General features: G+C 41.7%; 6 protein-coding genes across 7 annotated transcripts; 2 read left to right on the forward strand and 4 right to left on the reverse strand.

Moving 5' to 3' along the window:
- Nucleotides 1-285: 285 nt before the first annotated feature.
- On the reverse strand, nt 286-7,363 carry rpn2 (ribophorin II). Of its 2 annotated transcripts, XR_013770991.1 has the most exons (17): nt 7,246-7,363; nt 7,051-7,146; nt 6,622-6,797; nt 6,445-6,520; nt 6,180-6,314; nt 5,915-6,091; nt 5,710-5,828; nt 5,291-5,396; nt 4,718-4,809; nt 4,512-4,626; nt 4,181-4,375; nt 3,988-4,074; nt 3,781-3,876; nt 2,942-3,017; nt 2,128-2,257; nt 1,393-1,503; nt 286-946 (listed from the first exon to the last, which is right to left on the reverse strand). XR_013770991.1 is itself a non-coding variant. In XM_079217985.1 (16 exons), the coding sequence occupies exons 2-16, from the start codon at nt 7,108-7,110 to the stop codon at nt 931-933; spliced, it is 1,656 nt and encodes a 551-aa protein (XP_079074111.1). In that variant the 5' UTR covers nt 7,111-7,146; nt 7,246-7,363; the 3' UTR covers nt 286-930. The 2 variants fall into 2 exon arrangements, 1 of the variants encoding a protein (XP_079074111.1); XM_079217985.1 differs by lacking the exon at nt 1,393-1,503.
- A 1,705-nt stretch (nt 7,364-9,068) lies between these two features.
- mybl2b (v-myb avian myeloblastosis viral oncogene homolog-like 2b) lies at nt 9,069-15,694 on the reverse strand (the record flags this gene model as incomplete). The annotated part of the gene is made up of 15 exons (XM_079218124.1): nt 9,069-9,197; nt 9,295-9,426; nt 9,515-9,628; nt 10,722-10,832; nt 10,937-11,036; nt 11,798-11,940; nt 12,030-12,302; nt 12,620-12,802; nt 13,447-13,506; nt 13,603-13,735; nt 13,822-14,042; nt 14,150-14,242; nt 14,884-14,955; nt 15,091-15,187; nt 15,675-15,694. 15 exons carry the CDS (start codon nt 15,692-15,694, stop codon nt 9,069-9,071), a joined length of 1,881 nt encoding a protein of 626 aa, XP_079074250.1.
- A 2,173-nt stretch (nt 15,695-17,867) lies between these two features.
- ift52 (intraflagellar transport 52 homolog (Chlamydomonas)) lies at nt 17,868-21,076 on the reverse strand (the record flags this gene model as incomplete). The annotated part of the gene is made up of 13 exons (XM_079217661.1): nt 17,868-17,968; nt 18,048-18,193; nt 18,465-18,573; nt 19,033-19,120; nt 19,224-19,378; nt 19,468-19,536; nt 19,651-19,734; nt 19,838-19,964; nt 20,069-20,140; nt 20,263-20,338; nt 20,458-20,587; nt 20,781-20,868; nt 20,958-21,076. The coding sequence occupies 13 exons, from the start codon at nt 21,074-21,076 to the stop codon at nt 17,933-17,935; spliced, it is 1,299 nt and encodes a 432-aa protein (XP_079073787.1). The 3' UTR covers nt 17,868-17,932.
- Nucleotides 21,077-22,943: 1,867 nt separating this feature from the next.
- Nucleotides 22,944-28,009, reverse strand: acot8 (acyl-CoA thioesterase 8; the record flags this gene model as incomplete). The annotated part of the gene is made up of 6 exons (XM_079218784.1): nt 22,944-23,242; nt 24,373-24,564; nt 25,266-25,423; nt 26,166-26,391; nt 26,569-26,705; nt 27,855-28,009. The coding sequence occupies 6 exons, from the start codon at nt 28,007-28,009 to the stop codon at nt 23,124-23,126; spliced, it is 987 nt and encodes a 328-aa protein (XP_079074910.1). The 3' UTR covers nt 22,944-23,123.
- Nucleotides 28,010-39,319: 11,310 nt separating this feature from the next.
- LOC306737082 (CD5 antigen-like) lies at nt 39,320-43,283 on the forward strand (the record flags this gene model as incomplete). Its single annotated transcript, XM_079218785.1, has 5 exons — nt 39,320-39,327; nt 40,320-40,438; nt 41,056-41,209; nt 43,038-43,149; nt 43,278-43,283. The coding sequence occupies 5 exons, from the start codon at nt 39,320-39,322 to the stop codon at nt 43,281-43,283; spliced, it is 399 nt and encodes a 132-aa protein (XP_079074911.1).
- A 2,264-nt stretch (nt 43,284-45,547) lies between these two features.
- Nucleotides 45,548-67,399, forward strand: LOC306737083 (scavenger receptor cysteine-rich domain-containing protein DMBT1-like; the record flags this gene model as incomplete). Its single annotated transcript, XM_079218786.1, has 19 exons — nt 45,548-45,860; nt 46,134-46,277; nt 48,596-48,778; nt 49,946-50,266; nt 51,329-51,535; nt 53,367-53,681; nt 54,757-54,900; nt 56,155-56,469; nt 57,661-57,804; nt 58,614-58,802; nt 60,199-60,393; nt 61,317-61,484; nt 63,141-63,461; nt 64,971-65,059; nt 66,334-66,482; nt 66,603-66,845; nt 66,942-67,101; nt 67,216-67,288; nt 67,389-67,399. 19 exons carry the CDS (start codon nt 45,548-45,550, stop codon nt 67,397-67,399), a joined length of 3,684 nt encoding a protein of 1,227 aa, XP_079074912.1.
- Nucleotides 67,400-72,089: the final 4,690 nt, after the last annotated feature.

Consider the following 72,089-nt stretch of genomic DNA (forward strand, 5'->3'; position numbering starts at 1 on the left):
TAAGGGACGAGGCCAACAGGGTTGAAGACTTGGTCGACTTCTTTGCTGAATTCGACAACTTTATGAGCCAATGCTGCTAGCTACACTCATTTGATTAAAATGATTTTTTTTTTTATTTATTTAAAGATCTAGCGCATCTTTGAGTGTTGAAATGACCGACCCCAGCTTTAAGTACATTACAAAACCTACAACCTTATTCATTATCAGAACAGGATGAGCTCCTTGTCGTCATCTAACTCTTGGACTGTGTTCCTCTACTAAAGAAACAAACTCAGAGTCACCTCCACTTCTTTATTCCCTCTTCTTCATTACAAAAACATCACATTGCCCACATTTCTTTATTAACATTTATTTCTCGGGGAAGCCTGTATCAAATAGGGGACTACCGCTCCTCCAACACATCTGATGCAACAAACAGGAAAACACACTGGCATAGATAGTAATGTTCAACAGATCAGTGCTAATGCCAATGTTTGTTTTTCAGCTCAAACAAGTTGTCTTTTGTTACGTGGTGAAATGGGCATAGAGCAAAAAAAAAAAAAAGAATTGAGGAGGAATGTACAAAAATAAAAAAAGGCCAAAGAAATCGTCAAATCAAACCCCAAAAAACACAAATAGATCTCCCAGGTCACTGCATGTTGGACAATAAGAACACAAATCTCACAGGAAGATGAAGTGCAATGATCAGTAGCTTTAAAGCCCTCGGTAGAAGAATCTGTCAGTGGGCAGTTTTTTTCCTCGGCGACGCTGCAATTTCTCGATTTCTTCCACTTTGGCAACGTGGACAAACTGCATGTTTAGACTGCCGATTGGATTCTTGAACTGCTGTTTAAAAGTCTGATTTGATGCATCGTCGAATGACTCCTCGGAAACCAAAATATAAAATAAAAAAGGAGCTTCGTCCGTCTTGTTTTTAAAATTGTCTTCCTCTTATTTTTTCTCAAGTCTGTGGAAGAAAAGAGAACAAAGCAAACAGTTATTACACACATTTAAGCCTCATTAAAAAAGATAAAAAACTATTTTTATCATGCATTTTAAATGCACAACAAACAATGTTATTTTGGGGCAAAAAAAAAACAAAACACAAGAGAAACTCTCATAACAAACGTCTTCAGGTTCTGGATGACGCACACTGTGGCTCATGAACACAAAACCAGCCACTCAAATGTAATGGCACAACCAGAACCATGGGTGTTAGGACCACAATGGGTGGGGAGGGAGGAGGGGGTCCACAGTGCTTGTATGGCTATGATGGGATGAGTGAGAGGCAAACCGGGAGGGAGGGGTGAACACTCGGGAGTTAGAATGATCGAGCACCACACAGCCATGCACGCACGCGGCCAGCCATTATGGGAAATGCACTGAGGATGCAGACTACGAGGATGCCCTTACTTCAGCCTGGGAGCCCGACCGACTCGTTTGTTACAAATGTGGGCGGGGGAGGGGGGGCTTTATCGCAGGCTCCTATACTTTGCCAACCTACAACTTTGCTCGGCGGCAATCCTGAAAAGAGTACAGAGACAGCGAAGTGTGGATGGAGGGGTTAAAAATTGTAAAAATAAAAAAGACACAGGCATCAGCTGCAAAAGGAGACAAGAGACTAGCAGGAAAGAGGGGAGGTGAAGAAGAAAAAAGTCCTCAATGGGAGAAAAAAAAAAAAGACATTTGAGAAATCAATAAGTGCAAGAATTCTACTTGCTCGAACGGGTTTAGCTGGGTGCGTCTTAAGAGCAAGAAGTAAAAGTGAACAATTAACGGGTGACGTTTGGAGTCAGAGACACGAGCCACAAATTGCTCACTCCGGCCCGTTGAGGGCTCTACATACTGATGGGGAGGAAATTGCCCACTTAGATCACCGCTCTTGCAGATCTTGCTGCCACGCTTCACTCCTGGCCCAAGTGGGCACGAGCTGTGCTTCGGGCATCTTTGGGGGCAACTGAGGAGCTGCGATACGAGTTAGACACTTTTCCTCGGGGGCTCGAGGCGAAGAACTACCGTGAGGCCTCAAAGCACCAGAGTCCTCGTCGTCTGGAAAGGGGCTACTAGGCTTTTCTCCCCCTCTCTCTCGGGGACTAAAAGGACACTCAAGGGGGACCATTTGATGCCAGGCGCCATCAGTAGACGTACCTCTTCACGGCTATCTGGGCCAGCATGCGGTTCCCGGCGAGGAAAGTCAGAGTGCCGATGATCGCCAGGTACTTCAGAGTCTGGAACATGTTCAGGTGAGTCCAGTAGACGTACATCAGGCCCAGCATGGCTGAAATGAAACAAGAGAGTGAGCTGGAGCGTCAGGGGTTCCCCACGCAGAAGGGTGCTTTATACAAATAAAACGTACGTATAGCTTGATATTAAAAAAAAAGAATCCCTCTCAATCTTATTACCGACGAGAAGTGTAAGGCAGTGTTTACGTTTTCTCTTTTCATAGTTTGTGGGCTTTCAGCAAAAGGTGCTTTGGACCCCCATGTGGGTGTGGAACCGCTAATAACAGCGTGGCTGTGCAGCCCGTCACAATTCTCAGGTCGCCACGTATCGTTCCTGCCTCGGCCGAGAAGTGGAGTCAAAGCCATGTGAATGTACTTGGGTACATTCAACTTGCATTCTCTCTACTGACCAGCAGGGGGCGAGTCTGATTGTCTATGAGAAAATGACTACTTCTCTCTTGATTATTTACCTCGGTAAACAATGTAAACACAAGTTTATGTTCTCAATCTCTAGTTTCAACTCTACTTCAATACAGCTTGATGTTCATTTGCTAAATTACGGTCAATTTAGAGTCAAATAGATGCTTTCACGAATGATGCCTCCGTGAAATTTATTACGATAATTGCATGACAGCCGCCGGCGTTTACTGCTATTCACTTATCGTCTTAAACAGCAGCAGATGAGGAGGCTACAAATCGTGTGAGTCATAAACATTTTCATTTCAGGGATGGGGACCAACCTGCGTGTCCCACGTGGAACAGAATGGTGCTGGGAGTGAAGCTGAAGTTGGAGATGTTGGCGCCGAGCTTAAGCCACTACAGACAAGAGGGGGAATAAAAGACAATGTGATTTTCAGCCCCTTCAAGAGCTGCAAACAAAGGGGCTGGAAAAAGTGTTTACCGCTGAACACACAATACGCTGATGCGTCGCAACAATAACTATTACTCAGCACTGCAAATGCCACGGATAAAAATACACCATCGCTATTGTGATTTCAAAATGAAAAAACAAGCATTATATATTTGCGCCGTGCTTTAGCCGCAGTCGGCGTTTATGAAAGCTTACTACTGAAGAGCTTTTTCCTGAGGAAAAAAACCCCCAACAAAAACAAACAAGACCTCTGTGCATACAACAATAATAACAAAGCTGAATACTCTATTAACTTAATAGGTTTTGATGAATAATGGAAGGCGGTCCATTTGTTGGCGGGCATTTAAAATGACAAAATGGTTTCTAATTTATTTCCGTAGCCAAGTTAATCTACAGTTAAAGAGAGAGTTTGGATGTTTTTGGAGGGGTTGTGCGAGGTACTTGACCGTAGTCGATGGTGGTTTGGAGAAACGTATAGGAATAAAGGCACGGGAGCAAAGCAACATACTGCGGTGGACGGGAACAGCAGTAAAACCTTTTTAAAAAAAAGACACCCATGTATCAGTTTAAGTGTACCCTACAATTTGGAATATTTTCAATGCATTACTTTGCCGTCAGACAGACCTTCAAAACCCCCATGTCTAAACATCCAAACTATACCTTTAAGCTGATGGCAAAAAACAACAACATTTTAGTTTGAAATATTACCAGGATGAGCAGAAGAAGTAAAGGAGACATGATGAGTGCAGTGAAGGCGTTGGAAACCATCGTGGGAGGCTTCTTTTCTGGTTCCCTGAATAGGTGCTGCAGAGACAGGAGGAGATTTTATACAGCTGGACTTGCTTGATTTTCCATCATCAGGCAGTGAAACAGATAACAATATGAATATATATAAAAATAGTATACAAGTATTACCTGAATCTCTGGTTTGGGCACATAAAGAGTCTTGGGCTGAATGGCCACTGGAGCCTCCTCATCCACGAACTTCAGAACAACGTCAGCCTTTCAAAAGATCACAACTCAGCGTTAAGAGCTCAATATCAACGTCTAACTTGTAACGCCAGCAAACGGCCCGAATTACGGCCAGCGAGTCTGAACAGACACTCACCACATTCCACAAGATGGGATTCTCCAAAGTAGCATCCCCAATGATGAGGTGGAGGGAGTAGGTGCCGGAAATGGAGTTGAACTCTGATTTGCGCTCGGCGGTGTCCAACTCAAACTTGTACATATTCTTGCTGTCGGGTTCGGCCACAAAGACGACCTCTTGGCCAGTTTTCTGGTTGTGCAGCTTGACAAAAGTCTGACAGGAACAACAAATAAATCTTAATCTTAAATGCTGAAAGCTACCTCCCCCCCCCCCAAACTGGTCACAGCTGTTTTCCTGATTGTTTTGGCCAACAATTTAATAAGTGTCACGTCCCACCCTGATGACATACCTGGTGAGGGGTCAGCTCCACTCCGGTGTTGACGTCGACCAGCTGGAAGGCCATGGCAAAGTTTTGGTGGCCGTCTGCTATGAAGGAGCTCTTGCCTTTGGAAGGATAGTCCACCCTGAGCCATTATGAAAAATTAAAAAAAAAAGCATTTAGGACTATCGTCATGCTCCGCAGGATCGGTGCACTTATCGAACTTGTCTCCCCACCTGGTGGTCTTTGTGCCGATGCTCTGGTCCTTGTCCACCACGGAGAGGTCCATGTTCGTGACGGACACCTCGGTGGAAACCTTTACTTTGAGCTACAGGAAGACGGCACACACAAAGTTACATCAGGAGAGCAGCATACTAATCATGAACTGGTTGCCATCAGTGGCAACTAAAAAAATATGCCAGAGAGCAACTATCTAGTTGCACTGTCTAAGCAGAATCGAGAGACATTGATGACAGACAAGCTGCAATTGACTTTTGTCCGGTTGCTGTAATGAAGCTTGCATTCTTTCATGTCGGATTTGCAGTTGTATTACTTCGTAGTATCTTGACCAAAGGGGACCAAAAATTGCAACGATATTTTCAGTTTTGGCAACCAAAAAGCTGTTGCCTGGTTTCCAGCCTGGCAACAACCCCTTTTAAAGAGTCTCTGACTCAACAGCAGCACTTTAGTCTGCATCTCATTTTCCAACAAGGCAATTAAAGCTAAAATAAAAAACATGTTTCACACTTAATTAAAATCGTTCCACAATTGTGAAACGACACGCCTCCGCTTCTGACCGCCACCCTTACCTCAACGTGATTGGCAACCAGCCGGGTATCCCCGGTCACTGCAACGGCAAACTGGTAATATCCGCTGGATGGCCGGCTGGACATGAAGTTCAGTTCAAAGACGCCACTGAAAGTTAGAGAAACTAAATAAAACACGGCATACATACACGACTAAAACCAGGCAGTGTTTAAATCTTGCAAAGAATCTGAATATGCTGAGCTGAACACATCAGTCAACAAAAAAACGTTAGAATTTACATTTGTATAATATTACTATTAAAACTGCAATGCTGTCAACACTGGGAATGTGTTGTGGGCAGAGCAGCGAAGCAATGAAAGGGTGCGTGTATATTTCTTCCCGTTTTTGGGACCCTCTTCAAGTAAATGGGAACCCGAGCAAATGTTACAAAGCTAACACTTATGCCTCTGATCATACATACTCATTAAGTGTGAATGAAGCGTGGCTGAGAATGGCGCTCTTGGAGGCCACGCTGTACGCAGATTCCACCAGCACGTTGGCCAGGGCCAGAGGTTGAGACATGACATCAGTGACAAGGAGCTGCAAATCACAGAGAAACAGCGTCACAGTGGGCCGATCAGAACCCTCAGAGGACTGTAGCCAGGTTGAGATCCCACGCTCAGTACCCGCAGTGTTGGCTGGCTGTGGGATACTGTGGCGGGGCCCTGAGCGCTGACGATGACCGGCACATGGAAGCGGTTGTTGGAGAGAGCGGCGGCGGCACTGGCGACACTGAAAGCCTCGGCCAGAGAGTCCCATGACTTCTTGCTGAAGATGGAGTTCACCAGCTGGATGACCTGGTCCTGTGGCAAAAAACAGCATCGTACCCATCAGTTTCAGAAAGGAAAACCCCTCATGGGGGAGACAAGCCTGACGAGACAGATATCGTACCTCCTTCAGAGGAGGCTCCATGTCCACGTGATCGGACAGGGAATAAGCAGCAGTCACAAACAAGGCAGTCGCCTCGAGTCCCTCCTCAAACTGGAGGTAGATGCCACCGAGATCATCCAAACGAGCAGTGAGATCCTGAGGAGGAGTAAAAAAAAGTGTGTTAAAACCTGAGAATTTAAAATGTCTGTGCATAATTAATAGTCCAGTGCAGTGTTGCACAGAGTCAAAAAACACAGCACCACCTGGTGGAAGTTTCAGGGCTCACCTCAATTTCCTCCAGTATCCCTCCCAGTTCCGTCTGCTGGGACAGGCGTGCTGCGGTCTGCAGAGCCGAAGTGATACTGTCCGGAGGAGAGAGGACATTTATTTTCGAGCACTGCGACGACGGCACAGAATAACGCTGTGCTCCCTGACACACACACAAAATGCACACAACACTTACGCCATGACATTGTCCTCCTTGTTGATGCGACCGGTCAAGGCCCGCACAACTTCCTGGGAGGCCAGGGGAAGCCCCAGAGAGCTGAGCGCGCTCACGGCCCTGTGAATCTGTGTCATGGTGGAATCCTCACTAACCGCCGCCAGGAGGATGTCACGCGTCTCATTGGACACGGGGATCTATGGAGGTTAAGATATATATATATATATATATATATTATATATTAGCATTGGTGTAAGGCAATCTCTGCTTTGCCATTTCGATGCTCAGGTCAATGTTATCTGACATTATTATTTTACATGAAAAGTTGGTTTTAACACCTTGACCATGAAGCAATGATGTGGATTTTGCAACTCCAGAAAATATTGTGATCTGCATCTACTCCAAAAACGCCTTTGCACACAGAAAGATAGATAAGAAAGCCGAGCATACCTCACATCCTGAAATGGCTTGACTGGTCTCAGCAGCGAAGAAAAGAGAGTCAACGCTCATAGGATCCAGCTGGGATTTGAGAAACTGGCATACTTCCTGCAAACACAAAGCCAATGAATATCGAGGATCAACATGCAGACAGATTTAATAATGACTAAATGTTTGAATCAGAATTGCTGGGTATTTTCGTCTTACCTCGTGATCGGGAACGATCGCCCCGAGCTTGGACAGACCAACGACGGAGTAGTACGCGGAGTCCAGGTCGGTGAATTGTTGGCTCAGGAGGTTCTGCAGGCGGGCCACGTCGGACAGGGAGAGGTAGTGCGCCGGAGTGAGCGCCTGAGCTCCAGCGAGAGCCAGACTGAGGACGACCAACCCAAACAACCCTGCGGACACAGAGCGGAAGAGACCGGTTAACCTTCCGGCTGGTATTTAAAAAATGTGCAGGTTATCGGCTACTGCCACCACGGAGAACAAACAATAAATTGATATAATGTCCTCTCTGGTGACGGATGTGTACTCATTCATTGAGACGACGCTCGCTCGCTCATTGCACGTCAAGCTACAAGGCGAGCTAACGCTAGCTAGCGTCAGGAGGAAGCCGTACACTTCGTGCACCCGCTGCCATTTCTAGACCGACTTAAAAAATGTCCGAGTCCATAACGTCACTTTAAACGACAATATCACGAAAAAGATACTTCTCGAACATTACACTCGGAAATGTACAGAGGAGATTTTCACTTACGAGATCGTTCCATGTCTTGCAGTCTTATGCAGCGTCACCAAAAGCAACGACTGCTTCCGGTATCTTAAGGGTGAGCTGTCACCAAAGGTATAATATCCGGCGGTATTTTGACGTTTCAAAATAAAAGCCAAGGTATGTACACGTCGGATAAACGAGGCCTATGTGCCACTTATGACTAATAATGATAGTTTAATTTGTACACTCCGAATATTAAAAGTTATGCGCCGTTTAATAAAACATATTGTATTACACTTGTATGAACATAATTCCATACTAAAATATGATTTAGCCCATAGCGTGTTTTATTTTATAAAATGGTATATTGTTAGATACACTGCTTTGTGGCAGCAGCATAAACAGGAGGAAAGTGTACATTGGACATATTGTGTTTTTATTAAATTTCTTAACAAAATGCTGTATGATACAACTCTAAATATTTACAAACAGTGCCAAATGACATAATATTCTGAACATTAGCGGCGGTACAGCATCCACGACCCCATTACATTGCAACCTCACAGATGCTGCAACAACTTTCCCCAAGTGTATTCATCACTCAGTTGGATCTCAATAAGTAGTAGGTCTCCTTGACGGATAGCAGATGTGTGCTGTGGTCACCTTCAAATTTCCAACAAACACACAATTTACCCCCCAAGGACCTCACTTATAATTTGCATATTGAGATGTAGATTATGAATCTGGACACATACTGAACAGACTTTTACAACAAGACAATGTTCACTTAACATTTTTAACATGAACCCAACCACCCCTCGTCTCTCAATGCATTAGTAATCAAGCTGTCTGAATTTACTCCATATTCAAGCTATACAACTGAACTTTCAATCTGGAGGTGCGACCTGAGTCTTTGTACTCTTCACAACTTTAAAAAACAGTTAAATTACAGACACATTATGCGATGTAAAACCATGTCTTTTCAGTGATAGATAAAGTGTATGGCCGTGATTAGTTTTTTTTCTATTCTACATTCATTGTTCTTTTTCGATTCTTTTTTTAAGTGACAGTACAATGAAATGCGATTTCAAGCCTTGCACAAGGCCATTGGAGTGAGACTGAATCTAAAATTGCCCCTAAATTATTCCTGGGGCTACATATTGTCAGTGTTGTGATTGCTAACAAGAACTGTACTAAAGCTACAAATGACACGCTGCTTTTCCTCCACCACGCGTTACAATAGCAAAACGGCACAGGGGACAAACGGCAACATTAGGTTCCGCACGTGTGACGTGTTGGTGGGAAGACGAGACACGACTCAGGACAGAATCAGCGCCCGGCTGGGGGCGCGGGATTTAAGCGAGCGAAGGTAGCGCCTCGCCTTCTCCGTCATTATGAGCTGGTCTTTAGTTTGTCCGCAAACAACCGTCTCCCATTCTTTCGACATCTGAAGGGAGAGAGAGAGAGAAAATTAAGTCACTCTACATTAAAATACTTTTTTTATTGAGGGCTTTTGTAAAATATAAAATAAAAGTGGGAGTTACCAGAACTGGGGGAACCGTGCTGGGAAAGATGGCACTGTCGCTGGGTCCCAAAAGGAAGCCCTGATCCAAAATATTGTCGTGTTGCTTACTGCAAAACGATGAGGAGTTGAGGGTCACTATCACCGGCTCTTCCTGTGGTCCGGAAAAAGGCGGACAAGACAGGTTAGGATGCGTCAAATCTACAGACTTGGCTTATAATACGTTGTGACTTCTTTTTAACCTTGATTGCGTTTTTGGCTTCAGTCTTGAGGGATTTGCGTTTGGATGTGGAAACATTGCAGTCCACGGCATCCAGGGCCAGGGACTTCCGCACTTTCTTCATAGGAGGCCGATGCTGGGAATAAAAATAAACAATCAAACGCTGAGTTCATAGCTTCAAGAACAATAAAGACAATGAGGAATGGTAAATAGACTCCTTGTATTTTTATAGTCGTCCGACCTCTCAAAGCACTTTAATAGTACTTGTCATCATTCACCCATTCATACACTGATGGGAGGGGCTACAATGCAAGGTGCCACCTGCTCATCAGGACTAGCTGTCATGTGGGGACAAATAGGGGTAAGTGTCTTGCCCATGGACACATCGACATGAACTAGGGAGCCGGGGATCGAACGGGGGATCCTTTGATTGAAGGACGGCCCTGCTCTAAAATAGAAAGGTCCAAAGACAACAATAGGTCCATGCATGAATGGAAGGAGGTCAGAATCGAAATGCTTCATGGTGACCGTTACAGCACGGAAGCTAAAACGTATTCATGTGACTAGTTCAAAGAATTCTTGATTCTTGGCAGTAAAAGCAGAGGAAATATCTGGTTGGGGGAAGTGAATGAACAAGGGGTTTTCACACTCCTTCGTTCCTTTGCAGCTGTCTGCGCAGCAACAGTGCACATTCTTGTAATGCACGGCGCCACGGTGTGAAAAGAAAGATTCCATCTTTAAAATATATAAGATAAGTTAGCATGAACGACAATACTTGCTATTGGTATTAAAATCCTTGTGGCAAATACTTTACAACGGTGACAGGGTGGATTGGAAGGCACATTATACACAGCATTAATGGTTTCTCCATTATTGATGATATCCATCCAAGTTCCATTTGAATGGCGCCTTGACAACTTTTTGAAGCTTAAGTCTGTTAAGTGGCGAACAGTTCTTATATTGAGGAAAATCCTTTAATAGCACTAAAAGGAAATCTAGACGGAATTCAGAACAAATCGATGATTGAAGGGGATTGCCTCCACATGGCTCTCAACATGAACATAAATAGTCAGTTGTTAGCTAGTAGCGTTCACTAGCAAATGTCACCGTTATTTTTGAATGAGGTTCTCTTATGTTCTTACATCATGCGAGCTCTCTCTAAGATCTAGCACCGATATGCATTAAAGGACTCAAACAGATCAGTCAGGTATTTAGGTTGACTCAGTTACCATTGTTTTGCGCCTTTGCTCAGGCGGAGTGGAGCGTGCGCCGACCAAGTCAATCCCAGAGTCTCTCATGATGACCTCGTTTATGTCGTCTTCGAGGTTCGGAGTCTGAGGCTAAGATAACACAGCAGAGCAGACCAAAATAAAGTGTTAATGCAGAGTCGATTAAACCATGAGGGTGAACCCATCTCTTTCCACTGACAGTCACAGATACTCACTAGAGGCTGCAGAGGCCCGTACTTCTCCATGGCGTTTTTGAACGGCGTTGGAGTTCGCGGGGTCGAACAGAGCTCGGACTTGTGGTTGGGTGTGACAAATCTACAAGAAGATGCACAAAAATGTGAACACCGAGACTCAAATTCATATCCAGCAGCCAAATTCATGTTCCCAAGCAGTAACCACAACCTCCTGAATGAGACAAGCGGCTCCATTTCCAAAATTGTCATCTCAAACGTATTTGACGCATTCATTGTGCGTCACGAACAACATACAGAGTGATGCGTTTTCTCGCTCACAAACTACGGCTACACCAGTCGGCTAAAAATAAGAATCCCGTAACCGGTATTTTGTTTTTAATTGCTCTTGAGCGAGAGTGAAGGAGAGACGGGAGGTTTGATCAGAGATTTGTCAGAATCAAAGCTTAAATCCAGTTTGAGGAACTTTCATCTTGTGTCTTTTATTGTGTGTTTTGGCGGCTCCTGTGGACAAAAGTGGCAGTGTTTCCGAGCACCAGAGTCCCTTCAGAAAACGCCCAATTTTACTGCAGCGGGGTCTGACTATCTGGTTCTGGTTTTCCTTCCCCTGTAGCAATATCCTTCCCAGCAATGCTGCCTGGGCCTCTGGCCCGGCGGCACCGATGACTCATTAAGAACGAGTATGTAAAAATAGCTAATCATCTCGCTGATGGTCTCGTTAAGCAGGTCAAACAGAATCATCAGTAATAAATTGAGACCATTTAATAACCAGTTAAAAATTCCCCACAGTAACTTTTATGAATCCAGTGAATTATGCCGACCCAAAACTGGATCTGAGATGCAACAAGCTATTGGAACCCATCACTGGTTAGAGAAACCACTCACGCTGAGTTTTCCTTCTGGGTGAGGGGGGTCTTATCTCGCTGTAGCGGTGTCGTAACAGTGGCTCTCTGGCTGCACACCGGCGTGGATGTGAGGGACGGGTTCTCCAGATCGTGAGTGTCCTGCTTGGTCCACATGTTGAGGAACTAGAAACAACACGAGGTAAATTAATGGGCCATCTCACGCGGAAATAATGAGCAGCGCCCAAAAAATAAATAAAGGGTTACTAACTTACCTGAGATGGAGAAAAGGGCAAGATTTTGACAGGAGTGCTCTTGGGAGTCATGGAGTTGTTGTCGTCGGGGGACAAGGCGATGCGTCTCCGGCTGCGACGGTTCAGTATGGAGGGCGGCGTGATCCCTCCGGGGGAGATGGGGATGAGTTCACCCTTGCTGCCTTTGCTCAGCTCCTGCAGGGCGCTGCCCTCCAGGCGAAACTGGTGGCGCTCCGGGCTCGGACTGTCCTCCGGCAAGTCAAAGGCCGCTAGGTTGCACCAGCCGTCCAGGTCCTGATAAGCGGTTAGAGACCATTTACTTGAGTTGGACATCAAGTCACTATAAATGATTCTATCAGCTATGCTTTTTAAGCTTTTTTTCCCCGCGCTTGGATAAATAGAGAGGCGTAAAAAGAAGCATATACATTCACTACAATAACAAACAACTATAACAATATACAATTTAAAACAGCATAACTGATCCTTTTCGTATCTGTATGTAAATTAACTTTGTATTCAAAAGCACTATTTGTCAATTCGTAGAAGATGGGAGTGTAATCTATCGGACGCATGTTTGATTTACAAATGTGTTTGTTTTTGGGGATCCTTACTCCGTCCACCATGTCCAGCACCTCCTTCAGTACCGGGCCAGTGGGGGAGAGAAAGCCAGAGCTGTCCACCACCCAGCTGGTAATGTTCATTTCTCCCGCTTCGGACTTGGGACTTGAGCCGTCCTTTGGCGAGGACGCGACCTCGACGGGCTCGGCTTTGACCGTGACGGAGACGGCCGTTTCCTGAAACCGGAGGTTGGGGAAACGATAAACATCAAAACACCCCGCAAAAAAACACGACAGCTTCTCGTGAAGCCGTGATTCATTCCAACCGCCGACGTAGATTAATGCTAGCAAATTTTTCGCGCGAGTAGATTACATACAAAGACGCGAATGAGCTCATATATTCTCACCGGGTGACGTGAATGACGCAGTGTCAGCATCAGCATTGAGATACTGGCACCGATCAGAGCCAACAGGTCATCAAACTGGCTACTGGTCAGCCTCAAGCAGCGCTGGAAGCCGACAGTCATCCAGATGCAGTTCCCGGAGAAGCCGGTGAAATTCATCGAAATGTGCGGCTACAGATAATAATACGAACCCAAACCCGAGGGCGTTTGTTTGATGTTCCGACGTTTGTGGAACTTCCACAACATGTACAAAGCAGAAATAGTGGTTATTTCTTCCATGGTGGAAATTATAATGTAATCCATGGAGATAAGCCACTCCTCCTCTCTGGCGCATCTAGCACGAATGACCACAAAGAGTCCGCCGAGTAAACTCACATGGCGCGAAAAATTTGCTTCACTTTTGGTAGCATCAGTCATTTAAAGCCACCCTGTGTTTGAATTGGGATATTTTACAAATTGGTGCGTCTGGTTGCTCACCGAAGAAGGCGTCGTCTGCTCTGGATCCCTTTCTGCACCATCTTGGGAGCAACTGGCCATCTGCAAAAAATATATATATATTTTCAAATTGCTACTACATCCATCGAAGAGGAGAACACCATGACCATGGGGGTGGGAGGGATATATATAGCCCACCTGCACATCTTTATTGACACGGTCCAACAGCTCTTCGAGTTCATTTGGACTGAAGACCTCCCCGGCAAAGAAGCCCATCTCTAATTTGCGTTTGATGGTGGAATTCCAGTGGTTCTTCACGGCATTATCGGTCCTGTGAACAAATATCACGACATGAAGGCCTACGTAGGGCGGGAGCGCTTGAATCAGAAACTCCTTCTCTACGCTGACGTAGCTCACCTTCCAGGAAGCAGCTTGGCCATCTCCGCCCAGCGGTTCCCCAGCAGACAGTGCGCCTTGAAGATGATGAGGTCCTCCTCCGCCGTCCACGAGGACTTCTTCACATTGGGGTTGAGGTGGTTGTGCCAGCGCTCCCGACACTGCTTCCCCAGTCTGCCCTTCAGGTGCTTGGCCACCATCGCCCACTGCTTGTTGCCGTAGAGATTGACAAGCTCAATCACCTGAGGGGAGGGGGGGGGGGATAAGGGTGTGCTAGAACTTATCGCACTGTTTTTTTTTTTTGGAAAGTCGTATTTTTAAAACCAGAGTGCACTATTGAGTCACTCACCTTCTCGTCCTCCTCTTTGGTCCACGGACCTTTGACCAATTCTGGATCCAAGACCTTAAACCAACGGTGCTGACACTGATGCTCAGAGTGACTCTGAGCATGACAAAACAAGCATGAATGAGAGAGTACACACACACACACATCCATCCATATATATATATGGTCACCCAGACAAATTTTCAGTTTCTTCGCAATTTCTCGCATGGAATAGTCTTTATTTCTAAGAACAAGAATAGACTGGCGAGTTTCACATGAAAGTTCTCTATTTCTGGCCATTTTGAGAGTATAATGGAACCCACACATGTGATGTTCCAGATACTCAACTAGCTCAAAAGGAAGGCCAGTTGTAAAGCTTCTCTCACCAGCATAACTGTTTTAAGCTGTGCTAATATAATTGCACAAGGGTTTCTAATCATCCATTAGTCTTCTATGCGATTAGCGAACACAATGTACCACTAGAACACTGGAGTGATAGTTGCTGGAAATGGGCCTCTATACACCTATGTAGATATTTCATTAAAAACCAGACGTTTCCACCTAGAATAGTCATTTACCACATTAACAATGTATAGTGTATTTCTGATTAATTTAACGTTATCTTCATTTTTTCTTTGAAAAATAAGGACATTTCTAAGTGACCCCAAGCTTTTTTTAATATATATATATATATATATTAAATAAATAGCCAAGGAAACCTCAAAGCAAAAAAAAATAAATAGGAGGATCAAACTCACTGGTATGTAGGTGGCGATATATTTCCAATCATTTGATCCCAGTTTGTGAACCAGCGCCTTGAGCTTGTCATCCTGTTGACAAACAAACAAAGCACGTTTGTGTTCCCCTGTCCTACAGGGCCTTTTATTTACATTGAGTGGTGGTGCTGGGGTCAGGGGTCATCGAGACAACATGCAAATTGATGGGGGACGCGTCGAGACACTCACCTCCTCTTGTGTCCATTTCACCTTCACTTTCCCACCGTCCCTCTGCTCTGCCACATCGGAATCGGTGTCGTGATGCATGGCCTCCTCTCCGTCCTCACTGTGGGAGGCAGAAAGAGGCTGTGATGTCTATAAGATAGACCCGGACCCGCACTTTTACGCGGTGTGTGTGTGTGTGTGTGTGTGTGTGTGTGTGTGTGTGTGTGTGTGTGTGTGTGTGTGTGTGTGTGTGTGTGTGTGTGTGTGCGTGCGCGCGGCGAGGGTGACCCTGATTGTCCGGTTTATTTAACGTTATATGGTTAACCGGGACTCGGCGGCGATCTGATCCGCGTAAAGTGCCGCCTAAACAAAACTAGATGGTCGGTACGGTATTGGACAGATGAACCGACTGCTGTGGTTTAATAGACATAGAGTGGTCGACGTTAAATTACATTTAAAATCGCGATTCTTTAGGGGGAAAAGGGCGGCACAGACAAGGGTCCGTAAAGTACTCACAAGTGGATACCAGGAACCTTTATTTATTTAACACCGTAAAGCTAAAAACGAGTACTGCAACCGCTACGGAAAAACAAAGATTAGCCGCTCACCCGCGCGGCCACCAGGACATTTCCCTCTGTTTCTGTTGTTTACGTTCAGGCGGCGGTTCGTCCTGCAGCCTTTGCACGTCATGTGCGTGTGTATTTGGGTATTGTGTCGATGTATTCCGCGTGCTTGTTGTCTTCGCGTTGGGCAACCAGCGGTGGAGGCTATGGAGGCCCGGCGCCGTTGTGTTGAACTATAAAGTTGCAGCTACTAGCCAGCTGGAGCGGGGCGCCCGGGTTGTCCGCGCTCCTGGATTTCTATCTCGCGCCCTTCTCCGCCGTACAAAACCGGATGGTGACGTAGCTGCGCGTCAGACGTGCGCGTGGCGTCGGGCGGCCAGCGAGAAGACTTCCACTGACAGCTTCAGAGAAAAAAGAAAAGAAAAAGTACACAAGCGAGTTTCGACTAATGAGAAGGGGTTGTGTTTTTATTTTACTTCCGCGTGTAGTGTTTACATCTCGTGACGAACCAAATGCTGTGCGTTGTCATGTATAAACCACGTTATAATTAGTTTGATCAAAATGTTGGTAAAGAATTTACAGCATCAAAAAAAGTACACAAATGTCAGTGTTCAATATTTCTATATATGGTTAAATAGAGCCCAGTACAGTTAGTAAATTAATCAAATGACTGAAAATGTTAAGTCAATTACTAATCAAAAACACTAAATATTCCATGTTGCTGCTTCTCTTTGTTGTTTCAAAGGTTCAGCACCTGACAGTTCAAAATAAGCAATTTTGAAAGTGTATCTCGGGCATTTCTTACTATTTTGGCCAAATTAAACAATAATCAATGCATTTATCATATATGTATATTATTCAGATCTGGAGCCCTGTTTCATTCATTTGTCCACAAGTGCTCAGGAAATTTACAAAAAGAAAGACACACTTTATAGAACATTTGTCTTCTTTTAAACAAAAAAATGTAAAACACAAATAGACATAATTCAAATAATATATTTATTTACATGTTTAATACATAAAAATAAAAAAACGGGCTGTATGCTACCCCACCTCCCTACGGACTGATGACCTGCCTTGCCACCAGCTGGGTCAATTAACAAGCAGCTTCAACAGGTTAAAACCAAGCTGCAGATCAATCATCAGTCGTCAGCCCAAGGAAACAATGGAGAAGGCTTTTGTCATTAACGGTAAGAAAACTACTATTTTTAATCTCAAGATGGATATATTCATTTGTGTCCGATGAGATTCTGAGTGGGATCTAACATTTCTCTTCCTAGATATGAAAAGCTTTGAGTGTTCGTCTCCGTCTGAGCTTGACAGGAAGTTTTTTGGGGAACAGAGTTTGCCGTCTGCTCTGTTGCTGCAGCAGCTGTCCACGTCACAAGGGTCCAACGACGTGGCTGACGGCTCCGACACCCGGCTGTCCCTCCTGGCTTCTCTCTGCCTGTCGTCGGACCCCATTTCCCCCTCTCTGGCGTTCTTTGTCCCCAACTTGAACACCCAGGAGGCTGACGCCTGTCACCTGGCCGTGCCTCTGCAAGGAAAGGAAGGAACGTCGTCCACCCCCCTGCTCCTGGGAAAGCAGATGAAATCTGCCGGTTTTGACCGATTGTACGGCGACCTCACCGCCTCTCAAATGTCTTGGGACATCTCTCTGATTAAATCTGAGAACAGTCCGAAACCTAGCCTGGAGTCCAGCGCTCTGGAGGCAACATGGAGTCCAAAACCCCAGTCCACACTACATTCACAAGCTGAAGTTTCTCCCTGACGTGGCCAAGACTGTCCTAAACACACACTTGGCCAGGGGGAGATTCAGAGCTTTGGCAGGAATGTCACGATTGTGTCTGCATCCACCAAGGATGAATCAAAGTGTTCTTTTGGTTTATCATTTTGTTGGTAAAATCATAAAGTCCATCTAGCAACAGATTTTTGTTTTACAGCATCATTGTGAGGATTCATGAAATGTGCTGTTTTTTTACATTTTTGAAAGATTTAAATAACTTTATTTGCATTGTACTTTTTTCATGTGAAATACAATAAAGGTGTGTAATATATACAACAGCAAATTGCGCCTTGATATACAGACATGAACCCATCGTGGCAAATGTACATGTCACTAGTGATTACAGCATCCACGTGGTACTGTTGGATTTTAGAAATTATATGATTTCTAAAAACCAACAGTACCACGTGGATGCTGTAATCTCGTACCTTCTCCTAGGAAACGAGTCACATCTGCTTGGTCATGTTACAGTGACTGCAGGAGAGATGAGAACCGTTAACAAGTTTCTTGACTCCAATCACAACGGCATGAATGGTGCCTCTGTGTCGGGCTCCTGCAGAGAGAGAGAGAGAGATATTTTTAGATCGGGCCATTGCTGCATACGGTCTTGTAAAGAGTCTTTAGGTTCTCACCTGATTGAGTTTCTTGAACTCTACAACCTGGAAGAAAATGTGTTCCAAGATGTGCTTGGCATCCCTCTGCTCTTTATCCAACTTCGGAGTCACCCCCAGGATCTCGCCACATTTCCGTACGTAGAATTCAAGATCATCGTCCGTACCTTTTTTTTGTTTCAACAATCAAGTGAAATTGAATAAGTGAAAAATGACGTGGTACCAAATGGCTTGTTACAATTTTTTTGGAAGTGGGGCTGTCTGAGGTACTTCTCCAGAGTATGTGTATTCTTGGATGTTTTCCCAACTGCCGTAGGTAGTACACTGACTGGATAAGTAGCCTACCTCACAACCCTATTTAAAAAAATCCAAGCAAGCCCTTTAACCGCCCTAAACCTAACCAGTGAATACTTTTGCTCAGTAAAGTACTGAACTTACATTTATTGGTGAGCTGTGCCAGACGCACTTTCTCCGAAGAGAACGCTTCGTCTAGGTCGAACAGGTCCAGCATAGGAGGAGGCAACTCGCTTAAGGCAGGTGGAAAGACCTAAAGGACAAGATGACACCATTATAACCAGCGGGCCTGAAGGCAAACAGTCTGGCCATGATGAAAAAAACGGGGTCTCCGACAAGTAGCTAGCTAGCTACTAATATGTACATACATTTGATCAGTCACTTTGTAAACTTGTGTGAATTTCAGTGTCAAAATTATGTTGCTTTGAAGTTTAGTTAAATCGGTGATATTAGCCGACTAGCAAGTGTACGCCAGATTTGAAAATGACCAGATAAGACAGGCCAATAAGAGTTACAAAATATACTATTTTCATAAGAAATAGGTGTTTTGTTTCAGGTTTTTTCCACGTTCACGATCAGTGCTATGAGTAGTTCTGAGCCACTTTCATTTTGTCAAATTAGCGCTTAGATGGGAAAAGAAAGAAAGTTGGAGACCCCTGCTATACAAATGGGAAAACACTGGCTGGGATGTGAATGCGGGACTGAAACTTACAGCGGGTTGGAGCTGAGGCAGCGGTGTCTCAAAATGTGGCGCTATCAGCTGAAGTGGTTCGTCTTTTACATTAAGCTGCTCGTAGGCACTGCAGGCAATATTTGTTTTAGTTTTATTGCCATGAAGAAAGAAAAAGAAAAAAAGCAGTGACACAAGCAGAGCCTTCTCGGTTGTTCATCTTGCGTTCTCACCTGATGACTTGGGGTAAGGCGTCGGTTGACAAATTGAACAAGGACATGTCAAAGAGCGAGGTGAAGTCCTTGGGGTTTTCGTCACCCACTTGTAAGCACACTCTGAGCTGTTCCGCCAAGCACCCAATGTCTGGCAGCATGGTGTAATCTGTGATCTAGGGGACACGCGCACAAGACGGGATTGTTTACAAATTAAAAAGACGACACGAGTGACGCCATTCTCCGGTCGAGTATCCCTCCTCACCTCTGGATCTTCTGCATCAATCTGATTCAGCTGAATATTATCAGCCATGAGCCACTGGAGCACAACATCCTGGAACCGAGAGAAAAAAAAGTATATACTGACAAATTCTGCAGGAGAGCCGAATAATCTTCTCTTCTTGAGAGTTAACCAAATAATACTTAAATAAATTCCAACCGGACTCACCAGGATTTTACTGTTCTCCTCTTTGTCTATGTATTGGTCACTGAACATGTGGCAGGAACCCAACACTACCAGTTTGCCACCCTCCTTCACAGGAAACAAGACATCTTTTAACATCATCTCACAAATGTGCGTGCGTGCATGTTACATTGTTAGGGAATAAGTATGAAAACTACAGTGTGCCTCTGACCTTTCCTTGGTGGAAGGCCAGGACTGGCCTGTTGAGGGGGAAGCAGACGGAGCCAGTTGAAAGAACGGCCACAGCTGGCTTCATCACGTTCAGTGTGGCGCCGTATGGGTACACAAACGTGAGAGCCCTACACAAATAAAAGACAGGAAAGCGTTTAAGTTCAAACACCCTCCAAGTCACTAAAGGCAGTGCCGAATGTAGAAAATCGAAATATGGAAGTAAATCATTTACTGTGCATTGTTTCCAACGTTTTCCTCTTCGATGATGCCTGTGACCACTTTGCCAGCAGCCCGACTAATCTCTCTAAACAAGGAAAAGGCACTACTGAATTATGATACAAGCAGGCTCCAAATAATCTTGGATTCATCGGAATATGGCGTATGAAATGGGTATTTGTGTGAGAAAAGCACATGCTGACAACGAACCTGTTCAACACACCGTTGGACACCAGCGCCTCCTTCGGATGGAAGTATTTGTAATACACATTCCTCACAACAGCATCTGCGGCAGTGAAAGGAAGCAAGACCCCGCAGAATTCAGTACAACTGTTAGAAAAGTAGACCACTGTCACCGCGCAGATGGCGCCCACTGTCATTTCAAAAACAAACTTAAACACGCACCATTGTTGACCATCACGCCAAACTCCTCCAGGAGAAAGTTGATGTTGGTGTTGTACTTCATTTCTCCCCCTTCACCGAGCATGACCAGGACATTTCCTCCCCCGTCCAGGTACAGCTTTAGCACCTCCAGCTGAAGTGAAAAGGGACAACAATACTGTGAAAAACCTGCTCGTCTGCGTGCATGTGCAGAACTTAGAAGTAGCACAGTGGAAGTTCATTTATATGCGTCTGATAAGCTTCCCATTTGTACCATCTCCCACGCCTAAGTGCTGTTGTGTGGAAATAAACAAAATGTTCTCTGGTTGAACTTCACAATACATCACCTCTGAAGCTGTGAACTTCTCCCTTGGTCCTGCAGTTATCCACAACTTGACGCCCTTCAGCTTCTCCAGAGACAGCTCTTCCTTCATACTATGGGATGGGGGGAGAGCATTTGTTTAGAAACTTGGCAAATTGTGACCCGCAACACCCTAGACTGCAGAGATAGTGTTCGTGTTTACCTTTGGATTTTCCATTGAGCTCTCAGTCTTTTCTGCAAGGATTTGTAGCCATTATTCGTTGTGAACAGCTCTCTCTTCGACACGTTGAAGACGACCGCATTGAGCGCTTCCTTCTCCATCCTTTACTGAATCCACTCACCGACACCCGGCTGTCAATTGCACCCGTGCGCCTGGTGTTGTGACGTCAAGTTAGATTCAATTTAATTAGCGTCATTGTTGTGTTATTGTAGTGTTATTGTTTTTCAGCTAGCCATGAATAGCGTTCGCGCGCTTATTCAACCGCTTTTAAGCGGCATTCGCGTCTGCACCTGGATATTATTAACGTACAGAAGTTGTTAACTGTAAGCGTCCTTTGAGCGTCATACTGTTGGCAGACGTTGTTAGCAACAGCTAATTTAGCCCGTACCGTGCTACGTTATGTTCAACATGTACATTAATGCCGGGCGGCCTTACCTTACGCTAGCGTTTGCTTTCAACGTGTGTCTTTGTTTTCTGTCCACTTGTTGTCCACCTCGGATATGTATTTCCGCCCGTGACGTGGCTATCTCGTATTAAAAGGTTGGCGTTGCCAAAGTTAGCTAGCTTAACTCACAAGCTCGGCTGGTAGTGATGCATGCCGGGAGGAAAGTGGTAACCAAGGGCGCTAACCGCATAACAACCAAGAAATAAGGGACGTAAGATGCGCCATTCTTGCGAATACGATTCGGAATCGATTCGTTTAAACGAAATGGGCGATTCCACCGTTTTTATTTAGGGATACATACTATTCTGACATACTTGTTAAACAGTTTTATAAATGTCCAGGGCATAATGGTCTCATTAAATAACACAAACCTTATTGTGGTAGATGTACCATAGTATCATGTGTTTTCCTTGATCAACATGAAAGTGGAGACACTTTCTCCTGGAGGGAGATAATGTGACAATATTTTTTTAATACTTTTGCAAATAGTGCTCATATTCATTGCTGCTGAACCGCAATGATGGAACACATGTTAGACTTTATTAAAACAAACAGATATACTGTGCAAAGAGTCAAAAAGCTCAAATGATCCTCTATAATAGTTTGGATGATAATCATTTGATGATAACAAATAATTAATAATAACTAAGTAAAAATAGATTGTGTCAAGCAGTTTGAAAGGGAGAAGAAAAACACTATTTTTTAATTTCTTAACATTTAAACTACATTGAAGCCAGACCTGGGACGTGTGCCATGATTATGACATTTCTAGCTTTGCTTAGTACATTGTGATAGAAATGGTCAATCTCTGGAGGTGGATCCGGATCGAGAGACCTGGAAGAGGAGACCAACGAGCCGAAGCCCCATCTTTACACGTGATATCTTCATTTCATCTGGAGCTGTGTGAGGTAAAACCTACAGGCACCTCACGAGCAAAATACTGTACAATTCAGTCCAAAAGTTCTTGGCTCACATTTTGTGCATTGTGCACTTCAAATCTGCCGCCTTGTACAACAACATGTATTCAGTGAACAGATTTCAAGGTATTATTGCAGATGGAACAATCTGTACAGTCTCGTTCTGTCCTGCTCCACAATCACTTCCCCCTTATGAGTCTCTTCTGGAGGACCAGGCTGTACATTTTCCTTTCTTGCTCTCCGATGATTGTACTTTTTTTCTTCTTCCCATTTTCCAGAGGTGGATCAGGTTGTACATTTCCTTGATTGTGATTCTCCACAATAATTTAGGTATTTTCTTCCACTCAATACTACTGGATCAGGCCGTTCCTTCCCTTCGCTGTCCTCCTACTTGCTTTATTCTTCTTAACAGGCAGATCTTTACATGCATTTTGTTTGTGGCATCCAAGTTTCTACTTGGTAAAACTTTCAGGTAATAAAAAACAAAAAAGTGGAACAGTCATAACTGCGGCACTTCAGCTACAGCTAAGTCGTTACAGTATAATTTGATCTTGAAGCTGTTTAATTTCACATACGAGCATGAATGACCGACGCAAAACTTGTAAACACGTCTCTATCTCTGTCTTTATTGGCAGTATAAACAATTACGTTAGATCATGTTCCTAATAAAATAAGCGTTTGTTAGAAATTAAACATTTGTTATAAATTAAACATTTTTAAACATTGGTTTATACAATATTTTTTATACGATTGGAATGACGAAAATAAAAGAAATCTCATGAAAGTTTAAAGTCTGCTGGACCCTGTGACTGGCTTCACTCTCAGAACCCCCTCCTGGGAACACGAGGCGGCCAGCACCCCATCTCTTCTCCACAGTCGGCCCTGAACCAGTCCTCTGCTGCCCCCTGGAGGACACAATACAGACCACATGCTGGACTTTAAGCACAATGCAGAAAAGTGTCACTGTAAAAATAGTCATTTAGACCAAACCATGTAATCCAATTTAAAAAAGGGGGGGAAACATTACTACAGTTGTATTGAATAGCTTGAAGCTTAATTCATAACATTGACATTCAAGTCAAGTTATTATTAATAACTTTAAGGAACTCTCTTCCCCTCTCAAACATGTACACGCGGCTCATCGTCTCCATCCTAAGCAAAAAATGAAAAAATTCATTGGAAAAAAAGAACGATGGAATGATTTCCAAAATTCCCAATGTTTTTTTTTTTTTTTAAATCTAACAAAATAGTCTGCTTCTAACCATATACAGTATATTGTTGTTCAGCCTTTCAAAAACAACATTTTCACTGCAGTCAAAAAGCTGCAAGGCACACACCTGAATTAACCGACCGGTTGAGCACCAATCTAACGGCCCCATTAATAACATTTGTATAACCACAATTCCACAAACATCAAATTTTTCCTTTATTGCACTTAAGAGACAGCAAACTGGTTTTCCATCAAGGATTCAAAGTCAACTCGTGCTGATAAACGGCTCTGCAGGCGGACACGCTGCTCCCCCAGAAACAGCAGATTCTAGAGATTATGTTCCAATCGGCACAAACCTCCATGTACGACAGACTACTGTGAAGCAATTGTCCGCAACCTGTGCCGTTGGCGGGGATGGCACTCGATTCAGCTCATGTTGCACTATGAGTGAACAATATGACAACTTAATTAACATATGATGATGTTCATTTTTGAAAGGACTAACGGAGCCACTAGCGTCCGACGGGCTGTGCGCAATAAATCTATACTGATGTTTAAAATTCATCCCATATGATCCCATATCCCACTTTCCCCCTACAACTAAACTAACACTTTTTGCATTTGCCAACCAGCAGTTGCATGGAATGACAACGAAGCTTCAGGTGTCGCCTTTAGAATTTTGTTTAGAAACAAAAACAAAACACACACAAAGAGTGTGGAAAGCACCAGGTGATTAAGATCTTTAGAGATCTTGTGGCGGGTCTCCACAAACAGACAGACGACGTACAAAGTCGAGCAGATCGGAAAGCGGCCGACCACACTGACCTGCCCAAGGGCTCTCGCACTCATACAGCATCCACTCATCGGTGCGGAAAGTGCTGTGGAACCACATGGCGTGGTCCAGGGAGGCCGAGAAGTGGGCCCTGTAGTCGGGATAGGGTAGCAGCGCTGTGTCCAGGAACGCAAAGTCGGACACATAGGCGGCAACGCAGCAATGCAGCTTCATGTTGCCCTCGCCTGCAGAAATGCACAACAACAAAAAACAGGAACAAATGCTTGTTAGGCAGTATTAAATATACTGTATACATTTCCAGTTATTTTCATGTTGCCTCTCTCTGGATTAGTACCGTATGTAATTTGCCTCGTGTTGACATTACTTGCTACTTAATGGTAAAGCAAGATGAAAGCTACTGAATTATTGCCCAGTGTACTTTTTTTACTCAAACCGGCATTTGTCGCAGACAGCCTGTGGCGACGACGTCAAGGCGCTTAATCCAAATGACTAATTACCGTAATATTGTGTTTGTTTACCAACGGACCAATGGAGCCACAAGTGTCTGAACCCGGGATGTGAGCAACTTACTGCCGAGCAGAGAAAGAACAATGTGGAGTTTTAATGTTAGTGGAAGTGGTAGGTGCACGTTTGTTAGTACATGAATGTATGTGTTTTTTTAGACGAGACTCGGCAGAGTTGGTCTCAAAGATTAAAGTATTTGGCTTTGAAGTCGACGAAAGAGGTGAGCCAAAAACAAGACAGGGCCTCTATTTCTGCATGTCCACTTTAGTCATTCAACAACCCTCCAAAAAGAGCGCATTTAAACTCCACAAGAGGCAACTAGAAGGCAATGTCAAGGAATCGTGCTATTAATTTCCATCACCCAGTGTAGCATGAACGCTATTCAACGCGCGTACACAACGCTAATTCCATCCAGATTTACCGATGTGTCCCCGCGCTCGCACCCAGAACAGCTTCTTCGGCTTGCTCTCAGTGCGTCTGTAGAAGGGTGGTGGGTTGACGGGCTTGATCTCGATGGGGACCTCGTTGGCCAGCAGCTTGTTCAGACCTTGTTTCGATGTGTCCGCCAGGTCTGGTTTACTGTGGAGACACGGAAGGAAACACGGCTCATGATCACAAACGATAACATCAACTAATTATTATGAACAAACATGTTTTGTCTCCATTTTTTATGAACATCTCCTGAAATAAAATATTGCCTGATATTTTTCGTGCTGCTGTTATTGTTTTTAATCCTGCTTTTATTTATTTGTTGTATTTCAAACGACATCAAGAGAAGCCTGAGAAATCTCACTGAACCAGAGTGTGATTTATAAAACCTGGACATTCCGGAACCCAGATATTCTGGAATAGGGACATTCCGGAACCCAATAAGTCGGGAAAACGGACATTCCGTAACGCGGAACATGGACCTTCCGGAACCCGGACTTTCCAGAAAAGAATCTGGACATTCTGGAACATGGACATTCCAGAATCCAATAATTCTGGAACCCAGAACACGGACATTCCGTAACCCAAAACATGGATGTTCCGGAACCCGGACATTCAAGAACCCAATAATTCTGGAACCAAACATTCCGGAACCCGGTGAGTTTGGAAACCGGAACACGGACAGGATATTCCGGAACCCTGACATTCTGGAACACTGAACCCAGAAATTCCAGAAAACAGACATTCTGGAACACAGACATTCCGGAACCCAATCATTCTGGAACACAGACATTCTGGAACACGGAACCCAGAAATTCCGGAACCCGAAAATTCAACACACCTTCCGACTCGTCTGACTCATGAAGGAGTTGCGTAATCTCGGCGGCTTCACCTCAGATAGAGATGAATGAGCTCCTCCACCGTGAGGAGGTCTTCCGGCCGCGGGACCGTCGGCATGGTGAACTGGTGCTGCACGGGACTCGGCTGCAGCATGTGGAAGGAGGCCTGGCACGTCAGTATAGGTTGCCCGTGCTGGATGGCCTTCACGGAGCGCACGGCGAAACTGCGGCCATCTCTCGTGCGGTCCACCTGGTACAGCACCGGAACCTTAGGATCCCCTGGAGGGAGAAAAAACAAAACAAAGAAAGACAGCTGTGGGGAAAACTGATCGTGGACAGTTTTTCAAACCAATCATTGCATTGATTATGGCACTACACAAGCCTCCTGCAGCTTAGTGCCATTCAATCAATCACAAGATCTATTGCATCAACTCGAAAAATGATGCCCCGTCTTACCTGCTCGTACGAAGTAGCAGTGGAGAGAATGGGCAAAGAGGTTGTCGCCGACAGATTTGGCGGCGGCTACGAGGGCCTGGCCCACTATTTGACCTCCAAACAAACGCTGACTGCGGGGCACCCAGTGGTGCGTCCCTCTGGGGGGAATAGAGAAGCAATTGAAATAGATGTACTAGAGTCTCACTAGGTGTGGGTTGGACCGTGAGAGGGATCAATGTGAACCACGAGTTTGTGCCTAAATGTATTGCCAACTCGGGGATACGGGGCATGCATATTTGATTGGTTTTCGAGAACCAAGGTATTATTAAATCAGACATATTGGATCTTTTTTTACTGTTCACTGTTCACGCTGTGACGTGAACAGTGTTTTTTTATGTAACGTCAGGCAAGTTGTGGTAATTCAGAATTCCTTTGGAACTGTCGCCATATAACTGCGGTCCAGTGGGCTGTGGCCCGCAGAACCTCAGTCAAGCCAACAGGTGCTTGAAATGTAATGCTTGTCTATTTGTGGTGTTACAGTACGGGGGCTTGGATAGCCTAAAAAGTCAAAAACAACATTATTCTGCACATCATATAAAATCCAATTATGTAAAATCTGTCACACCACTGTCCTGTTTTAAATTAAAATTTAAATAATATCATATAATAATCTTTGATCTGTAATAATAACATCTACTTCATTGGTTAGCTAACATTTCCACTAGATTTATGTTCATGATGATCCCATATATGTATAAGTAATTTGTCACCTCAAATGGCTTTCATAATGTCCTCATAATTGGACTTGTATATCAAACATTCACTGGATTCTCGTTAATGTGTAACCGTACTATGCCCATGGCAATTTCCATGGGATTTTACAGCTCAAATTAAATTGTGATATTCATAATTTCCCCATATTTGATATAAAAACAAGTTATAATAAACTTTCACTGGATTCTTTTTTCACGATGACTACTACTAAACTAAAGTCACCTCAAATTAAACTATGACCCTCAATTTCTGAACGGTTATAAAAACTAATCCTTAAAAAGGTTAAATTAAACTTCCACTGGATCGATTGAACCCTTTTTCAGTTAAAAACAGGACAGTCGTGTAGTGTCAGATTTTATTATAATTGGATTTCATATAATGTACAACATTATACAGTGTTTTACTGTTTATACACTATACAAATTATTGCTTAAATACAGGTCCATCTCGGTGACTTTTGGGCCATCCAGCCGGCTGGCTTGACCAGTAGGTGCCATACTGGGGAAGTGACGAACTCCAGCTAGCTTCGTTACCTGTACAGGTCTACGTCCAGCTCTTCCAGGTTCAAAACGCTGGTGACCAGGACGCTTTTGAGGTCCTGAGCCTGCAGATATGCATTAGCCTCCGAGCTCTCGTCTTCAGGTGATTTCGTGGTCGGGTCGCTATCACCTGCTTCCCTCTCCGCCATGTTTCCGTTTTCTTCTTCTTCTTCTTTGACGGTTGTGGGGTTTTTACTTCTTCTTCGTTGGGTTTTATTGGCGGCTGCCCAATGACAAATTGAGGCACATTACCGCCACCAACTGGTATGGAGTGAGGATCATGATGTCTTGGAGTGAGGATCATGATGTCTTGGGTCGAATAGTCCAAATAATAGGCCCAATCCCAATGTCCCGCCTAAACCCTCTAACCCTGAACCCTCAGGAACTTACTGACGTCACCTGGTAAGTGGTTGAGTGTGAGAGGCTGTGAGGGCTTGAACTGGTGTAAATATGAATGGGACAGCACTATGCTGCAACATATCACGTGACCGTGACTACATTACAAAATATTGTGTACAATTGTGTATTTATTTTATACTTCTTACTTGTCAAAACAGCTTCAATAACAAAACGAAATGTTTGATGAATGTAAAAAATATATAATATAATATATATATATATATATATATATATATATATATATATATATATATATATATATATATATATATATGCAAGCAGAAATTGTATATATATGTATATATACATATATATATATATATGTATATATATATATACAATTTCTGCTTGCATTCTTCTGATTTCATGTGTTTTTATGTTCCATCTTTAATCCATTATGTTGTGGTGTAAAGGTATTTTATCCGACTGAACGTCCACGTGCCCTTTTTTTTTTACGCCTCCATGCTTCCATTGGTAACTGTGTGTTTAACGTCACATTGCTATGAACTGTGGGTAATTCCCTTGGGCAAAGTCGGCATCTAATGATGACTTTGCTTTGGTTCATAAAGGGCTCAAAATGTCTGCCAGAGAGCCCTCAAGCACTCGACGATGTGACAATAGGACAGAACTAAACCCTCACGGAGTCAGCACCTCAAAGTCCGTGAGGGTGGAGATTGGGATAGGCCATTAGCTCTCAACGTATAACCCTAACCACTTTTCCTTGACCTCTGTACAAAACGTCATGGGGTCAAGGAAAGATGGGAAGGAGAATTAATGAGAAGTTAGGAGAAGACAATTGCAGTGTTTAGAGGATCAGACTTCATTTTCACTAAACTACGTAGTTATGATGCGACGGCAGGCGGATGTCAGTGATGGAGGTGGTGGGAGAGGCAAGGGTTCCCTCGCCATCAGACCTGTTTTCCATCGCGCCTCCTCGGGTGAGCGTGGTGGCATCGTCGGTGGGTGCCGGCGGAGAGCCAAGTGACAGCGGGGAGTTTGGCTGCTGCTGAGAGGACCCTGTTTTAGAGTGAGATCACTTGTGAAGGGGATTTGGGAATATTTCATGTGAATTGTGTATGTCTCTGCAACTGCTGCTGAATTTAGAATCGTAAAAATCCACAAATTTGCCTCACCGATATTTAAACCGCACGGGTCAAAGTAGAAAAAAAAAAAGTAGCGGCTTATAACCCGAATTGTACGGTACACATTTCAAAGCCAAGATTACATTTTTTTAAGACTGTCCCGACTATAATTCCATACATCCTTTGTGTCATACGGCATTATCTTTATGAATTTGACATAATGTAATGAGGTTTCGACCAATTGTTGGCCACTCATTATGTAAAGACACTGTCCATTAGACAGATAACAGGGACAAGAAGTTAAAAGCAGGTAAACAGTAGTTGATAGAAGGGGAGATACAGTAATTTATTTGTTTTATGATTGTAACACCAGCATTCATGATGTTAAATATGACGTTCATAAAGCAGGCGGTTGTTTACCAGGTGTTTTTATCATTCAAGTCGGTGACTAATTACATTACATTACCTCATACTTCATTTAGCTGACGCTTTTATCCAAACAGACAAGTAATGATGACACTAAGTAATCAAAATGTTTAATTATCTGTTGAAGCCGTTGTGACACATAGCACCTTGATCCTGCACAAGCTGTAACTTATGTAATTAAAACGTAAAGTACAAACTAAACTGGTTATTATTTTTAGGCACACCCATACAATCTATCTAATTTGTTTGGGCGGATACAGACTACTTAACTTAATAAAGTATCTGGCAACTGTTGATGATTAAGTAATCTATAAAATATGGAGATGTTGTGCATGGTACAGAGCCATGGATGCTAAAAAACAAACTAGCAGTATACACAGAGTTACAGTCTACATTCTGCATACAAATGTGCTGTTTAAATCACAACATGCATCAATTATGAAAAGATGTGCCACTTTTAATGTGTGTACATATCTTGTTACTTTACATCTGCGTCGAGTTCAACCTTTTAAAATAAAAAACTATAACAATGATATGTGACCTTAATGTTTTTGACATTTAAATATGTATTGGTTTGGTCCATGGAAGGACTTCTTCACATCAATACAGGGACATGGCATGGTATATAAGAAATACTAACACATGTGGTACATATATAACTACCTATGCCTCCTGTAACAATTTCCCATGAATCCCATTTCTTCTCTCAGAACAGTCTTATCTAGCGGATTATTATTATGCTGCTCTAATAAGTCTCTTCAATCTCTCCAATTGATCCAGAATCAATGCTGCAGCTCATGTACTAACAAAAACTAAGAAAAGAGATCACATTACTCCTGTATTAGCTGCTCTGTACTGGCTCCCAGTAAAATCAAGAATCAAATTTTAAAATCCTTCTCCTCACCCACAAAGCCGGTGACGCACCATCATATCTTATGGAGCATATAGTACCATATTACTCCACTAGGTCCAGCCCCTAGATATAAAATCCAATTATGTAAAATCTGTCACACCACTGTCCTGTTTTAAATTAAAATTTAAATAATATCACATAATAATCTTTGATCTGTAATAATAACATCTACTTCATTGGTTAGCTAACATTTCCACTAGATTTATGTTCATAATGATCCCATATATGTATAAGACAATGTCACCTCAAATGGCATTCATAATGTCCTCATAATTGGACTTGCATATCAAACATTCACTGGATTCTCGTTAATGTGTAACCTTACTATGCCCATGGCAATTTCCATGTGATTTTACAGCTCAAATTAAATTGTGATAGGGCTGCAACAACGAATCGATAAAATCGATAAAAATCGATTAGCAAAAGTGTTGGCAACGAATTTCATTATCGATTCGTTGTGTCGCGCGATTATTACGGCAGTCATAAAGTCGCGGAGAAAAAAAAAAGAGCGGCGCAGAGCCGCCAGCGTGTCTGAGATTAGAGTAAGAGACTGAGAAACGCTGAAGTCGTGATCTTAGCAAAAATAGAACATCTTGGATGTGACGTGTCGAGTCTTGGCCAACCAGCGTTAAGATGTCTACAGCAGCTTAATTTCCCTCAAACTTGTTGTTAATGGAAGCTAGTCAGCTTGCTATCACGTTAGCTAGCGTGTTTGGGTTGTGTATTGTTGTTGAAGTTACTTTATGTTCCGTTACAGTTCAGTCTTGTTTGTAAAAAAACGTAACGTGGTGAAACATGCCGTAACCCCCCGGTCTGGTTCAGTTCACGCTGTCACTCGTTAACTTTATATATATATAGATAATATAATAATTATAAATATATATATACAATTTCTGCTTGCATTCTTCTGATTTCATGTGTTTTTATGTTCCATCTTTAATCCATAATGTTGTGGTGTAAAGGTATTTTATCCGACTGAACGTCCACGTGCCCTTTTTTTTTTTACGCCTCCATGCTTCCATTGGTAACTGTGTGTTTAACGTCACATTGCTATGAACTGTGGGTAATTCCCTTGGGCAAAGTCGGCATCTAATGATGACTTTGCTTTGGTTCATAAAGGGCTCAAAATGTCTGCCAGAGAGCCCTCAAGCACTCGACGATGTGACAATAGGACAGAACTAAACCCTCACAGAGTCAGCACCTCAAAGTCCGTGAGGGTGGAGATTGGGATAGGCCATTAGCTCTCAACGTATAACCCTAACCACTTTTCCTTGACCTCTGTACAAAACGTCATGGGGTCAAGGAAAGATGGGAAGGAGAATTAATGAGAAGCTAGGAGAAGACAATTGCAGTGTTCAGAGGATCAGACTTCACTTTCACTAAACTACGTAGTTATGATGCGACGGCAGGCGGATGTCAGTGATGGAGGTGGTGGGAGAGGCAGGGGTTCCCTCGCCATCAGACCTGTTTTCCATCGCGCCTCCTCGGGTGAGTGTGATGGCATCGTCGGTGGGTGCCGGCGGAGAGCCAAGTGACAGCGGGGAGTTTGGCTGCTGCTGAGAGGACCCTGTTTTAGAGTGAGATCACTTGTGAAGGGGATTTGGGAATATTTCATGTGAATTGTGTATGTCTCTGCAACTGCTGCTAAATTTAGAATCGTAAAAATCTACAAATTTGTCGCACCGATTTTTAAACTGCACGGGTCAAAGTAGAAAAAAAAAAAGTAGCGGCTTATAACCCGAATTGTACGGTACACGTTTCAAAGCCAAGATTACATTTTTTTAAGACTGTCCCGACTATAATTCCATACATCCTTTGTGTCATACGGCATTATCTTTATGAATTTGACATAATGTAATGAGGTTTCGACCAATTGTTGGCCGCTCATTATGTTAAGACACTGTCCATTAGACAGATAACAGGGACAAGAAGTTAAAAGCAGGTAAACAGTAGTTGATAGAAGGGGAGATACAGTAATTTGTTTGTCTTGTGATTGTAACACCAGCATTCATGATGTTAAATATGACGTTCATAAAGCAGGCGGTTGTTTACCAGGTGTTTTTATCATTCAAGTCGGTGACTAATTACATTACATTACCTCATACTTCATTTAGCTGACGCTTTTATCCAAACAGACAAGTAATGATGACACTAAGTAATCAAAGTGTTTAATTATCTGTTGAAGCCGTTGTGACACATAGCACCTTGATCCTGCACAAGCTGTAACTTATGTAATTAAAACGTAAAGTACAAACTAAACTGGTTATTATTTTTAGGCACACCCATACAATCTATCTAATTTGTTTGGGCGGATACAGACTACTTAACTTAATAAAGTATCTGGCAACTGTTGATGATTAAGTAATCTATAAAATATGGAGATGTTGTGCATGGTACAGAGCCATGGATGCTAAAAAACAAACTAGCAGTATACACAGAGTTACAGTCTACATTCTGCATACAAATGTGCTGTTTAAATCACAACATGCATCAATTATGAAAAGATGTGCCACTTTTAATGTGTGTACATATCTTGTTACTTTACATCTGCGTCGAGTTCAACCTTTTAAAATAAAAAACTATAACAATAATATGTGACCTTAATGTTTTTGACATTTAAATATGTATTGGTTTGGTCCATGGAAGGACTTCTTCACATCAATACAGGGACATGGCATGGTATATAAGAAATACTAACACATGTGGTACATATATAACTACCTATGCCTCCTGTAACAATTTCCCATGAATCCCATTTCTTCTCTCAGAACAGTCTTATCTAGCGGATTATTATTATGCTGCTCTAATAAGTCTCTTCAATCTCTCCAATTGATCCAGAATCAATGCTGCAGCTCATGTACTAACAAAAACTAAGAAAAGAGATCACATTACTCCTGTATTAGCTGCTCTGTACTGGCTCCCAGTAAAATCAAGAATCAAATTTTAAAATCCTTCTCCTCACCCACAAAGCCGGTGACGCACCATCATATCTTATGGAGCATATAGTACCATATTACTCCACTAGGTCCAGCCCCTAGATATAAAATCCAATTATGTAAAATCTGTCACACCACTGTCCTGTTTTAAATTAAAATTTAAATAATATCATATAATAATCTTTGATCTGTAATGATACCATCTACTTCATTGGTTAGCTAACATTTCCACTAGATTTATGTTCATGATGATCCCATATATGTATAAGACAATGTCACCTCAAATGGCATTCATAATGTCCTCATAATTGGACTTGCATATCAAACATTCACTGGATTCTCGTTAATGTGTAACCTTACTATGCCCATGGCAATTTCCATGTGATTTTACAGCTCAAATTAAATTGTGATAGGGCTGCAACAACGAATCGATAAAATCGATAAAAATCGATTAGCAAAAGTGTTGGCAACGAATTTCATTATCGATTCGTTGTGTCGCGCGATTATTACGGCAGTCATAAAGTCGCGGAGAAAAAAAAAAGAGCGGCGCAGAGCCGCCAGCGTGTCTGAGATTAGAGTAAGAGACTGAGAAACGCTGAAGTCGTGATCTTAGCAAAAATAGAACATCTTGGATGTGACGTGTCGAGTCTTGGCCAACCAGCGTTAAGATGTCTACAGCAGCTTAATTTCCCTCAAACTTGTTGTTAATGGAAGCTAGTCAGCTTGCTATCACGTTAGCTAGCGTGTTTGGGTTGTGTATTGTTGTTGAAGTTACTTTATGTTCCGATACAGTTCAGTCTTGCTTGTAAAAAAACATAACGTGGTGAAACATGCCGTAACCCCCCGGTCTGGTTCAGTTCACGCTGTCACTCGTTAACTTTATATATATATATATATATAATACAATAATTATATATACAATTTCTGCTTGCATTCTTCTGATTTCATGTGTTTTTATGTTCCATCTTTAATCCATAATGTTGTGGTGTAAAGGTATTTTATCCGACTGAACGTCCACGTGCCCTTTTTTTTTTTACGCCTCCATGCTTCCATTGGTAACTGTGTGTTTAACGTCACATTGCTATGAACTGTGGGTAATTCCCTTGGGCAAAGTCGGCATCTAATGATGACTTTGCTTTGGTTCATAAAGGGCTCAAAATGTCTGCCAGAGAGCCCTCAAGCACTCGACGATGTGACAATAGGACAGAACTAAACCCTCACAGAGTCAGCACCTCAAAGTCCGTGAGGGTGGAGATTGGGATAGGCCATTAGCTCTCAACGTATAACCCTAACCACTTTTCCTTGACCTCTGTACAAAACGTCATGGGGTCAAGGAAAGATGGGAAGGAGAATTAATGAGAAGTTAGGAGAAGACAATTGCAGTGTTTAGAGGATCAGACTTCACTTTCACTAAACTACGTAGTTATGATGCGACGGCAGGCGGATGTCAGTGATGGAGGTGGTGGGAGAGGCAGGGGTTCCCTCGCCATCAGACCTGTTTTCCATCGCGCCTCCTCGGGTGAGTGTGATGGCATCGTCGGTGGGTGCCGGCGGAGAGCCAAGTGACAGCGGGGAGTTTGGCTGCTGCTGAGAGGACCCTGTTTTAGAGTGAGATCACTTGTGAAGGGGATTTGGGAATATTTCATGTGAATTGTGTATGTCTCTGCAACTGCTGCTAAATTTAGAATCGTAAAAATCTACAAATTTGCCGCACCGATTTTTAAACTGCACGGGTCAAAGTAGAAAAAAAAAAAGTAGCGGCTTATAACCCGAATTGTACGGTACACGTTTCAAAGCCAAGATTACATTTTTTTAAGACTGTCCCGACTATAATTCCATACATCCTTTGTGTCATACGGCATTATCTTTATGAATTTGACATAATGTACTGAGGTTTCGACCAATTGTTGGCCGCTTATTATGTTAAGACACTGTCCATTAGACAGATAACAGGGACAAGAAGTTAAAAGCAGGTAAACAGTAGTTGATAGAAGGGGAGATACAGTAATTTGTTTGTCTTGTGATTGTAACACCAGCATTCATGATGTTAAATATGACGTTCATAAAGCAGGCGGTTGTTTACCAGGTGTTTTTATCATTCAAGTCGGTGACTAATTACATTACATTACCTCATACTTCATTTAGCTGACGCTTTTATCCAAACAGACAAGTAATGATGACACTAAGTAATCAAAGTGTTTAATTATCTGTTGAAGCCGTTGTGACACATAGCACCTTGATCCTGCACAAGCTGTAACTTATGTAATTAAAACGTAAAAAAACTAAACTGGTTATTATTTTTAGGCACACCCATACAATCTATCTAATTTGTTTGGGCGGATACAGACTACTTAACTTAATAAAGTATCTGGCAACTGTTGATGGTTAAGTAATCTATAAAATATGGAGATGTTGTGCATGGTACAGAGCCATGGATGCTAAAAACAAACTAACAGTATACACAGAGTTACAGTCTACATTCTGCATACAAATGTGCTGTTTAAATCACAACATGCATCAATTATGAAAAGATGTGCCACTTTTAATGTGTGTACATATCTTGTTATTTTACTTTACATCTGCGCCGAGTTCAACCTTTTAAAATAAAAAAACTATAACAACAATATGTGACCTCAATGTTTTTGACGTTTAAATATGTATTGGTTTGGTCCATGGAAGGACTTCTTCACATCAATACAGGGACATGGCATGGTATATAAGAAATACTAACACATGTGGTATATATATAACTACCTATGCCTCCTGTAACAATTTCCCATGAATCCCATTTCTTCTCTCAGAACAGTCTTATCTAGCGAATTATTATTATGCTGCTCTAATAAGTTTCTTCAATCTCTCCAATTGATCCAGAATCAATGCTGCAGCTCATGTACTAACAAAAACTAAGAAAATAGATCACATTACTCCTGTATTAGCTGCTCTGTACTGGCTCCCAGTAAAATCAAGAATCAAATTTTAAAATCCTTCTCCTCACCCACAAAGCTGGTGACGCACCATCATATCTTATGGAGCACATAGTACCATATTACTCCACTAGGTCCAGCCCCTAGATATGCTGCTGTAGGCCTAGACTGCTGGGGGACATCTTAGGATTCACTGAGCTGCTCTCTCCTCTTCTCTCTCTCCTCCTGGATTAATTCATGTCTTTTCTTCTTCCTTGCTGATGCCCCTTCTCTCTATCTTCTTCTGCTTACATGGATCATGGTTATCTGGATCGTGATCCTGCCTGACACCTCCTGCTATTATCATATTATCATTATTAGTTGCATTGCAATTAGTATTGCCAATAACGTTACTGCTTCTATTATCATTATTATTCTAATACATCCCCTGTTGCTGCTATTTTTGGTAGTTGTAGTGTGTTCATGTGGGGGGATGGGCACATAAGGGCAGGATAGAGATGGGTTCCCATAACAAACACCAGATTGTTGTGTTTGAAGTTTGAAATGTGTACAACTTTCTATGTGGGGCTCTGAACAGGTGTTCACACAGGTGTGTGTGTGTGTGTGTATGGGAGGGGGTTGTTTGTGTGTGTGTGTGTGTGTGTGTGTGTGTGTGTGTGTGTGTGTGTGTGTGTGTGTGTGTGTGTGTATGTGAGGTGGAGGGGGTTGTGTGTGTGTGTGTATGGGAGGGGGAGGGGGTTGTGTTTGTGGATGTGTGGGTGTGTAAGGGGTTACAAAGTTGACTAAACTATACTAAATATTCAATGAAAGTGGTGATCAGCAATTGTATTATTAAAATGCCTGGTGTGGAGGATATCATAAGGCCTTGTGGCAATCTGATGTAAAACACAATATTTATAATTGATTCAAGTTGTAAATCGTTCAGATTTGACCCGAACACAACAGGCGGGTTAAGAAGTCCATGGGGGGATAAACAGGGTAGCAGGATAACTTCAGGGATTTTACTGGTAAAATAACTTCCAAGCAGATACAGGTAGGCAGAGGATCATGTGCACAGGAAACAGACAGTAGGTACAGGTACGTAATCTCTATGAACAGATATCTACATACAAATGCAGAATCTGCAGATAGTGGGACCATATTTGGGTGTCAGAAGTGTTTTGGTTTGTAGTACATTTGTCTTCCAAGTATATTGACCATTCTCGTTTGAGAGGGCTTTTGTTGCACGAAGAGCAAAGGAAACATCAAAACATTGATTATTCTCTGGCAACAATTTCTCTTTTTTTAATGTTTTTAAACAGATATTGCATTATGAATGCAGATATACGATGCACTCATTATCTGGATATCTGCTGGCTACATCTGAACCTCATCAGACAATGCCAGGATCACGTAGCTTTTTAGTCGTTTTTCTATCGGAGAAGAAGAAGATGTAAAACTCGCTCGTTCTCTGGCTCTAAACACACTGTAAACAGGAGCAGACCTATAGGAGAGGCTCCTGTTGTCAATTATAAACCATTGGCACAGAGATTAAACATGCTGTGCCAGACAATTGATTAAACACCTGTCAAGGTTGAAGATGCATAACTTGACCTTGCTCACCTCAGTAAATCAGTAAATGTCTAGTAGTTGCCTGTCTAGATTTCAACATTCTTTAACTTCTTCAAAACAAAAACTCTGTTGCCACTTGAAATCATGCCAAGCATCATTGCGATGCCTGTTCTGCCTCTAGCTCCTATAAAATACAGAGTACAGAGGGAGGCAGACCAGGCCTGTTGCCCAGGCTTAGCACTGCCAGTCAGCCTCCGAGGACGATTGCCCGTCTTACACCTGGAAAAGGTAAGTGAATGATGATGACTATAAAGATGGGAAACATGGTGATCCACATTTTATACACATTACAGTACATGTTATGATATTCATGGAATTGAATGGTTAACACTAATTAACAGTGTGTAAAGTCCGTCTGGAATTGTGATTACTTTACAATCCAAGTTACAAAGGACTTGTAATGAAGTAGTCCCATCATATGTCTCTGGCCACACTGTCCCGTCCTCACAGGTGGATTCTCAAACAAGCTCTTTCCCTCACTAGCTGTGTTCCCGTTCACATTGGTTAATGCGGGTCTGAAGTGTATTAGAAAAGCTTTATGGAAACGGCAAAATTCGATTAAAACTTCTTCAATTGTGAAAAGAATTGGGGTCATTTTTGTTATCCTTTGTTGAAATAGTTGATGTGCTATATTAGATTATGGAAATGCCTTTGCCACAAAAGATGATGGAGTCAACATTTAACTCGCATGGCCAATCAGTTGTTTCTGCTGTCGGCGTCATCCCCGATAACGCCATAACGCGTGAGTGATTGTCTCCAATACTTGCTGACATAAGACTTAAAAGCTTTTCTTATGGTTAGATAGTCAAAGCGACATGTTCTGTTTCTGGTTCTCAACCTCTACTTCTCGTCGATGGAAACGCGCCTAATTCGCATTCCTTTTATGCCACATTTCAAAGGTTTATCTAATATTTGCTTGACAATTGACTGGAAACACTGCTGGTGTTGGATTCCCAGATATTTAAGTGAATTTGCTTGTATTTGTATTTGCATCAATCACTGACCAAGCCAGTATATAGAGTCAATATAGAGAGTCTGCTTTAATGCAGTTTATCAAAATACATCTTTTGTCCTATTCATCAAGTGTGGGCCCTAACTCCTGGATGTGGCCCATGATGAGGTCGACTCGTGGTATGCTGTTGCTCCTGCTCATGCAGACATTAACAGGATGGACAGGTAAAGTAATTGACATATTGTCAGTTTAGCTCAAATTCGTCTTCACATAAAGCTGCACTAATTGTTAGTTTTCTATTGAAAATAGATAAAATAGTTTATTGTAATGTGATGGGAGTTGCAGAGAGTGTGGAAACCATAAAGATAATTACCACAGAAATCTGCAGTCCCCTCCAGCTCTATGGAACATTCCAGCATAAAAGTTAGCAATGATAGGCCTTTTTCAGCGCAGACATTTTGATCTCACTGCAGGCTAAGCTCAGGTGTAATTACTAGCATGACTTATGACCAGGGACAGGGCTCTGGTCATGCTGACTCAATGACTGTGACACACAAATTAGAATGGGCCCAAAATTAATTAGATTTACAACCATATGATGATGCCTTGTCTATGTTGAGTTTACAGCTTGTTCTGCTGCCCTCAAGTGGCCAAAAAAGTATTAGAAATGACACATGCATGGAACAAATTGCAGTGAAGGATATTCTGATGTCTAATGTTAGTCAGTAAAATATAAGAAATCTGTATTTCTAATGTGGAAATATAATACATTGACAGTCATTTTCATTTTTTAAACATTTGTCAATGCCTTAATCAAAATTACAAGCCCTTTCAATTTATTACAGTACTTTACTGTCTATGGAATCTTTTTCAGCGCAGGACCTGAAATAAGTATGAACCATTCTTTGCTCGAGACAATCTTTCTTTTGTGTACTTCAGGTGTCTGTCTTTTTGTGCAGGTAGTAAACACTTGTTTATCATACGTTGTTTTATATTTTGGGAGGGTTAGAGCAGTGTGACTCACAATAATTTGATTTATATCATCAAATATTTATGAATGTGGTTATATCAACATGAAATCACACATTTAACTTGATTAATCTGTTTTATTACAATTGTATTAAATGTCTTTATTTCCATGTTCACAAACAACATCTGGTGCAGCATTGAGTCAAACAGTGAGACTGGTCAACTCTCCCCTAAAATGCTCTGGCAGAGTGGAGGTCTTCTACAATGACACTTGGGGGACGGTGTGCGACGATGACTTTGATATGAGAGAGGCTCGGGTGATTTGTCAACAGCTGGGCTGTGGCAAGGCTGTGGCAGCACAAATAGGTGCAGTTTTTGGACCAGGCAGTGGAATAATCTGGATAGATGACATCGAGTGTTCAGGAAATGAGACATCACTACTAGACTGTCCACAAAAAGAAATAGGGACGGCCAACTGTGATCATGATGAGGATGCCAGTGTCGCCTGTGAAGGTATTTGTGTACATTTGCACGTTTCATTTTTTCTTCTGAAATAAAACTGTAGAATTGAAAGACACTGTTTAATAATTACATTCAATTTCACAAACAATACAGTGACATAGCTATAATTCAGCGCTGCAAGAATTAATCCTGAAATCAAGATCCAATTCACAATTTTTGTTTCATACATTTTACATCTTTACCTCTTATTACTTTCACAACTTATTTACATCCATTGTGACAATATTGGGTATGAAAGAACCCCACATTTTACAGATCATTTATTTGATTCATCTTCACTCTCTACATGATTTTGATATCTTGATATTGTGTAAATGTTCATCACAGTAATAAAGGAGCTCAAGGACTAAGTGATCAAGTGCAATTACATTGAAGAGATGGAGCTTTGGCTCAACACTGCTGTAATTTCAACCTGTAGTTGTCATGTGGGTTCACTGAGATTTTGCTTTCACTTCAACCAGAATTGACACCAGTGAGACTGGTCAACTCTCACAGCAACTGCTCTGGCAGAGTGGAGATCTTCCACAATAACGCTTGGGGGACGGTGTGTGACGACGACTGGGATTTGAAAGAGGCTCAGGTGGTTTGTCAACAGCTGGGCTGCGGCAAGGCTGTGTCAGCACAAAGAAATTCAGTTTTTGGAGAGGGGAGTGGACAAATCGTTTTAGGTAATCTTCAGTGTTCAGGAAATGAGTCATTACTAATAGACTGTGGACACGACGGATTAGGATCCACCACCTGTAGCCATTCTAATGAGGCCGGTGTCATCTGTGAAGGTATTTGTCACATCTACACATTTCTTTTTTTTTCTCAAATTTTAACTGGAGAATTGAAATAAAATGGTTATGAATGTATTCAATTTCACTAGCAACACTGTGATATAGCTCCAATAGAGTGATGCAACAATTAGTCCTTAAACCCAGCAGTGAGTTGTCTTGTTTTGCACCTCTTGAAGTGCGGCTGTAGCTCAGGGGGATGAGTGGTCGTCCCGCATCCACAAGGTAGCCGGCTCGATCCCCAGTCCCCATAGCTCACACATCGAAGTGTCCCTGAGCAAGACACCCAACCCTCAGCTTCTCCCAAGGTGCCACATAGGGCAGCCCACTGCTCCCCAACCAGGGATGGGTCAAATGTAGAGAAGAATTTTCCCAAGGGGATTAATAAAGGATAATTTCTTTCATTGGGATTGTTCTTGGGAAGATGCCTGAAATAAGGTCTGTGGTATTACAATCTTAAGAGATTTTAACATTTTATTAAATGACAAAATACAGAAGTAAATATCCCCATTGTTGATGTTGAAACTTCAACATGTCAACTTTAAAAATCACAAGTGTTGTTCCTTCTTGCAGATGGTTTTGCTGAACAAAACGTGTTAGTATTATAAACCATGTTTGCCACAGACTTTATTTTCTGCAATAATCAAAACCCTAAGGAAAAACACCATTGTTTTTTTCTTAACCCTAGAGCACTAACGTTGGGTGATTTTCACCCGAGCGATTGTCGTTACGTTATTTTCATTGTGTTGCTTTTGTCTGAGTTGCGTGGGTCCTTCTGTAGCTTCATGCTGCTCACTGACGTTAGTGAAGGTGGGCGTGTCTTACTGCTCCGATCACAGTTTTTTCTGCAGGCACCTGTTCGGGTGATTTTCACCCGATGTTAGTGATAGTGTGGCTATTTTTTCCGGATGGGTTTTAACATTGACTTTTAACATTAATTAACTTTTCCTTCACATAACAAAACTCACATGTCCCAGGAACATGTGGCCCAAATAACAAGTTCATAGCTCCTTTATTTATATTTTGAATCATGTTTTATTGACGATTCCCTAATTTTTCACCGGATTTTTAGCCTTTTTTTAGGGTCGCCCCATGATACCTGTTTATCGTTTTATGATAAGTTATATAGGGTAAAATAAAAGAAGAGTACTTCAACTTGACTTGTATTGTTGTATTTTAATATATTTCGATGAGAAGTATATTTTATCAGGTACATTATATCGGGTGAAATTCACCAGATGTTTGTGATAGTGTTATTATTTTTAACGTTAGTGTTCTAGGGTTAAGAGAACCAGGGCAATGCTAACTTCTGGGTTGGTTTACAAAGTAAGTAATATCTGCAGCACATTCTACTTATCTCCATCATCCTGATCTAGATCAAAACCCTGTGTATCCACTACCCTGTACCCAAAGAAATGTGCCTATCACAGAAGCCCACACTTTCCAGACCATTTCTTTTCTTCCCCTTCACTCTTGAAATGATGTTAGAGTTCATGAAATATGAACAAATGAGCTCATGGATTAAATGATCAGGTACATTGAAAAAATGGGGCTTTTGCTCAATACTGCTGTAATTTCCACCTGCAGTTGTCATGTAGGTTTACAGAGATTTTGCTTTCTCTTTAACCAGATATGCTCCCAGTGAGACTGGTCAATTCTCACCTCAGCTGCTCTGGCAGAGTGGAGATCTTCAGCCACGGTCAATGGGGGACGGTGTGTGACGATGAGTGGGATATGAAAGATGCTCAGGTGGTTTGTCAGCAGCTGGGCTGTGGCAAGGTTGTGACAGCACAAACAAGGGCAAATTTTGGAGAAGGCTTTGGGGTAATCTGGTTAGATGACCTTGAGTGTTTAGGGAATGAATCCTCACTAATAGACTGTGGACACCGTGAATTTGGGACCCACAGCTGTGAACATGATGAGGATGCCAATGTCGTCTGTGAAGGTATTTGTGGACATTTACACATTTCATTTTTTCTTCTCAAATATAACTGTAGAATTGAAAGACACTGTCTAATAATTTCATTAAATTTCACAAACAATACAGTGACATAGCTATAATTCAGTGCTGCAAGAATTAATCCTGAAATCAAGATCCAATTCACAATTTTTTGAATTTCCGGTTACCTCATCTTTAAGTCAATGGGATTCAGGTTAAATGCCTGACAGAAGAGATTTTAACATTTTGTTTTTTTATAACAAAAGAACATTATTAAACATCCCAGTATGGAATCTTTAAGCTTTAATGTTTCTTGTGAAAGAGATGGTTGCTAACAAGTGCATAAATAGAGTATTTAACGTCATCCAACTGAACTATAGTTTAGCTTTTATCTTAACTGTGGTGATTTGAAGTCATGTGACCGTGGTTTTGTTTGTTTGTAGCTTAACATTAGCTCTTTACTGCTGGTGAATGCGTTCACGTTTCAAAAAAGATAAAAGTGGTCTTCATTTGTGAAGATTATCTTGTTGAAGAAAACGGGCCACAGAGTTTATTTCTAGAATAATCCAAAATCCAATGGAAAAATCCCATTGTCTTTTTGTTGAGGGAACCAGTGTGATGCTAACTCACAGCATGGCCTACAATGTTATGTCCTCTGCAAGAATCTAGTTATCTCACTCATCCTCATCCCGACCAATAACCTGTGTATTCACTCCCTCATGTACCCAGCTCCATTTGGAACAGTTTATACTTAGTTTTCTTTCATGCATTTTACATCTTTACCTCTTATTACTTTCACAACTAATTTACATCCGTTGAGGCAATATTTGGGTATCAAAGAACACATTTTACAGATCATTTATTTTATTCATCTTCACTCTCTACATGATTTTGATATCTTGATATTGTGTAAATGTTCATCACAGTAATAAAGTAGCTCAAGGATTAAGTGATCAAGTACAATTACATTGAAGAGATGGAGCTTTGGCTCAACACTGCTGTAATTTCAACCTGTAGTTGTCATGTGGGTTCACTAAGATTTTGCTTTCACTTCAACCAGAAATGACCACAGTGAGACTGGTCAACTCTCACAGCAGCTGCTCTGGCAGAGTGGAGATCTTCCACAATAACACTTGGGGGACGGTGTGTGACAACGACTGGGATTTGAACGATGCTCAGGTGGTTTGTCAACAGCTGGGCTGCGGCAAGGCTGTGTCAGCACAAAGAAAATCAGTTTTTGGAGAGGGGAGTGGACAAATCTGGTTAGGTAATCTTCAGTGTTCAGGAAATGAGCCATTACTATTAAACTGTGGCCACGGGGGATTAGGATCCACCACCTGTGACCATTCTGATGAGGCCGGTGTCGTCTGTGAAGGTAATTTCATTTTTTCTTCTCAAATATAACTGGAGAATTGAAAGAAAATGGTTATTGATGTATTCAATTTCACCAACAACATCGTGATATAGCTCCAATAGAGTGATGCAACAATTAGTCCTTAAACCCAGCAGTGAGTTGTCTTGTTTTGCTCCTCTTGAAGTCAAAGGGATTGTTAAATGGGTTCTTGGGAAGATGCCTGAAATAATGTCTGTGGTATTACAATCTTAAGAGATTTAAATTTTGTTGATGTTGAAACTTCAACATGTTATAAAAGTGACAAAATCTAATTCTAAATGTCATCATGCTGAACAATAGTCCGCCTTTAGTTTAGTGGTGGCATGAAGTCATGTGACTGGTGTAGTTAAGTTATATAAGAATTATCACAAGTGTTGTTCATTCTTGGAGATGTTTTTGCTGATCAAAACGTGTTATTATGAACCATGTTTGCCACAGACTTTATTTTCGGCAATAATGCAAAACTCAATGGAAAAATCCCATTGTTTTTTTCTTAAGAGAACCAGGGCAATGCTAACTTCTGGGTTGGTTTACAAAAAAAAGTAATATCTGCAGCACATTCTACTTATCTCCATCATCCTGATCTGGATCAAAACCCTGCGTATCCACTACCCTGTACCCAAAGAAATGTGCATATCACAGAAGCCCACACTTTCCAAATCATTTCTCATCTTCCTCCTTAATGTTGAAATAGTGTGACAGTTCATGATATATGAACAAATGAGCTCATGGATTAAATGATCAGGTACATTGAAAAAAATGGGGCTTGTGCTCAATACTGCTGTAATTTCCACCTGCAATTGTCATGTAGGTTTACAGAGATTTTGCTTTCTCATTAACCAGATATGGGCCCAGTGAGACTGGTCAACACTAACAGCAGCTGCTCTGGCAGAGTGGAGATCTTCAGCCACGGCCAATGGGGGACGGTGTGTGAAGAAGGCTGGGATTTGAATGACGCTCAGGTGGTTTGTCAGCAGCTGGGCTGTGGCAAGGCTTTGTCAGCACTAAAAGATGCACTTTTCGGAGAAGGCTTTGGAGCAATCTGGTTAGATGAAACTGAGTGTTCAGGAAATGAGTCATCAGTATTAGACTGTGGACACCGTGACACCGTGTTCACCCGCTGTGAACATGATGAAGATGCTGGTGTCATCTGTGAAGGTAATTGTGTCCATTGACACATTTCATTTTATTCTGTTTGAACATAACTCTTGAATAAAAACAGTTAAATTGAGTTGATTCAATTTATGCCATGTTTTTTTCTTGATTTGCACCTTGTGACCTGATATAAAAGGGTTCCCATATTAGGGGAGAGTTTTTTAAGTGATCTAGTACAGATAAATTGAAGAAATAGTTTTTTTCTTCAATACTGCTGTAATTGCAACCTGGAGTTGCCATGTGGATTGACAGAGAATTTCTTTTCACTTCCATCAGAAATTACCCCAGTGAGACTGGTCGACTCTCACAGGCGTTGCTCTGGCAGAGTGGAGATCCTCCATGACGGCATTTGGGGGACGGTGGCGGACAACAACTGGGATTTGAATGATGCTAACGTGGTTTGTCAGCAGATGGGCTGTGGCAGGGCTGTGACAATACAAGGAAGTTCAATTTTTGGAAGGGGCAGTGGACAAATCTGGTTAGACAACGTTCAGTGTTCAGGGAACGAGTCATTACTGACGAACTGTTTACACGACGGGTTGGAGTCCCACGACTGTAGTGATTGTCAGGATGCTGCTGTAATCTGTGAAGGTAACTATATACATACACATCAAAACAACTTCTGCTCAAACATAACCTGAGAATTGAGAATTGAGAATTGAGGAAACCAGTCCAATGCTAACTTCTGGGTTGGCCGACACATATGTTTTTCCTGCAGCCATATATAGTTATCTCCATCGTCCTGATCCTGACCAATAACCTGTATATCCTCTCCTCAAGTCCAGCTCCATCTGTAACTTCTTAGACATAGTTGCATTTCATAGTTTGTATTCCTTATCTCTCTTTTTTTCAAATACCCCCAATTTACATCCACTGTGGGAATATTGTGTATCACAGAAGCCCATACTTTCCTGATCACTTCCTATTTTCCTCTTCATTATACATGTCGTTCTCTGAGATAGAGTATGATCTGAAAGCATTCATTTCCAGTAAAAGATGAGCTCAAAGATTAAGGGATCATGTACAGTTATATTGAAGAAATGGGACATTTCCTCTATATCGTTGTGATTACAACCTGCGTTTGCCATGTTGATTAATTCAGATTATTTTCCTTCAACCAGATGTGCCCCAAGTGAGACTGGTCAACTCTACCAGCAGCTGCTCTGGCAGAGTGGAGATCTTCCGCCACGATCATTGGGGGACGGTGTGTGACGACAGCTGGGATGTGAATGAAGCTGAGGTGGTTTGTCAGCAGCTGGATTGTGGCAGGGCTGTGTCAGCACCAGATGATGCACATTTTGGACCAGGCAGTGGAGTAATCTGGTTAGATGACCTTGAGTGTTATGGGAATGAGTCATCACTAACACACTGTGGACACGATGGATTAGGGTCCCACAACTGTGGACATTCTGAGGATGCTAGTGTCGTCTGTGAAGGTAACTGTGTATATCTACACATTTCAATTTTATTCTGCTCAAATGTAACTGGAGAATTGAAAATATCTTGATTAATTTCATTCAATTTAAAAAAACATTTCATCAACATAGTTGTAACATTCAATAGAGTGCTGCATGCATGAGTCCTAGTACCCAGATATGAGTCAGCATTTTTGCACTTTGGTTACCATCGCAAAGTAAAGGGGTTTTTGATCAGATGCGTGAAATAAAGTCTGTGGTGAACACAAGCTGAAGAGATTTTAAAGTATATTCTATGACAGAGTATACGTCAGTAAATACCCCTCTTGTGAATTTTGACGATTTTACGTGTCAAGTGGCTAAATGAGACAACTAACGTTAAATGGACCCTTACTTGTATAGCGCTTATCTAGTCTAACGACCACTCAAAGCGCTTTAACACTACATGACATCATTCACCCATTCACACACTGATGAGAGGAGCTACCATGGAAGGAGCCACATCAGGATTATCAACCATTCACACACCGTAGGCGCAGCTACGGGAGACATTTAGGGTTAAGTGTCGTGCTCAAGGACACATCGACATGGGCTAGCGGAGCCGGGAAACGAACCGCCGATCCTCTGTTTGAAGGACGACCCTGCTTCGTTAGACGTCTTCTGGCTGAACTATAGTCAGCCTTTAGCCAAGTAGTGGCGACTTGAAGTCATGCAACAGTGGTGTAGTTTGTTTATTGCTCATGAATCCTGCCGACTGCATCTTCACTTTGAAACTCATAAAAACTGTGTTAATTTATGAGGATTATCTTGCTGACAAAACGTGCATACTTTCTGTAATAATCCAAAATCCAATTGTTTTTTTGTAGAAGGAACCAGTGTGATGCTAACTTCCATGTTTAGCTTCAAAATGACTTCATCCCTGCAGCACGCTATCATTATCTCCTTCATCCTGATCCTGACCAATAACCTGTGTACCAACTCCCATCTATCCAGCTCCATCTGTCAGAAAGTACACTTAGTTTTGTTCCATTCCCTTTTTCTCATCATCTTTTATTACTTTCACCCCTACTTTACAGTCATTGCAGTAATATTGCATATTACAGAGCCCCATATTTTCAAGATAATTTCTTATCTTCCCCTTCACTATACATTATGTTCTATGAAGTAGAATATGATATCTGACTGTTCATTCCAGAAAAAAAGGAGCTCAAGTGATCAAAAGCAGATACAATTGAAGAAATGGGTCATTTGCTCAATATTGCTGTAACTCCAACCTACAGTTAACAGGTGTATTAAGAGAGATTTTGCTTTCTCTTCAAACAGAAAAGACCACAGTGAGACTGGTCAACTCTACCAGCAGCTGCTCTGGCAGAGTGGAGATCTTCCGCCACGGCCATTGGGGGACGGTGTGTGACGACAGCTGGGATTTGAAAGACGCTCAGGTGGTTTGTCAGCAGCTGGGCTGTGGCAGGGCTGTGTCAGATGATGCACATTTTGGACCAGGCAGTGGAGTAATCTGGTTAGATGACCTTGAGTGTTATGGGAATGAGTCATCACTAACACACTGTGGACACGATGGATTAGGGTCCCACAACTGTCGACATTCTGAGGATGCTGGTGTCGTCTGTGAAGGTAACTTTGTACATCTACACGTTTCCTTTTATTCTGCTCAAATAAAACTGCAGAGAAAAAAAAAGGTTATCCATTTCATTCAATTTTACAAACAATAAAGTAAGTTACAATCGAGTGCTGCGGGAACGACTCCTAGAACCCAGATATCAGCATATTTGCATTTATGGTTCCCTTCTCTCAAAGTTAATAGGAATTTTGAATAGGTTCTTGATTATATGCCTGAAATAAGGTCTGTGGTTAACACAAGATATTAATAACAACAGGAACATAAAAATCATTAAATATCTCACTTGTAAATGTTGAAGCTCCTACATGTCTTATAATTGCTGGTTTCTAACAAGTGGCTAAATGAGACTACTAGACGTCATCACACTGAACTCTTGTCTGTCTTTAGTTCAGTGGTGGTGATGTTAAGTCATGCGACCATGCTGTAGTTTGTTCATAGTCAGATTTGTACTTTTGGTTATTGCATTCTTTGCTTCTGAAACTATACATAGTTGTTCATTTGTGAACATTATCTTGTTGAACGAAATGTGTTCGTATGATAAACTGGGTTTGCAACAGAGTACATTTTCTACAATAATCCAAAATCCAATGGAAACATTAGCTTTTTTCAAGTGAACCATTGTGATGCTAATATGTCATTACACCAGCAATCTATAGTCATCTCTCCATCATCCAGATCCAGATCCTGACCAATAACCTATATATCCACTCCCAGTGTACCCATCTCCATCTGTCACAGCTTGTACTTTGTTTCATTTCATAGTTTTTGTTTCTTTAACTCTTATTATTTTCAACCCTAATTTACATCCATTGTATGAAATATTTCGTATGACAGAACCCCACATTTTCAAGATCATTTCTAATCTTTCCCTTCAGTCTACATGCAAGAGCTCTTAATATTATTAAAAGAAGCTCAAGGATTAAATGATCAAGTAAAGTTACATTTGAGAAATAGGGCTTTTGCTCAATAATGCTGTAATTGCAACCTGCAGTTTACACGTCCATTGACAGAGATTTTGCTTTCTCTATAACCAGAAAAAAACACAGTCACTGTCAGACTGGTCAACTCTACCAGCAGCTGCTCTGGCAGAGTGGAGATCTTCCGCCAAGGCCATTGGGGGACGGTGTGTGACGACAGCTGGGATTTGAAAGACGCTCAGGTGGTTTGTCAGCAGCTGGGCTGTGGCAGGGCTGTGGCAGCACCAGGAAGTGCATATTTTGGACCAGGCAGTGGAAGAATCTGGTTAGATGACCTTCAGTGTTCAGGAAATGAGTCATCACTAACACACTGTGGACACCAGGGATTTGGGTCCCACAACTGTCAACATTCTGATGATGCTGCTGTCATCTGTGAAGGTAAATGTGTCACTTTGATGTTTCATGGCTTTCAGATCAAATATAACTGTAGAAATGAAAGACACTGTTTAATAATTCAATTTCACAAACAATACAGTGACATAGCTATAATTCAACGCTGCAAGAATTAATCTTGAAATCAAGATCCAATTCACAATATTCAAACTTCCGGTTACCTCATCTTTAAGTCAATAGGATTCAGGTTAAATGCCTGATGTAAGGTCTGTGGTTAACACACGTTTATGAGATTTTAAGGTTTTTTTCGGCAAGAAAAAGAACATTATTAAACATCCCAGTATGGAATTTTGAAGCTTTTACGTTTCTTATAAAAGAGATGGTTGCTAACAAGTGCATAAATAGAGTATTTAACGTCATCCCACTGAACTATAGTTTAGCCTTTATCTTAACTGTGGTGATTTGTGGTGTTGTTTGTTTTTTGCAGCTGAACATTAGCTCTATACTGCTGGCGAGTGCATTGACGTTTCAAAATAGATAATAGTGGTCTTCATTTGTGAAGTTTATCTTGCTGAAGAAAACGGGCCACAGAGTTTATTTCTGGAATAATCCAAAATCCAATGGAAAAATCCCATTGTCTTTTTGTTGAGGGAACCAGTGCGATGCTAACTCACAGCATGGCCTACAATGTTACGTCCTCTGCAGGAATCTAGTTATCTCACTCATCCTCATCCCGACCAATAACCTGTGTATCCACTCCCTCATGTACCCAGCTCCATTTGGAACAGTTTATACTTAGTTTTCTTTCATGCATTTTACATCTTTACCTCTTATTACTTTCACAACTAATTTACATCTGTTGAGGCAATATTTGGGTATCAAAGAACCCCACATTTTACAGATCATTTATTTTATTCATCTTCACTCTCTACATGATTTTGATATCTTGATATTGTGTAAATGTTCATCACAGTAATAAAGGAGCTCAAGGATTAGGTGATCAAGTACAATTACATTGAAGAGATGGAGCTTTGGCTCAACACTGCTGTAATTTCAACCTGTACTTGTCATGTGGGTTCACTGAGATTTTGCTTTCACTTCAACCAGAAATGACACCAGTGAGACTGGTCAACTCTCCCAGCAGCTGCTCTGGCAGAGTGGAGATCTTCCACAATAACACTTGGGGGACGGTGTGTGACGACAACTGGGATTTGAACGATGCTCAGGTGGTTTGTCAACAGCTGGGCTGCGGCAAGGCTGTGTCAGCACAAAGAAATTCAGTTTTTGGAGAGGGGAGTGGACAAATCTGGTTAGGTAATCTTCAGTGTTCAGGAAATGAGTCATTACTATTAAACTGTGGACACGGGGGATTAGGATCCACCAACTGTAGCCATTCTGATGAGGCCGGTGTCGTCTGTGAAGGTATTTGTCACATCTACACATTTCATTTTTGCTTCTCAAATATAACTGGAGAATTGAAAGAAAATGGTTGTGAATGTATGCAATTTCACTCACAACATCGTGATATAGCTCCAATAGAGTGATGCAACAATTAGTCCTTAAACCCAGCAGTGAGTTGTCTTGTTTTGCTCCTCTTGAAGTCAAAGGGATTGTTAAATGGGTTCTTGGGAAGATGCCTGAAATAATGTCTGTGGTATTACAATCTTAAGAGATTTTAACATTTTATTCAATGACAAAATACAGAAGTAAATATCCCCCTTGTTGATGTTGAAACTCCAACATGTTATAAAAGTGACAAAATATGAAATATGAAATACGCAGCGCTCTCCGAGTCAACAGTTTTGGAAGAAATACAAATAATAATAATAATAATAATAAGAAGAAGAAGAAGAAGAAGAAGAAGAAATAAGAAAACACACTATACAGGAAAGAGACAAAATATGAAATATGAAAATATTAAAAACACTGTACATGTGCAAATATGAAATATGATTACACTGTACATGTGCAAATATGAAAACACTGTACATGTGCAATTGTGGTCGTATATACATATATATATATTTTTTTTATTACAGTGATAAATAACTAAATAGGTTCGTCCTGAGTGCTGCTCCTATTCACAGTTTTGTTTTGCCATCAGTCTGACTGTGGCAGGGAAGGAGCTATTGTAGAAACGTGTTCTGTGGGTGATGATACTGTCCTTTCTGCTGTGTCTCAGGTTGTACCTGCAGTGTTTGTGTCTGAGCAGAGAGTGAGCTGGGAATAAGCTGGGAATTAATAAGGAAGGTAGCGCCGTAGTAGCACTTTAGTAGCACTTAGATGGAACTTAGTAGCACTTAAAAGGAACTTACTGATAGATGGAACTTACTGATAGCACTTTGTAGTTTTACTTCATTGAAATTGTACTTCTTTTATTATTGTTGTTCTGAGTTTGTACTCATGGTGGAATTGCACTTATTGTAAGTCGCTTTGGATAAAAGCATCAGCTAAATGAAATGTAATGTAATACAATCTTAAGAGATTTTAACATTTTATGACAAAATACAGAAGTAAATATCCCCCTTGTTGATGTTGAAACTTCAACATGTTATAAAAGTGACAAAATCTGATTCTAAATGTCATCATGCTGAACTATAGTCCGCCTTTAGTTTAGTGGTGGCATGAAGTCATGTGACTGGTGTAGTTAAGTTATATAAGAATTAGCTCTTGACTTCTACCGATAGCATGTCAACTTTAAAAATCACAAGTGTTGTTCATTCTTGCAGATGGTTTTGCTCAACAAAACATGTTATTATAAACCATGTTTGCCACAGACTTTATTTTCTGCAATAATCCAATAGTTTTTTTCTTAAGAGAACCAGTGCAATGCTAACTTCTGGGTTGGTTTACAAAAATAAGCGATATCTGCAGCACATTCTACTTATCTCTATCATCCTGATCTGGATCAAAACCCTGTGTATCCACTACCCTGTACCCAAAGAAATGTGCCTATCACAGAAGCCCACAATTTCCAGACCATTTCTCATTTTCCTCCTCACTCTTGAAATAATATGATAGTTCATGATATATGATTAAATGATCAGGTACATTAAAAAAAATTGGGCTTGTGCTCAATACTGCTGTAATTTCATCCTGCAGTTATCATGTAGATTTACAGAGATTTTGCTTTCTCTTCAAACAGAAAAGACCACAGTGAGACTGGTCAACTCTAGCAGCAACTGCTCTGGCAGAGTGGAGATCTTCCGCCACGGCTATTGGGGGACGGTGTGTGACAATGACTGGGATTTGAATGAAGCTGAGGTGGTTTGTCAGCAGCTGGGCTGTGGCAAGGCTGTGTCAGCACCAGGAAGTGCACATTTTGGACCAGGCAGTGGAATAAACTGGTTAGATGGAGTTGAGTGTTCAGGAAATGAGTCATCACTAACACACTGTGGACACCAGGGATTTGGGTCCCACAACTGTAGTCATTCTCAGGATGCTGGTGTCGTCTGTGAAGGTAATTGTGTCCATCGATACATTTCATTTTATTCTGGAATAGACTCTGGAATAGAAACAGTTCAATGAAGTTGATTCAATTTAAAAAACAATGCATTGATAATGTTACACTAGAGTGTTGCAGGAATGATTCCTAAAAGCCAGAAATTAGTCAGAATTTTGTTTTACATTTCCTGTTCCCTAGTCTCAAAGCTTAGCTTTTTTGATTGGTGGTTTGGTTAGATGCCTGGAATAAGGTCTATGATTAACTGAAGATGATTGCATTTACACTTCAAAATCAAAAAAGTGGTGTTCATTCATGAAGACTATCTTGCTGAACAAAACTTATAAGTATCATGAATTGTGTTCGCCAAAGTTTATTTTCTGCAATAATCTAAAATTGAATGAAAAAAAAGGCATTAGCTTTTTGTCGAGGTCAACGGTAACTTCCATGTTGGCAGCAAAAATATAAAAGACCTCCATAGTCCTGATCCTGTCAGGTTTTGGTATGAATGAGAGGACCCAAATGCCGCTGCAACAGTTTAAAGTAAATTTATTGTCCAAAACAAAACTCAGGACAGGCTTAAAAAAACTCAACACAGAGAGGTTGACAGACTTACTCACACAGGACCGGCCCGAGGACACGCGGTAACACACAGTACAATCCGACAAGGGGACAGGAGACAAACAGGGTTCAAATACAAGAGGAAGGTAATGAGGCACAGGTGGACACACAAGACAAGGACTTCACAATAAAACAGGACACAAAACAAACCAACATCATGACAGATCGTGACCAATAACCTGTGTATTCACTCCCCAGTTACATAGTTACACAAGTTTCATAGAGACTTGCAGCAGCAAGCCAGACTGCATGTACTCCTGCAGGCGATAATTTATTTTCTTCCTCTTCTCTGTATAATTTTCTCTGAGGTAGAGTATAATATTTGATGGTCTATCACAGTATAACAAAACTAAAGGATTAAGTGATCAAGTACAGATATATTGGAGAAATTAGAATTTTCCTCAATACTGCTGTAATTGCAACCTGGAGTTGCCATGTGGGTTGACAGAGAATTTCTTTTCACTTCCATCAGAAATCACCCCAGTGAGACTGGTCGACTCTCACAGGCGTTGCTCTGGCAGAGTGGAGATCCTCCATGACGGCATTTGGGGGACGGTGGCGGACAACAACTGGGATTTGAATGACGCTAACGTGGTTTGTCAGCAGATGGGCTGTGGCAGGGCTGTGACAATACAAGGAAGTTCAATTTTTGGAAGGGGCAGTGGACAAATCTGGTTAGACAACGTTCAGTGTTCAGGGAACGAGTCATTACTGATGAACTGTGTACACGACGGGTTGGAGTCCCACAACTGTAGTGATTGTCAGGATGCTGCTGTAATCTGTGAAGGTAACTATATACACATCAAAACAAATTCTGCTCAAACATAACCTGAGAATTGAGAAACAATTGTTATTAAAATCATTCAATTTTAAAAACAATACAGTTACATAGTTACAATGGAGGCAACAGGATTGAGCCCTAATACCCAGATATGAGTCAGCATTTTTGGAGTTTGCGTAACACCGCCTTGAAGTGAATGTGTTATGGTAGGACGCCTGAAATGAGATATATTTAATGGATATTTATGTTTTGTTCTACCACATAAGATAAATCAGTAAATATCCCAGAGGTGAATTTTGAAGGTTTTACGTGTCTTAAACAAGGAGGATGCTCACAAGTGTCTAAATGAGACTACTTAACATCACCAGGTTGAACTATAGTCCGTCTTTAGCTTAGTGGTGGTGATGGGAAGTCCTGTGACCGTGCTGTAGTTGGTTTATAGCGTAATGTTACTTCATTACTTCTGTTGATTGTATTTACTTTTCAAAAATCCTAAAAGTGGTATCAAGCTCTCAAGAATATCTTGCTGAACAAAACGTGGGAGTATCATGAACTGTGTTTCCCACAGAGTTTATTTTCTGCAATAATCCCAAATCTAATGGAAACATCCCATTAGCTTTTTGTAACGGGAACCAGTCCAATGCTAACTTCTGGGTTGGCCGACACACATATGTTTTTCCTGCAGCCATATATAGTTATCTCCATCGTCCTGATCCTGACCAATAACCTGTGTATCCTCTCCCCAAGTCCAGCTCCATCTGTAACTTCTTAGACATAGTTGCATTTCATAGTTTGTATTCCTTATCTCTCTTTTTTAGCATACACCCCCAATTTACATCCACTGTGGGAATATTGTGTATCACAGAAGCCCATACTTTCCTGATCATTTCCTATTTTCCTCTTCATTATACATGTCGTTCTCTGAGATAGAGTATGATCTGTAAGCATTCATTTCCAGTAAAAGATTAGCTCAAAGATTAAGGGATCATGTACAGTTATATTGAAGAAATGTGACATTTCCTCTATATCGTTGTGATTACAACCTGCGTTTGCCATGTTGATTAATTCAGATTATTTTCCTTCAACCAGATGTGCCCCAAGTGAGACTGGTCAACTCTACCAGCAGCTGCTCTGGCAGAGTGGAGATCTTCCGCCACGATCATTGGGGGACGGTGTGTGACGACAGCTGGGATGTGAATGAAGCTGAGGTGGTTTGTCAGCAGCTGGATTGTGGCAGGGCTGTGTCAGCACCAGATGGTGCACATTTTGGACCAGGCAGTGGAGTAATCTGGTTAGATGACCTTGAGTGTTATGGGAATGAGTCATCACTAACACACTGTGGACACGATGGATTAGGGTCCCACAACTGTGGACATTCTGAGGATGCTAGTGTCGTCTGTGAAGGTAACTGTGTATATCTACACATTTCATTTTTATTCTGCTCAAATGTTACTTGAGAATTGAAAATATCTTGATTAATTTCATTCAATTTAAAAAAACATTTCATCAACATAGTTGTAACATTCAATAGAGTGCTGCATGCATGAGTCCTAGTAAGATATGAGTCAGCATTTTTGCACTTTGGTTACCATCGCAAAGTAAATGGGTTTTTGATCAGATGCGTGAAATAAAGTCTGTGGTGAACACAAGCTGAAGAGATTTTAAAGTATATTCTATGACAGAGTATACGTCAGTAAATACCCCTCTTGTGAATTTTGACGATTTTACGTGTCAAGTGGCTAAATGAGACAACTAACGTTAAATGGTAAATGGACCCTTACTTGTATAGCGCTTATCTAGTCTAACGACCACTCAAAGCGCTTTAACACTACATGACATCATTCACCCATTCACACACTGATGAGAGGAGCTACCATGGAAGGAGCCACATCAGGATTATCAACCATTCACACACCGTAGGCGCAGCTACGGGAGACATTTAGGGTTAAGTGTCGTGCTCAAGGACACATCGACATGGGCTAGCGGAGCCGGGAAACGAACCGCCGATCCTCTGTTTGAAGGACGACCCTGCTTCGTTAGACGTCTTCTGGCTGAACTATAGTCAGCCTTTAGCCAAGTAGTGGCGACTTGAAGTCATGCAACAGTGGTGTAGTTTGTTTATTGCTCATGAATCCTGCCGACTGCATCTTCACTTTGAAACTCATAAAAACTGTGTTAATTTAAAAGGATTATCTTGCTGACAAAACGTGCATACTTTCTGTAATAATCCAAAATCCAATTGGTTTTTCGTTTTTCTCCCATCTATCCAGCTCCATCTGTCATAAATTACACTTAGTTTTGTTCCATTCCTTTTTTCTCATCATCTTTTATTACTTTCACCCCTACTTTACATTCAGTAATATTGCATATTACAGAGCCCCACATTTTCAAGATAATTTCTTATCTTCCCCTTCACTATACATTATGTTCTATGAAGTAGAATATGATATCTGACCATTCATTCCAGAAAAAAAGGAGCTCAAGTGATCAAAAGCAGATACAATTGAAGAAATGGGGCTTTTGCTCAATATTGCTGTAAGTACCACCTGCAGTTAACAGGTGCATTGAGAGAGATTTTGCTTTCTCTTCAAACAGAAAAGACCACAGTCAGACTGGTCAACTCTACCAGCAGCTGCTCTGGCAGAGTGGAGATCTTCCGCCACGGCCATTGGGGGACGGTGTGTGACGACAGCTGGGATTTGAAAGACGCTCAGGTGGTTTGTCAGCAGCTGGGCTGTGGCAGGGCTGTGGCAGCACCAGGATATGCATATTTTGGACCAGGCAGTGGACTAATCTGGTTAGATGACCTTGAGTGTTATGGGAATGAGTCATCACTAACACACTGTGGACACCGACGATTAGGGTCCAATGACTGTCAACATTCTGAGGATGCTGGTGTCGTCTGTGAAGGTAAATGCGTCACATACATGTTCCGGTAACACTTTATAATAACTCCACACTATTTAGCAATTAGTAAAGTATGATTAAACGCTTAATTCATCATTTATAAAGCATTGTTCCAACATTAACACTCATTAGTTTGCAATTCATAAACACAGTTGTGAATGTTCAATTCTTGATTAATAAGCTTGACTATTATGCATTTCATGATTGGGTTTTCATACTTTATAAATGATGGGTTCCCCGTGTATAAATTAAGTAATATATATTACAAACCAATTATAACGGACTTATAGATGATTAATGAGTTAATTTATAAAGTGTTAGTAAATGATAAAACAAATATGTAAATGTAATTTATTCACGATGATTTATTTATGCACTAATGGTAAGGGACTATGTTAACATGTGCTTTATAAGCGTGTTTGAATACTGCAATTCATGATTAATTAAGGTAATTATTAGTCATTAGTTCAGGATTAGTATGTTGTGTGACCCCCATCTAAAGTGAGCTCTATCTATGCTTTACAACGCATTAATAAATGACATTGAAAGGCCATCAGTGCCTCAAAGCTAACAACATTGCTGTAATTGCAACCTGCAGTTAACACTTGCATTGAGAGAAATTTTGTTTTCTCTTCAAACAGAAATGGCCACAGTGAGACTGGTCAACTCTGACAGCAGCTGCTCTGGCAGAGTGGAGATCTACCACGCCGGCCAATGGGGGACGGTGTGTGACGACATTTGGGATTTGAAAGATGCTCAGGTGGTTTGTCAGCAGCTGGGCTGTGGCAGGGCTGTGTCAGCACCAGGAAATGCACATTTTGGACTAGGCAGTGGAAGAATCTGGTTAGATAACCTTCAGTGTTCAGGAGATGAGTCATCACTAACACACTGTGAACACCCTGGATTAGGGTCCCACAACTGTGATCATTCTGAGGATGCTGGTGTCGTCTGTGAAGGTAACTTTGTACATCTACACGTTTCCTTTTATTCTGCTCAAATAAAACTGCAGAGAAAAAAAAAGGTTATACATTTCATTCAATTTCACAAACAATAAAGTAAGTTACAATCGAGTGCTGCAGGAACGACTCCTAGAACCCAGATATCAGCATATTTGCATTTATGGTTCCCTTCTCTCAAAGTTAATAGGATTTTTGAATAGGTTCTTGATTATATGCCTGAAATAAGGTCTGTGGTTAACACAAGATATTAATAACAACAGGAAAATAAAAATCCTTAAATATCTCACTTGTGAATGTTGAAGCTCCTACATGTCTTATAATTGCTGGTTTCTAACAAGTGGCTAAATGAGACTACTAGACGTCATCACACTGAACTCTTGTCTGTCTTTAGTTCAGTGGTGGTGATGTTAAGTCATGCGACCATGCTGTAGTTTGTTCATAGTCAGATTTGTACTTTTGGTTATTGCATTCTTTGCTTCTGAAACTATACAAAGTTGTTCATTTGTGAACATTATCTTGTTGAACGAAATGTGTTCGTATGATAAACTGGGTTTGCAACAGAGTACATTTTCTACAATAATCCAAAATCCAATGGAAACATTAGCTTTTTTTAAGTGAACCATTGTGATGCTAATATGTCATTCCACCAGCAATCTATAGTCATCTCTCCATCATCCAGATCCAGATCCTGACCAATAACCTATATATCCACTCCCAGTGTACCCAGCTCCATCTGTCACAGCTTGTACTTTGTTTCATTTCATAGTTTTTGTATCTTTATCTCTTATTATTTTCAACCCTAATTTACATCCATTGTATGAAATATTGCGTATGACAGAACCCCATATTTTCAAGATCATTTCTAATCTTTCCCTTCAGTCGACATGCAAGAGCTCTTAATATTATTAAAAGAAGCTCAAGGATTAAATGATCAAGTAAAGTTACATTAAATAAATGGGGCTTTTGCTCAATACTGCTGTAATCCTTAAATCAGAGGATCGGCGGTTCGATCACCGGCTCCTCTAGCCCATGTCGATGTGTCGTTGAGCAAGACACTTAACCCTAAATGTCTCCCGTAGCTGCGCCTACGGTGTATCAATGGTTGATAATCTGATGTGGCTCCTTGCATGGTAGCTCCTCTCATCAGTTGGTGAATGATGTCATGTAGTGTTAAAGCGCTTTGAGTGGTCAGAAGACTAGAAAAGCGCTATAGAAGTACGGGTCCATTTACATGCATTGACAGAGATTTTATCTTCTCTTTAACCAGAAAAGACCACAGTCAATGTCAGACTGGTCAACTCTGACAGCAGCTGCTCTGGCAGAGTGGAGATCTTCCGCCACGGCCATTGGGGGACGGTGTGTGACGACAGCTGGGATTTGAAAGACGCTCAGGTGGTTTGTCAGCAGCTGGGCTGTGGCATGGCTCTGTCAGCACCAGGATATGCATATTTTGGAGAGGGCAGTGGAATAATCTGGTTAGATGACCTTCAGTGTTCAGGAGATGAGTCATCACTAACACACTGTGGACACCGACGATTAGGGTCCAGCGACTGTCGTCATTCTGAGGATGCTAGTGTCATCTGTGAAGGTAAATGCATCACACACGTTTCATGTCTTTCAACTCAAATATAACTGTAGATTTGAAATACACTGTTTAATATTTTCATTCAATTTCACAAACAATACAGTGACATAGCTATAATTCAGCGCTGCAAGAATTAATCCTGAAATCAAGATCCAATTCACAATTTTATCAATTCTGGTTACCTCATCTTTAAGTCAATGGGATTCAGGTTAAATGCCTGATGTAAGGTCTGTGGTTAACACACGTTTATGAGATTTTAAGGTTTTTTTCGGCAAGAAAAAGAACATTATTAAACATCCCAGTATGGAATTTTGAAGCTTTTACGTTTCTTAAAAAAGAGATGGTTGTTACAAGTGCATAAATGAGCGTATTTAACGTCATCCCACTGAACTATAATTTAGCCTTTATCTTAACTGTGGTGATGGGAAGTCATGTGACCGTGGTGTTGTTTGTTTGTAGTTTAACATTAGCTCTTTGCTGCTGGCGAGTGCATCTATGGTTCAAGAATCATCAATGTGTTTTTCATTTGAAAAGATGATCTTAGCGAACAAAATAGTATGATACTGTAAGTAAGAGTCCATAATAGTGAAGAAGAAGCTCAATAATTAAGTGATCAAGTACAGTTACATTATGTTCTTTGAAGTAGAATATGATATCCGATCATTCATTACAGAAAAAAAGAAGCTCAAGTGATCAAAAACAGATACATTGAAGAAATGGGTCTTTTGCTCAATACTGCTGTAATTGCAACCTGCAGTTGTCATGTGGGTTTACAGAGATTTTGCTTTCTCTTCAAACAGAAAAGACCACAGTCAGACTGGTCAACTCTAGCATCAGCTGCTCTGGCAGAGTGGAGATCTTCCATGACGGCCAATGGGGGACGGTGTGTGACGACATTTGGGATTTGAAAGATGCTCAGGTGGTTTGTCAGCAGCTAGGCTGTGGCAGGGCTGTGTCAGCACCAGGAAGTGCACATTTTGGACCAGGCAGTGGAAGAATCTGGTTAGATAACCTTCAGTGTTCAGGAGACGAGTCATCCCTATCACACTGTGAACACCGTGGATTAGGGTCCCACGACTGTGATCATTCTGAGGATGCTGGTGTCGTCTGTGAAGGTAGCTTTGTACATCTACATGTTTCATTTTATTCTGCTCAAGTAAAACTGGAGAATAAAAAAATGGTTATTCACTTTCACAAATAATAAAGTAATACAATAGAGTGCTGCGGGAATGACTCCTAAAACCCATATATCAGCATATTTGTACCTATGGTTCCCTTCTCTCAAAGTTAATAGGGTTTTAGATAGGGATGGGTATCGTTTGGGTTTTTTCCGATACCGGTGCTAAACCGATACTTTTAAAACGATCCCGGTGCCTAAACGGTGCCTGAACCGATACTTTTTTAATGCTAAGGCAATTATTTTTCTTCAAATTGAACAATATTATTAACTGTTTAAAGTATACTATAGATATAAATAAATAAATACATACAAAACACACTTCAAACTACAGCTTCAAACCTTTTAACTTCAAACTATAAAAATATATATTTAAAAAAAGAACAGACACAAGCATCAGGTGGCCTGATGGGACCGTGTGCAACAGAACTCAGACACTGTTGGATCCTAAAACTGCTGCTTTACTGGACTACACGTCATCATTAATATCAACTGGAGAGATTTGTTCCATCAAGTCGAGGACGGGCGTTCAAAAGCTCGTGCTCGTGTCTCCAGCGATCTCTGTGTGCGCGCACTGTGTGTGTGAGCGCTGGAAGCCCCGCCCCCTCGAGCCCCGCTCTGCATGCAGGCAGACAGAGAGCAGAGCAGCGAGTGTGCTCTGATCCGCGCTATTTTAATAGTCGTTTTTAGCGTGCGGGCACCGCGCTACCTTTTTAGTATCTATATACCGTGCAACTTTACAGAGTAGTGTAAAAAAAATGTATTTATATCGGCTCAGGCACCGGAAGGAAGCACCGAAATCTGCGTTGCTTTTCGGTCCGGTAGGTACCGGACGTGTTGTACCCAACCCTACCTGTTGCGGAACCCAACCCTAGTTTTAGATTAGGTTATTGATTTTATGCCTGAAATAAGGTCTGTGGTTAACACAAGCTTAAAAGATATTAATAACAACATGAAAATAAGGATAATTAAGTAATCCAAAATCCAATGGAAACATTAGCTTTTTTCAATTGATCCACTGTGATGCTAATATGTCATTCCACCAGCAATTTATAGTCATCTCTCCATCATCCAGATCCTGACCAATAACCTATGTATCCACTCCCAGTGTACCCAGCTCCATCTGTCACAGCTTGTACTTTGTTTCATTTCATAGTTTTTGTATCGTTATCTCTTATTATTTTCAACCCTAATTTACATCCATTGTATGAAATATTGCACATGAAAGAACCCCACATTTTCCAGATAATTTCTAATCTTTCCCTTCATGATTTTCTGTGAGGTAGAGTATGATGTGCAAGAGCTCTTAATATTAAAAAATAAGCTCAAGTATTAAATGATAAAGTAAAGTTACATTGCAGAGATGGGGCTTTTGCTCAATATTGCTGAAATTGCATTCTGCAGTTAACACGTGCATTGACAGAGATTGTGCTTTCAATACAAACAGAAAATGGAAAGGCCACAGTGAGACTGGTCAACTCTACCAGCAGCTGCTCTGGCAGAGTGGAGATCTTCCATGACGGCCAATGGGGGACGGTGTGTGACGACATTTGGGATTTGAAAGATGCTCAGGTGGTTTGTCAGCAGCTAGGCTGTGGCAGGGCTGTGTCAGCACCAGGAAGTGCACATTTTGGACCAGGCAGTGGAAGAATCTGGTTAGATAACCTTCAGTGTTCAGGAGACGAGTCATCCCTATCACACTGTGAACACCGTGGATTAGGGTCCCACGACTGTGATCATTCTGAGGATGCTGGTGTCGTCTGTGAAGGTAGCTTTGTACATCTACATGTTTCATTTTATTCTGCTCAAGTAAAACTGGAGAATAAAAAAATGGTTATTCACTTTCACAAATAATAAAGTAATACAATAGAGTGCTGCGGGAATGACTCCTAAAACCCATATATCAGCATATTTGTACCTATGGTTCCCTTCTCTCAAAGTTAATAGGGTTTTAGATAGGGATGGGTATCGTTTGGGTTTTTTCCGATACCGGTGCTAAACCGATACTTTTAAAACGATCCCGGTGCCTAAACGGTGCCTGAACCGATACTTTTTTAATGCTAAGGCAATTATTTTTCTTCAAATTGAACAATATTATTAACTGTTTAAAGTATACTATAGATATAAATAAATAAATACATACAAAACACACTTCAAACTACAGCTTCAAACCTTTTAACTTCAAACTATAAAAATATATATTTAAAAAAAGAACAGACACAAGCATCAGGTGGCCTGATGGGACCGTGTGCAACAGAACTCAGACACTGTTGGATCCTAAAACTGCTGCTTTACTGGACTACACGTCATCATTAATATCAACTGGAGAGATTTGTTCCATCAAGTCGAGGACGGGCGTTCAAAAGCTCGTGCTCGTGTCTCCAGCGATCTCTGTGTGCGCGCACTGTGTGTGTGAGCGCTGGAAGCCCCGCCCCCTCGAGCCCCGCTCTGCATGCAGGCAGACAGAGAGCAGAGCAGCGAGTGTGCTCTGATCCGCGCTATTTTAATAGTCGTTTTTAGCGTGCGGGCACCGCGCTACCTTTTTAGTATCTATATACCGTGCAACTTTACAGAGTAGTGTAAAAAAAATGTATTTATATCGGCTCAGGCACCGGAAGGAAGCACCGAAATCTGCGTTGCTTTTCGGTCCGGTAGGTACCGGACGTGTTGTACCCAACCCTACCTGTTGCGGAACCCAACCCTAGTTTTAGATTAGGTTATTGATTTTATGCCTGAAATAAGGTCTGTGGTTAACACAAGCTTAAAAGATATTAATAACAACATGAAAATAAGGATAATTAAGTAATCCAAAATCCAATGGAAACATTAGCTTTTTTCAATTGATCCACTGTGATGCTAATATGTCATTCCACCAGCAATTTATAGTCATCTCTCCATCATCCAGATCCTGACCAATAACCTATGTATCCACTCCTAGTGTACCCAGCTCCATCTGGCACAGCTTGTACTTTGTTTCATTTCATAGTTTTTGTATCGTTATCTCTTATTATTTTCAACCCTAATTTACATCCATTGTATGAAATATTGCACATGAAAGAACCCCACATTTTCCAGATAAATTCTAATCTTTCCCTTCATGATTTTCTGTGAGGTAGAGTATGATGTGCAAGAGCTCTTAATATTAAAAAATAAGCTCAAGTATTAAATGATAAAGTAAAGTTACATTGCAGAGATGGGGCTTTTGCTCAATATTGCTGAAATTGCATTCTGCAGTTAACACGTGCATTGACAGAGATTGTGCTTTCAATACAAACAGAAAATGGAAAGGCCACAGTGAGACTGGTCAACTCTGACAGCAGCTGCTCTGGCAGAGTGGAGATCTACCATGCCGGTCAATGGGGGACGGTGTGTGATGACATTTGGGATTTGAATGAAGCTCAGGTGGTTTGTCAGCAGCTGGGCTGTGGCAGGGCTGTGTCAGCACCAGGAAATGCACATTTTGGACCAGGCAATGGACTAATTTGGTTAGATAACCTTCAGTGTTCAGGAGGTGAATCATCACTAAAAAACTGTGTACACTCTGGATTCGGGTCCCACGACTGTCTGCCTTCTGAGGATGCTGGTGTCGTCTGTGAAGGTAACTGTGTACATCTACACATTTCCTTTTTTTTGCACACTCAAATATAACTGCAGAGTTAAGTTTGTATTCAATACAGTAACAAAGTTACAATAGAGTGCTAAAAGGAATAAGCCAGAAACCCAGAAATTGGTCAAAAGTCAAAATATTTTTCTTTTCTTTGTTGTTTCAGACCTACAACCTCGACTCAACTTGAGACCCTCTCAGCTTGTTTGTTCCCCTAATCAGCTTGAAGTCGCTGTGCAATTGGAAAGCCTGCTGTCGGCTGGTTTGAACGCATTCTCTGGCCACCTAGCATCCTCTGACTGTTCCAGCTTCACAGTGCGTGAAAATACTCTATGGTACCAAGTTGCACGTCAGACTGGTATCTGTGGAACTGTAATGACGGTGAGATTGAACAATTCCTACTTAATTACGCAGTCAATCGGAAAAATACCAGTGGCTCCCATTTGGAAGCTATGTAGAGTGATTGCACACATCCAAATATCGATTGTAGGCATTTGTTGGAACCTAAACAAGAAAACCATGAAAATATAAATAAAGGATAGGTGGATCCCTCATTAGAGCATCAACAAGTGGTGTTTTGAGCTAATGCTCTTCTTCAGACTTTGTAATATCAACAGAAACAACTTATTTTTAAATACATATACTCTGGTCACATCTAAAATACAAAAAATATATACAAATAAAATAAAGTTATACAAACAAATATTAAGATAAGAACCTCACAGGTTATAACAATTACATCAGGCCACTAGCAGTCATACCTTCTATATGTTTAGAATTAAATCAAGGCTCCTCAATATGTAAACTCATCGCAGAAATGGTCAGATGCTGAAGTCCTCATTCAGACCTTTTTGTCAAAGGAACTAGTGCGTTGATAATTTCCTGGTTGGCTTCCAACAATATGTTATCCCTGAAACCTTCTCCTCTCTGTGAAAGATGGTTTCTTTAACCTCTGTGTCACATGCTGGTTTGTATATTAACTGAAGGTGATTAATTATATAGCCGACTGGTGATTCATTCATGTCTTTTCTTGCAGACCAACGCCACCCATGCCATCTACTCCAACTCTTTGTTTTTCTACCATCAAAGTAAAAATTCCTCCGTTCTACCTGTGATTGTTCCTTTCTTCTGTGCCTATCCCTTGGAAACCAAAACAAGCCTGAATGTTGGAATCAAACCACAGCTGTAAGTCCTTTATTTCATTCCTTCACTATAACAACACACTTAATGGATGTACATGACTGGATAACCAAATTATATTGCAGTGGTGAAATACATCTCTAACTGTCTGTCTTTCTTTAACAGCCATGAGGGGGTCTTCAATGGGTCAGGTGCCAAAGCCAAAGCCGACATGAATCTTTTCCGTGACTCCAGCTATTCATCCAGCTACCCAGCGGGCCGGGTTACCCTGCCAGTTGGTTCTACCCTGCATGTGCAAGTGTTTGTGCCTGAGAGTAATCCAAGCTTCGTTGTAGTTCTGGAAGATTGCTTCATCACCGACTCCTCAAACTGGGATGACCCCCTGCGGTACTTTGTCATTCTTTCTAGGTATGTGACTCCTAATCTAGATGGACTGGAGTGGAAAAGGTGAACTCTATGGTGATGTGCAATAGTCCTAATGACTCGGTCTGACATTTTTGCTAGGTGTCCTACTGACACGCGTCGTGTGTCAGTGGCTGAGAACGGCAAATCCCTCCGAGCTCGTTTTTCGGTCCTGCTCTTCCCTTTCCAGAGTGGCAACCTGGAGACCTTCTTACACTGCAGACTAAGCATGTGTGACAAAAGGAGCCAAAACTGTGTCCCAGTGAGTTAGACTCTCATTCTCTCACCCAATCAAAATACTCAACGGTAAAGCAATGCTTTAAATCAAAACACTATGTCTAGGTGTCATATCGTTCTACCTCCTCTCACCTCTCAGGTTTGCAGAAGAAGGACATATTTATCTCTTAACGAAGATCAGCTCACGTTTGTCAGCATTGGACCAATAGCCTGTGAGTACAAAATATAACCTAATAAAGTCTCAGAGCTGATGTCTGAGCACAGTGAACTGTTCCAAGTGATAACCATGTTTCCTTTCATCCTGATCTTTAGGGGAGAACTGACACGTTAATGGAGTGACCTGGTTAACGCTGCAATATGATATGATGTTATTCTCTCAGATATTTTATGATTTATTAATGAAATTGAAAGATTTTTGTGTAATCTTTAAATTGCTTTGACGGACATATAAATATTTTCATGAAAACAGATTATGATCAAATACATATGAGTGGGTAAGTAAAAGTATGCCTGTTGTAAATTAATCTATTTTTATTCAGTCAGGGGTGTTGAAAAATATGAATACATTGGGGATTTGTGAGAAACATATATTATCATGATATACTCATAGCAAGAGTTTTACATTTTTGTTTCCCTTTCAGCATTGGGTGTAGGTGTGTATAATAATACATATATATATATATGGGTAAATTGCATGCTTTGATATGATACAGGGTAAGGTAAACTGGGGAGTTATATGCATATATAATTCTGTTTGATTAAATGTTCCCATAGCCTCTGGTCCTTTGTAAATAAAAACTCTTTATTTATCAGGTTTCTCTTCATGTTAAAGGTTGTTTGAATAATATTGTCGGAGGCTCATAAAAGAGACTCAAAATGTTGACATTGCATTGTGAAGTACAATAAAGGTTTTTATTCAGATTTCACCAAAAAGCTGTTTTGTCTTATCTATGTTTAGTTATATAATTCACTTTATTGTTGCGAGCGTTTACCTTTATTTAAAGCTGTATTATTAGTTTTGTGACCACTTGGAAGCCGGATAACCTGGCATGGCTAAGGTTGGCAAACGAGTAAAGCGAGTAAACTTCCGCGGTGGACGCGGCGCCGCAAATTCGCGTCGCGTCCGGTGTGGACACGGCATTAGGCTCACATTCACATTTCTAACTCTAGAAAAATATCAAGGATATCAGCGTGATCGGCTCCTTCTCTCCTCTCTGTTGAATGCACATTAATGGTGATTTGAGCATATTCTTGCCTCGAAATATGGGGTTTAACAGATGGTTTTGTCGACAATCTGCACACACATTGGAGTGTGTGACTTGGAGATATTCACAGAGATATTCAGTCAAAGGCATTGTAAAGCCTCCTGTCTATCTACCTGTCTGTCTTCTGTCTTGTCTTCTGGACTAGTCGCTCTAGAGAAACATATTTTGAGTTGTGTATCAGACTGGCCCACTAATGCAAAAAAATGTGCTGGTAGTGGTGTCTGTCATGGGTATCAACTCAAGGAACTTCTCGGTGACCGCCAAAATCTCATCAATGCCACGAATGAATACGGCCAGTTGAGCAACATCTTTAGTAATGTCAGTGCTCTCATCGATTGCAACTGAAAATGCTACAAATAACTTTACTTTATGCTTCTTTTGGCTATCCAAAAGTAAAAGCATCACACTGAGTACAGGGGCCCCTCAGGGCTTTGTGCTCAGTCCTTTGCTCTTCACCTTGCTGACTCACGACTGCAGAACCAGCTACAGCACCAACCACATGGTCAAATTCGCAGACGACACAACACTGATAGGTCTCATCACCAAGGATGACGAGACCCTCTACAGGAAGGAGGTCAACCTTCTGACCACGTGGTGCGGAGACAACAACCTCCTGCTAAACAGCAGCAAGACCAAGGAGATTGTTGTTGACTTCCGTAAAGGCCACACTCAACACCCACCACTGACCATCAACGGTGCGGACATTGAGCAGGTCGGCAGCACCAAATTCCTGGGGGTGGACATCAGCGAGGACCTCTCGTGGACAGCCAACACGACATCGCTGGCAAAGAAAGCCCAGAGGCGCCTCTACTTCCTCCGCAAGCTGAGGAAAGCAGGAAGCCCCCCATCCATCATGTGCACCTTTTACCATGGCACCATCGAGAGCATCCTGACCAACTGCATCACTGTGTAGGGCGGAAGCTGCACAGACTACAACAGGAAAGCCCTGCAGCGCATAGTGAATGCAGCTGGAAGGATCATCGATGCCTCACTCCCCCCCCCCTCCCCTCCCTGCAGGATATATACGACACCCGCCTCACCCGCAAGGTGACCTTGATTGTGAGCGACCCCTGCCACCCCTCACACGGTCTCCTCAGCCTCCTGCCCTCTGGTAGGAGATACCGGAGCCTCCGAGCTCGCACCACCAGGCTATCTAACAGCTTCATCCACCAGGCTGTCAGGAAGCTGAACTCTCTCCCCACCATCCCACTCCATCCTCTTATCTAGACTCACATGTCTGGATGCTGCTAAGGAGTCACAGTCATTTATTTTATAGTTAGTCCTTCACAGTCTAAACATTTTTTTGTAGTTCCTAATTTATGTTGTCTATATGTTATATGTTGTTGTTTTTTAACTTTTAAACTGTTTTTTTGCACTTTATTATTGTTATTATTATTACATTGCACAATTCTCTATATGTTGGACAGAAGAGAAACATAGTATCGATCTTCTGCATGTTTGCACATTGCACAAAATTGACAATAAAACTGACATTTTTTTGAAAAGATCGGATGTTGGCAAAAGCCTGTCACTTAAAAAATGTATATATAATATATATAATATTATATATATATAATATATATATATATATAATTTATATATATTTATATATATATATATATATATATATATATATATATATATCTATATATATATATATATATATATATATATATATAATTTCTACTTGCATTCCTCTGATTTTTTATGTTCCATCTTTAATCCGTAATGTTGTGGTGTGTAAAGGCATTTTATCCGACTAAACAAAGCATGGAGACGTAAAAAATATTTTTAATTTTTAATACCAAGAACATAAAAATCTGAACTCATTTGCAGTTTTCTATTTGGTCTCAACCGTCCAAATGCTCTTTGTTAAATGAACTGTGGGTAATTCCCTAGGGCAAAGTCGGCATCTAATGCTGACTTACGGAAAGGTTTCATAAAGGGCTCAACATGTCTGTCAGAGAGCCCTCAAACATTCGACGATGTGACAATGGGACAGCCCTAAACCCTCACGGAGTTAGCGCCTCAAAGTCCGTGAGGGTTGTGGAAGGAAAATGTTTATGTAATCACGGACATATACATATATATAAGGAAATGTTTTATCCACATGAGTTAATATGAAATCCAATAAGTAGTTGTAAATTTCGTAAGACATCAGCCCAAGCAACAGCTGCAGCCACACTTAAGCACACACAATTTCCTAAATGTTCCTCAGTAAACAATACATATTTTGGCAGAAGCCAGTCCTATCTAAGAAACCAGATGCAGCCCGTATCACAAATTGCGAAGTTCCCCTAGTGAAGAGTTCACCAGGAGAAAGGTGTTTGGAAGCAGTCACAGTGACCTGGTGCACGTCCAAGTACTGACCCAAAGGGAGGTTCCGAGCGGGAAACCAGAGAGTGGGCCAGGCCAGGATAACATCATGCGCAGACACTAACAGTCAGTGGGGGGCCCGGGCTCTGTTGATGAGCCCGACTGCCGACGGGAAGAAACTGCTATGCCGTGTTCACACCGGAAGTTTACTCGCGCGAGTGAAACGAGGGTGTTCACACCAAACGCAAAAAATCGCGGTGCGAAGGGGGCGTGGCTTAGCTCTGTTGCTTGCCTCTGTGAGAGACAAGCGACGAAGGTTTCATTTCCACTATCGACCATGGAATAAATAACCACTAGTTCTGCTTTTGATATTTGTTGTGGAAGTCCCAAACATGTCCGAACGTGAAACGTCCTCGTATTTGGGTTCATAACATCATCCGTAGCCGCACACAGCTCGGTGAATTTCACCGACTCCTCCAGGAACTCGTCTCGCGTATCTCCGTAAAACGATACCGATTATGCCATCCACCATGGAAATAATCACAAGTTCTGCTTTATACTTTTTGTGTAAATTCCACATATGTCGGAACATCAAACTTCATGGTGTCTGGGTTCATAATATTATCCGTAGTCCCACAACAGCGTCTCAATGAAGCCGCTACCAGCGCTGGTTCAGGTGGAGCAGCAGCAGTTTCATTCAGAAACGGGGAGACGGCGGTGGTGATGGGCGGAGCTTCTCAACGCTGATTGGCTGCCGCAACTTTGCGTCACGTGATTTCTCCGCTAGAGTTGGGAGAATTCAACTCACGCGAATTCACGCCGCGTCCTTCGCTTTGTTCGCCCCAGGTCAAGCATTCTGTTCGCGCCGCCTCAAACGCGTCTATCTCGCCGCGGCGCGAATAAATCGCCAATTCGCGTCGCAGCGCGTCTGTGGATTGGCTTTAAATGTAATCTGGTCGCGCCGCAAATTTGCCACCGAAGTGTGAACACGGCATTAGGGTGGCGTGAGGTCTTGGTCCTGATGGACCTCAGCCTCCTGCCAGAGGGAAGGGACTCAAACAGTTTGTGTCCAGGGTGAGAGGGGTCGGCGACAATCTTTCTTGCTCGCTTCAGAGTCCTTGAAGCGAACAAGTCCTGGAGGGACGGCAGATTGCAGCCAATCACCCTCTCCACAGAGCGAATGATGCGCTGCAGCCTGCCCTTGTCCTTGGTAGTGGCTGCAGCATGCCAGGCGGTGATGGAGGAGCAGAGGATGGACTCAGCGATGGCAGCGTAGAACTGCACCATCATTTTCTTTGGCAGGTTGAATTTCTTCAGCTGCCTTAGGAAGAACATCTTCTGCTGGGCCTTCTTTGTGATGGAGCTGATGTTCAGCTCCCACTTGAGGTCCTGGGTTAGGATGGAGCCCAGGAAGCGGAAGGACTCCACAGCG

This window comes from Taurulus bubalis, assembly GCF_910589615.1.
Source record: "Taurulus bubalis genome assembly, chromosome: 5".
NCBI classification, from domain to species: domain Eukaryota; kingdom Metazoa; phylum Chordata; class Actinopteri; order Perciformes; family Cottidae; genus Taurulus; species Taurulus bubalis.

Excerpts from the sequence above, each read along its gene's own strand:
- rpn2 (XM_079217985.1), bottom strand. The coding sequence starts at position 7,110 with ATGAGCGTTGACTCTCTTTTCTTCGCTGCTGAGACCAGTCAAGCCATT. Across the intron at positions 6,798-7,050 it reads AAGCCATTTCAGGATGTGAG|ATCCCCGTGTCCAATGAGAC; the intron begins GTATGCTCGGCT and ends TAACCTCCATAG. Across the intron at positions 4,627-4,717 it reads ATCGGCACAAAGACCACCAG|GGTGGACTATCCTTCCAAAG; the intron begins GTGGGGAGACAA and ends ATAATGGCTCAG.